This window comes from Phoenix dactylifera, chromosome 5 (assembly GCF_051530095.1).
Source record: "Phoenix dactylifera cultivar Ajwa chromosome 5, Ajwa_hap1_PhDact_Kaust_v1.1, whole genome shotgun sequence".
NCBI classification, from domain to species: domain Eukaryota; kingdom Viridiplantae; phylum Streptophyta; class Magnoliopsida; order Arecales; family Arecaceae; genus Phoenix; species Phoenix dactylifera.
In genome coordinates, this window is record NC_143194.1 from 21239547 (window position 1) to 21311635 (window position 72089).

The 72089-nt window shown below is 40.7% G+C and overlaps 3 protein-coding genes across 9 annotated transcripts; 2 read left to right on the forward strand and 1 right to left on the reverse strand.

Annotated features, from left to right (window-relative positions):
- The first annotated feature begins 11904 nt into the window (after window positions 1-11904).
- Window positions 11905-14652, forward strand: LOC103717242 (protein SOSEKI 2). Its single transcript, XM_008805558.6, has 5 exons — window positions 11905-12120; window positions 12256-12325; window positions 12451-12563; window positions 12674-13421; window positions 14211-14652. The coding sequence occupies exons 1-5, from the start codon at window positions 12015-12017 to the stop codon at window positions 14350-14352; spliced, it is 1179 nt and encodes a 392-aa protein (XP_008803780.4). The 5' UTR covers window positions 11905-12014; the 3' UTR covers window positions 14353-14652.
- A 767-nt stretch (window positions 14653-15419) lies between these two features.
- LOC103717219 (exosome complex exonuclease) lies at window positions 15420-19604 on the reverse strand. Of its 5 annotated transcripts, none has more exons than XM_088721814.2 (3): window positions 19447-19604; window positions 16082-18180; window positions 15420-15940 (listed from the first exon to the last, which is right to left on the reverse strand). In XM_088721814.2, the coding sequence occupies exon 2, from the start codon at window positions 17803-17805 to the stop codon at window positions 16549-16551; it is 1257 nt and encodes a 418-aa protein (XP_088577940.2). In that variant the 5' UTR covers window positions 17806-18180; window positions 19447-19604; the 3' UTR covers window positions 15420-15940; window positions 16082-16548. The 5 variants fall into 5 exon arrangements, with proteins under 5 accessions (XP_088577940.2, XP_008803748.4, XP_088577938.2 ...); XM_008805526.4 differs by having other exon boundaries at window positions 15420-15949; XM_088721812.2 differs by having other exon boundaries at window positions 16048-18180.
- Window positions 19605-24231: 4627 nt separating this feature from the next.
- Window positions 24232-42396, forward strand: LOC103717220 (cyclin-T1-3-like). 3 transcript variants are annotated; one of them, XM_026808487.4, is made up of 7 exons: window positions 24232-24373; window positions 33445-33732; window positions 34789-34870; window positions 40689-40823; window positions 41131-41306; window positions 41420-41568; window positions 41671-42396. In XM_026808487.4, the coding sequence occupies exons 2-7, from the start codon at window positions 33533-33535 to the stop codon at window positions 41754-41756; spliced, it is 828 nt and encodes a 275-aa protein (XP_026664288.4). In that variant the 5' UTR covers window positions 24232-24373; window positions 33445-33532; the 3' UTR covers window positions 41757-42396. The 3 variants fall into 3 exon arrangements, with proteins under 3 accessions (XP_026664288.4, XP_026664289.3, XP_088577941.2); XM_026808488.4 differs by lacking the exon at window positions 40689-40823; XM_088721815.2 differs by lacking the exon at window positions 33445-33732 and having other exon boundaries at window positions 24243-24373.
- The last annotated feature ends 29693 nt before the right edge of the window (window positions 42397-72089 follow it).

Sequence of the window (72089 nt, forward strand, 5' to 3'; positions counted from 1 at the left end):
AAATTGAAGAAGAGGAACACCTCAAAGATCTAAATAACTTAATCCTAACTTTGTCTAACCTAATCACTAGCATATGCTATCGTATGCCCTGTGGCTGGGTGCAGCTAGGAGAGCAGGTTAAAGGGAGGCCCTAGAAAGGCTTAGTTGATCCTCCATTTTCCAATGATCTATCATAACATTATAGCATTCATCAACTGTAGGAAGTTTCATATAAGTGATTCTTAAGATATTTCTAGCTTTGACATATACATTCTCTACATATTATCCTTATGTATTGTTAAGAACTTAGTTAGTGCTTGGTTCGAGTAAATTATGTCATATGCATCAGATTTTGAGTAAGTTTATTGTGTTTGTCAAACAAGATTTGAAGAAAATAGTTATTTCAATCAAATCTGCTTATGGCAAGGACAAATATGTCAAAAGAAAGGTTGGCATAATCAAGTATGTATGACACGAAGCTCTCATTTATTTATGCCTCTATTTCTTTATGGACAAAAGTTATCGCGATCTAAAGTTATAATTACTTTTATTTCACTTGTTCAATCTTCTACTTAATTCAAAAATAGACTTAATGAAGCAGGCTATATGTATATGCCTGATATATACATTTGTGTGCATGCATACATGCATGTATATACATAATTATATATGCATGTATACACTATGCATGCATAAAATTACGCTTCAAACTTGTTGTTCTGCAAGTTTTTGTTGATCAACTGAAATAAAATGATAATAGAAGCGTTCCTCCAGCTCTAAACAAGATTTTTTTTTTTTTAAAGCAAAATGATAGTAAGTTATCCTATGTTTCTTTGAAAAATAAAATGATACAAAAGAAAAGGTAGAGTAATGTTAATCCTTTGATCCATCTTCATAGCAGTTTTAATATATAGATCTTTTAGCACTTTCGATCACGACACTGGTTCCTCCTTCAGCTCCTGTTGCTGGAAAACAGACCCGGGGGTGACTGCAAGCAGAAGAGGAGGAGATTCACTGCAGTGCGGCGGCGGACGGCTGTCTCCGGCGGACCTGCAAAAAGCCTGAGCTGGGGGATCCGGCGAAGACCCTCTGATGCTTAAGTCAGAGAGGAATTTGGAGATATTTTAATGGAGAGATGTTTTCTGGCGAGGGAAGAAGATGTCCCTCTCCCCGGAATCCCCCCTCTTTATAGGAGGGGGTGTAGCGATTACACGCAATCGGATGTGATTGCGCAAATCTTGAGTTAAATGAATTACCGTAGATGATGCGGGATTTCAGGCTAGTTGGCGACCGGTTGAGATTGCGGAGATTCAAATATTAACAGCCGTTGTGGCGGAGACTGCGGGATTTGATCTCGGATATGGAGGATTTGGTGATCCTTTCTTTAGGTGGACCGGCTTGACTGTTGGTGGGGTCGGGGTCGGTCTCAGCTTCTGACTAGGTTTTCCTTGACCTTGAGGTCAATCAGACTTTTCTCAGCCAAGACCATACGTGCTAGGGTCATGCCTGCTGAGGTCGTGCCTGCCGAGACCACACTCACCGAGATCATGCTTGCCGAGGCCATACTTATCGAGATTACGCCCGTCATCGGATTCGGGTGTTTTAATCGTATATGTGAATCTGTTAGAGCGGAAAAGTGATTGCGTCCCGACCAGAGGTATTGTCCGCTTTGGAAAAGTGTGTATGTATCACGCGACGCTTGTCGTGTGCAGCTCTTAATGGGCAATATTTCCCTCACGGCATTGTCCTTCTTAAAAGGGCCCCCTGGAAGGAAAGGGGTGGCCCATCCTTATAAGGCACAATCCTTTCCGCTACTCTTCCAATACAGAACTAAAGTCTCAGGTCCCCCATCCGCCCCCCAACACTACGCCCCCAGCGGAAAGGATTCGTGCAGGAAAGTTTCGGCGGGGCCCTTCCTCTAACGTCATCTGTTAGAGAAAACTTCCATCTGTGCAAGGTCCGCCTAATCTCATCAGCATGACAGAATTAGCTACTTCCTTCGTCCGAGTTCGAAAACAGCTCGAACTTGGAAGTCGGGGGTAGTGATGGGGGGAAAATGGACTAGCCCACATATACGATTAAAGCACCCGAATCCGACAATGGACGTAATCTCAATAAGTATGGCCTTGGCAAGTATGATCTCGGCGAGTGTGGTCTCGGCAGGCCCGACCTCGGCAGGCATGACCTCAACACTCATGGTCTCGGCTGAGCAAAGTTCGATTGACCTCAAGGTCAAGGAAGACCTAGTCAGAAGCTGAGACCGACTCCGACCCCACCAACAGTCAAGCCGGTCTGCCTAAAGAAAGGATCACCAAATCCTCTATATCCAGGATCAAATCCCGCAGTCTCCGCCACAACGGTTGTCAATATTTGAATCCCCGCAATCTCAACCAATCGCCAGCTAGCCTGAAATCCTGCGTCATCTAAGGTAATTCATTTAACTCAAGATTTGCGCAATCACATCCGATTACGTGTAACCGCTACACCCCCTCCTATAAAGAGGGGGGACTCCGGGAGGGGTATCTTCTCCCCTCGCTAGAAAACATCTCTCCATTAAAATATCTCCAAATTCCTCTCTGACTTAAGCATCGGAGGGTCTTCGCTGGATCCCCCGGCCCAGGCTTCTTGCAGGTCCGTCGGAGACAGCCGTCCGCCATTGCACTGCAGCAGATGCTCCTCCTCCTCGGCTCGCAGTCGCCCCGGGGTCCGTTTTCCAGCAACAACTCCTATGGCTATATAACTTCATGGCATCCATGTGAGAGGCCAGGATGAGGATGATGTATGCATAGTCACAGATGCGAGACTCAATTTGTCCCCCCCAAGTATTGGCAGGTACGATTTGTCTGGCATTAAGATTGAAACCTTACATCGAGACGGTTATATGTGAAACCACGGAATTGATTTAGCCATCTACATGAGATACAAATGCATGCTGAGAAGAGGAATGTAATTAATTATAAGCTCGAGACCACAAAAAAACTTTTGCTCGGATGATACTATATGTCTCCCAACCTTCTAGCAAGAGGACGAGAATCTAAGTTTTAGTTATGTCTGTCTTTGCTTTGATTCGAAGCAGCAAAAGTTAGATTTTGTGAGCTTCTATTCAATTTGTTTGAACACATAGCCTCTAATTTAAGTGAGATGGGATGGTGCAAAAAGGCAAAAAACTCCAAAAGCTAAGTTTTTTATTTCATAGATAAACGTTATTCAACAAGAAGGGATGGAATTGACAAAAATATTAGCGATGCTTCAAATTGTAAATTGAGAACATCGATACATATAATGACTGAGGTTTTATAAAATGATATTATAACTGTTTTGGCCACCCCTATTAAAATTTACATGTATAAGAATGGATGGAAAAAATAATAGCTATCACATTAATGCATTAGTTTTCACAATGGTCAATTACAATATGCAAAAAGGTTATTATGGGCAATTATATCTTTCTCTAAATAGAATATCAACTTTCTAAAATCCAATTTTTATGTTAAATTTCTTTTCAAAGTAATTGTAGGTCCCAAAAATAATTTTTTTTAGTACAACCCAAAAATAATATTTTGTATTCAATAAAAACTAAATGAAATGACAACACCATTATTTATCTGTTGTTACTTGCTATTTCCTATTATCACGGCATTATAACAGCCACTACAATAATTACTATTTGAGCATCAAAAGTTTGAGATTTTACTTATTGGGATAAACAATGACCACTATAACCATTATAATGTCAAATAATAGTTTCAGTGGAGGTCTATTTTAATGGTATAAATTGTTATTCAAAACCTCATATAAGAGTGGTTTTTACTAATAGAAAAAGAGCTATATAAAACTATAGTTTGAAATTAATATGGTCTTTGATGCTGTTGTTAAAGATCTTATTGGGTTAGAAATCGAAAACATACAATTTAGACTTTTACTAAATCATATTTCAGTGATCTTTTAGGCAGTATCTAAATGTTTTATGTTTATAAAGTTAATTTGCAATTTAATTACAACAGTCTTGATATTTATCTAGCAATTATTATCCTGTTCCTGGACCAGTAACAATTTCAACCTTTTATGTAAGCCATCTAGGTAACGTGATAGAGGTGCCTCGAATTTCTATGGTGAGCTAATGGTGACAACTATCACCACAATTTCATTGATAAATGGAAGTGAGCACACATAACTGCTGCCACCAATTCATTCGAAAAATAGACCAAGAAAGAAAAGGAGGGTATAAGGTCAAAATATTCCTCCATGGTAGAGATGGTCCTCACAACAAAAATTGAGAGTTGAAGGCCATCATCACAAGATAAAGAAAGGTCACAACTAAGAATGCCCAAACCAATGAAGTTTGACAACATTTGCTATAGCCATTTGTATCTTTGAGAAGTACAATAAGGATGCCTCTACTCCAATTCCTAGGTACGAATTGTCCTTGCAAGAAAATTAAGAATTTTAGATAATTATCCAAAAATAAACAAAGACCACAACTAAATGTACCCTCAAAAAAATGATGACATGAAACCAATGAAATTCGATCATCACTTGCTATGGCAGCCCCTTTTTTTTTTCACAAAAAACACAATGAGGATAGTGCTATCCCAATTTGAACCTAAAATCTCTATAGAGCGATAGGGACGCATGTTGGCTCACCTAAATTTGGTTAGTAGTGATATAGCAATTGGATTTCATTAATTTGTGTTAAGAGATTTTCTTTTTGCCTAAATAGAAGTAAGAGATGTTGATCATTCTTGCATAGGGAGATGGCACTATATAAATATGCAGCTGTATTTAAACCATAATATCGTCCAGATAAAACCCTAGAAGTATCGAGTATCACAATCCATTGTGAAACTATCGGTCATCTTTCAACATCATAGTATATATGTTGGGAATAAAAACTTAAGCCCCTGCACTTTGATTTGTGGACTAGGCGGTGACTTGCCCGTCTTATTTGTTGTTATCGTTGATAAATTGAAGATGATGATGGAAACCGAGTTTTATTGTAGAACTAGGTGCTAGAAATATTATTAGGAGTGGGAATTAATGACTAGACTGCATTATATTATTATTTCCAATGAATAATATATATAGAGAGAGTGTATAAGATCACGCAGTTACAACTATAGAGGCACTCTGTTCTATAGTTATAACCCTAGAGTCATTCCATTCCTAAGAGACAGAAACGTTCCGATAATATGGTTACAATCGTAGAAAAGTTGAGAGATGCTCTCTTCTCATCCTGTTCAAATACTTGAAGTGTAGAAGTCTAGTATATCGAAATGATGAACGGCCGGATGGCCAAGAATCTATTAACAAGGTCCAAGTCCGGACCATTTCCTGTACCTAGTACCTATCATTCATGCAAAAAATTTGTCTTCTATGTCTTCATTGATTTCATCACCTTCAGCATATTTTAGATTTTTCTGCTTGTCCTTAGGAATCGGACAGGGACATCTACAGCTCCATTTTACGTGACAACAAACTTTCCCTACTGCCCAAGAAGTGCTTCTTTCTTTGGATTCTTTATCCTTGCAGATGAACAAACAAAGTTATAACTCGAAGTTTTAGGGTTAGGTATGTCCAGAGGGCTCCCCTTTATTCAGAGTCTGAAGAAACCCATCATTCAGCTCAGACTCGTACGGCCTTTTGGCTCGCAGCTATGGATTTGAACTCATAACATCTGGTTTGCTGCTTCATGTGAAACTTATCCTCTTCCATCGAGTAAGTATGTTATGACTTGGTTTGCATGTAAGCCTTTACCTATGGGACAAGTCTGAGATTGCTTATTTTAATGTTTTGGGTTCACAGGCTAGTGCCCAAGAGGTGGTAGTAGAATGCACCGTTGAATCCTTTGGATAGACAAAAGCAAGAACTTTGTGCCTCATGAATGACTTGAGCAACTTTTTTTTTAAAAAAAAAAGAATAATTATTCCTGTATAATCCATACGACCATCTAAATCTCATTTTCTATTTTTTTATTTACTTATTTATCTATTTATTGTTGTGCTGATTTAGTTTAGATAAATTCATGTTAAGAAAAAATCCATTACTAGTGGTTGGTTTGATAGGAGCCTAATTCATAGAAGGATCCGTAGTCTATAAACATTAATTCAATCTAGCTTTTAAAGGGAATCACGACTTTAGCGAACTCTTTTTCATGGCCAATATTTGATTGGTAAATTTGTATAAATGAGATCAAAATCAATTTTTTATTAGTAGGATGTTCTTAATTTAAAAGAAAAGGAAAGGAAAGTAGGTAAGTATACATGGGTGATTCTTAGATGGTGCTCTAAAAAAAGAAAAGGAACTAGGTAAGTATAGTTTGGATGGATTTCAATCCCGGTCGCTCTCTCTTAATTTAAAAATAAAAGAAGAAAAATTCTTGACAAGTAATACATGGGTGTTTACATGCATGGTCTAGACTTGCAGCATAGACCAAAACCCATATTATAATATGCCACTACCAAAGAATTTCCATGCATATGCAATTGATGCATGAATGTATGTGCATACACATAAGCACTCACCCTTGCACCTAATTCCTAAATAAGGATGTCGTATAGGAGTTCTCATACATTCATTATGTAGAAAATTGGATATACATATAAAGGTGGCATATTGGATTAAGAGATCTCTGAGAAATATAAAATTTGATAATTCAGAATTAAACGTTTAATGCATTACCAAGAAAAGAAAAAAATAAATAAACAATGCATGATTTTTACCAAAATGTGGTTAGCTATACCTAGATGGACAATAATCAAATTGTTTATTAGGTAACTAGTAGTATATTCTCAATTAATAACCATTTCTTGAATGGAGAACCTATACTATCCAACGAGATCAAAATACAGACATAAACAAACCCAAATAACTCGTTGTAATTGACTTCAAAAATAGAGGGCTCGCGCTACAAGCATAGACTTATCACTATCAGAAAGCATTTGCATACCATTAAGGCATCATAAATGCTACTTTAATAGTTTATATAGTGCATCTAAGTCAAGATGAGAAGCAACAACAAATAAAGAGAGAATAGAAAAAGGAAAAAAAAAACCCCCCTTTTTGTGTATTATTTTGGAATGCGACTAATCACTATTTCATAAAAACAATGAAAGAATTATTCATGTCAATGACCCCAAAAAAAAAAAAAAAAACATCCTAAAGACTATATAACCCTTCATATTAATGCTTTATTTGGAGCTTGTTCTCCAAATATAATGCTTGAAAGAGTTTCATGAAATCCATATCACTTCAACAAATAAAAGGAGTGAGAAAATGATAGCCATCAACACTAATGACTATCATTCATCATCCAACAGCTGATGAGCATCATGTAAGGGCAGGTATAACAAGAGAAGAGAGATTTACACAAACTATATATAACAATGTAATTTTAAAATCAGCACCCTCATTTTTTTTTCTCCTTTTTTTTCTGGAGTTCTCTGCTTTGAAATGAACAACTATTGCCGGTGGATAATAGAACCTGGTATTTTTTTTTAAAAAAAAATTAAAACCTTAATTATGTTTCAAGAAAAGGTAATTAGAAAGGTTGGAAAAAATATCCAATGGATAGAATGGATGCCAGATGGACAACGCAAGAAGAAACAAAGCGTTCATTCGATCAAGAAAAGATAGAGAGAAAGCCAGCTGAAATCAATAGGCCATCATAGCCTGAGTTTGTCCAGTGCGAAGAATTCCTTCTAGCTGAGGCCATGTTTGGCGGGTTCCATATACCATCCATCCCAACGATCACATGACAAACAGTGAGTTCTCCACTGAGCCTCTTTTTGTACCTTATGCCTTCTGGTCCTTCTGCCAACCTGATATGGCCCTTTGGGCAATGGGCAAAATGATACCTTCTTTCACTTGTAAAATGATGTATGTGCAATGGCAGAATAATTTGTGCCGAGATTGATGCTTAATCTTTGATGAGATGGATAGATAAAAGAAGAATATTTATAGAGAAAAGTTAATGGGATGGCAGATTGGATGGTGGCATATGTTGCCAATCATGCATAACCAAATCTGTGGGCAATTGTAAGAGACATTTCTTCTAAATTATTAGATATTTTATTTTCAAATGCGCGTGAATGTATTGATTCCATATTACTATAAGGCACTAGGTATGTGCATGCAAGAAGTTGAGTGTGGAAAATTCTATGCATGAAAAAAGTTCTAAGGTATTTTAAAGAACATATATTATGAGCTAAAATAGTGGTAGAAGCACCATCAATCTTTCGATAGAAATAATAAAAAATTATCTCTGATAAATACTTGGATAACGATACATCTCCATGAATTAAATATATACCCTCCCTCCAAATAAAAAAAAGTGCAACAATTGGACTATGTAGTCTTGTATTTTATGTTCCAAATTATACTTGTATGGTTCAATAGTTAATTATAAGGTTAGCAAAAAATAGTCATCATTTTTCTTCTTATTGGAGAAGGAAAAAATAAAAAATAAAACATTACGAAACATATTCTTAAATAAACATTATAACATTGTGTGCATCATTGAAATTTTTATTAACTCTATCAATAACCAAGTTCCAGCGGTTGGCCTCTGGAGGAGGTTCACGTTCAAATTTCCCATAGGTCATGCATTATAATCATGATGCTCAACAAAAACTACATTAATTTTTCAGGATATCTTTATTATAATATTTCATAATTACTAAAAATCATTTCATAGTAATCATGGTAGTTGTTATTGCACCATTTATTTTAAATCTAGATTTAAATACAGAGACAAAAAAAAACTAAATTTCATAAAAAATGTTAAAAGTTTTACTCCATGCTAGCTAGTGAAGCTAATCTGAGCGATATTCAAGCAATAAATTAAAAGAAAAAAATATAAAGAACTAATACAAAGATTCAAGAATCAGTTGATAAAAATCTACTAAAATAACCTATAATTAAGTTACAATCATTACTTACCCCAAAACTTGAACATGTAAAACTTTTAATAATAAAATTAAAGAAGACAGGTTTAAATTCAGGATCCCTGTTTTAATATCATATTAAAATCATTACTTGTTTCAAAAACTTAAGTTAATAAGATGGGATAGATTTATTTATATATTTTATATTTTTTATTAATTATTTGATTTTTAAAAAGTTATATTTTTTTTTAATTAAAGTAGAAGAGTCCAAATCCACCAAAGTGTCCGTAAACCACGAGTGGAGAAAGGCATCCCATGGAAATGACCACACGCAAATTTAAGAGCATAAAAGGGAAAGCCCGTACTCCCAATTACCCGATGGAAAGCTTCCAAACTTTTTCTAAAAGCGGCAAGCGAGGAGGATTAAGCCGACGGTGGGAAATCCACCCACATGAATGCCACGGTGTGGCAGACGCACATCGTACCTAGTAGTTTTTCAACTATAGAAGAAAGGCGGATGCTGGTCATCAATAAATGAAGGCCGAGCAAAAGGTTGGCACGGGGAGCCCACGAGATGCTACTCGGAGAGGTCTCGTGCAGAGAGCCTCTGATTGTATGGCTGGAAGGATGTCAGCCGTCTGATTACTCCCATTCTGCCTTCGCCATGCCCCTCCCTTCCCCATAAAGTCCCACGCCATTTATTACTCCCCAGCAGGGCTGCCGATTGGGATAAAATCTCTGCCCATGATCTAAGCTCTCCATGTCCTTCCCTCATCTGCTGTCACAAAATCTTGTGATAAATAAAATATCTAGAACAGGCCTCATGTATTTACTCTGAGAAAACCTTAGCATTAATTTGTTTTCAAGGCTTGATATAACTTTCTCTGTAATGTGTTTAATTTTGGATAAACTCTCATCATGTATCATTTAACACTCGCAATAATATACACCATGAATATATCTTGAACTCTTGTAGCTGTCTAAAGACATTAATCATTAGGTGACACTCACATTGAGTTCTTCTGGTAAGGCATCATAAATGTGTTATTAGACATATTGATTCCAAAAAAATGGCCTGTCAAAGATTCGATATGCATGTGCTTATAATAAAATGGACATATGTTTGTATCTTGCCATGGCAATTGCTCTCTGCTATGGCAATTTATGATTAGAGTTAGTATTTTTTATGCTAGTCCCATCCATATAATTTGACCCAGTTTTAGATGTATTTCTAGCTGTCTATATATAGTGTTATGATTGTTTTTTGCACATTAATGAATAGGCCAAGCATTTGAATATAAACTAGCTCTCAAAATTGAAGCCCAGGAATTACAGCTTGCCCTGGTTGCTTAGCAACCAAATGTTTTGTATTTGATTTTTGGACAATGTGCTAAAGATTTGAATTTGGATAATTATAGTACATATATGTGTCTGCCTCTCTTTCTCTCTTCCCCTCCTAAAAAATAATCAATCTGTATAAAAAAAATAAAATGCTAGAAAGTGCCAAATCTCAACAAAAAGGAATTCTTGGATAAAATGTGTTCATTTTAATGTTTCTCTATTTTAAACCAATATAATAGGTGTTACTCTTCAGGTACTGCATATTAATTGTATAACTTTTTGGTTTTTTCATGACTTCTTATTACACTAGCACTAGCCCTACTATTTGGATCAAAATGGTTAGTTCAGATGGTTTCTCTTTTCCAAAAAAAGAAGGCAGTGGTTGTGTTGTGAGGTGATTTAAGATTTGCGCGCAATGGCTGGGTCTTCTCTATCTGGAAAAAAAAATATAATGATAATTTTTATTAGGCCTCACAATGAAAAGTAATATTAAATAATAGTTAATTACTAATATATTGAGTAAGTAATTGGATAGCATGCTATTAATTTTTAGAATTTGCTATAATGCTTTTTAATATTTTTTTTTAAAAGACAGATATTCATCCTATTTTTTTTGGTAGTTATTTTGAAAAATTTGCTTTGATCATGAGAAGTAAAACGGGACAATGGGGAAGCATGATGGACGGAGGTCATTGAGAGAAAGGCCAAGGCAAGGATGGTAAGGAGGAAGAGAAGATATTCGGATGGATTCTGCTGGTTCAGGGCAAGTTGGTGTGTATCACCCACTTCTAAGAGATATTTGGGCCATGGTTCGGGAGGGGCAGGCTGTTTAGGCGAGGCATGTTTTTCGGAAGGCTGATACTGCTGCTGATTGGGTGGCCTTCTTTGTAGCTCATCACTCGGAAGTACATCTTTGGATGGGTGAGGCGGAGTTGCCAAGTACGCTTCGAGATGTGCTGCTTTTTAACTTTCTTGACGATATTCGTACATGTTCTGCATGTTTCCACTTTTAATACCAAAAAGGAAGAGGAGATTGGGTTGGGTTGAGGCGGCAGGCAACGGCTGTTGTTCCCGAGATTGCAATATTTATCACGAGCTTGGTATCAATTATAATTTCCAAATTTTATCCAAGTTATGGTACTTACCATGCATGCTAGACTTTTCATTGGTTATAACCATTTACTATAAGAAAAATCAGGATCATTCATTCTACAATCAATGGTAAGCAGTATTTTGAAAGATTTATCCTACCATAGATTCCAGGGAGCACCTAGCAAAACTCCTTAAACTTTTCCTTGTGTGCGAGGATATTAGGACAGGGCATTCTAGAATTCATTAAGATAACGGTCATAGTCGTAACAGCAGTTATTTTAGACGTTGACATGAACGGTTGAATCCCGTACAACGCTGTACAATCCTCCACGCAGACCCTACGCCAAGCTAGACGGTGACCGTACTACCCTCTTGTCCGTACGGTATTGATAGATATAAAGAGACTGGAGCAGAGGGGGGAGGGGGGGTGGAATCGGTACGTGGAGTCCTTTCCCTCTCACCCTCGTTAACCTTTCTCTTCCTTCAGCAGCCCTGCCACCTTTTCTTCTTCTTTTCCCCTGTTCCCCGAAGTAGGTCCGGAACTAAGCGCCAACACTAGCAGTGGTGGTGGTGGTGGTGATGGAGGCTGGTGGCAGCGGTGGTGGTGGTGGAGGAGGAGGGGGAGGAGGAGGGAGGAGGAGACTCGGTAGCAGAGAGACCAGCCCAGACCGGGCTAGAGCAGGCAACACACAGCAACAGCAGCAGAGGTTAGCGAGGCCTATGAAGAAGGTCGAGGTCATATACTATCTTAGTAGGAATGGACAGCTCGAGCACCCCCACTTTATGGAGCTCCCACAGCTCCCAAACCAACACCTTCGCCTCAAAGGTTTTGCTTCTTCCCATCTAACATATACTACCAACTTGGATGCAAATGGCCAGTCATCTTTGGTTTTATTTTAATCCATCTTTACATATTATGTGCAGTAGCTTAACTTTAACCTTTTTCTGGATGGGTTAATAGATGTGATAGATAGGTTGACGGTTCTCAGAGGCAGAGGCATGCCATCCCTGTTCTCGTGGTCTTGCAAGAGGTAATATATCCCTGCTGGTTTGGTTCGTCAACGATTGTCTAAACCTTATCTCTTTTAGCTCACATCCTTCTATTCCAACTAGAGAAAAAGCTTTTCGAATACCTTTATATTTTTTTATAAAATAGGAGCTATAAGAATGGCTATGTGTGGAATGACCTGGCGGAGAACGACATCATCTACCCAGCTGATGGCGCCGAATACGTTCTCAAAGGCTCGGAGATCATCCAAGCTTGTTCTGGTAACCATTTATTCTTTTTCCTTTTCCTCCCAACTCCATATGCGTGATGTTTAACATTGCATGTTTGCATCTGTTTGTCAATTAGTTGTAATATTTATTCTAAATTTCAGAGAGCTTTGCACACGTAAAGATCACCAACAGGCAGCCAAAACCATTGCAAATTTCCCTTAACAGACAACAAATAGAAGTGGAAGAGGAGGAAGAAGGAACAGAGGAGGAAGAGGAAGGGGAACAGGAGGTAACAGAAGAGGAGGTGGTGGGCAAGTTCGGTAAGGTCACCCCGACCGGGGGTTACAGTAGTAGACGGTGCTCTCGCGGCATTTCGACGGACGAGATCGAGCGAGTCGAGAAGCCGATCAAAACCCGGGACCAACCCACCGAGCTTTCACTCGACGACGCCTCCCCGCCCTCCTCCTCCTCGTCGGACAAAGCCCCGGCCGCCCACCGGTTCGAAGACGGCGACCCCGTGGGCGAGCCCGGTCAGACGCGGAACTCGGTCCTGCTCCAGCTCATCGCGTGCGGCTCGGTGGCGGTCAAGGGCCGGGCCGCGGGCGGAGGCGGCGGTGTCAGTGGCGGCGGAGGGCTGCTAAAGGCCGCCGTGTCCTCTGCCGCCGCCGCCGCGGTCGGCGCATCGTCCCTGGCCGGCGGGAGGAGGGGCAGGGCGTCGAACAAGGGGTTGGTGAGTCGATTCGCGAGTCGGCCGGGGGAGGAGGACGAGTTGCGCTCCGTGTCGGAGAACCCGCGGTTCGGTCACCTCCAGGTGGAAGAAAAGGAGTACTTTAGTGGGAGTATCGTGGAGGGCAGCAGGGGCCCACCAGGGCCCTCACTTAAGAAGTCCAACTCATATAACGAAGAAAGGTAGCATATAGCCAAACTCTTAATTCTTATCCTATAAGTGAAGCCAAAAAAACCTCTACTTAAGGGAACATTGATGCATGACAATATTGTCTCCTTGGATCCTCTCGAGTAATTCGAGTGTCCAGCTCAATAACCTACTTTCCGTGCATCACATGCATTTTAGTGATTGGATGGGATGGGACATGTTCATGCTTTCATTGTATGATATGTGAAGAACATGTTCAATGTCCTTATGGCTTCTTGGGATTCTCAATCTCTTATGCTCAATTTTGCCCCATCCTATTTAGTAGCCTAGTTAATATTAGCAATTACTTAGTGTAATATCGCAGTTTGAATGATTGTAATGGACTTGGCCCCATCCTCTACAGTCCTTTTATCATGCATGATAAATGCCTAATCTATGAGTTTTATTTAATGTTGCTGTTATGGTTGGTTAGCATCAGATGGGCACCTTCAATTCAACCAAACCATCTGAAATGGTTTTCTCTAAGTTAATTGCATTGATGTATTAATATGTAAGTAGTCTGATTCAAAAAGAGGAGCCACCATGAGTAAAACATCACCAACATTGTACTAGGAACTTCAGAGAGTCCATACCATGCATTAAAAGGATTCCTTGATCCGGATTCATGTCTATCCTTTGGGAAGTATATCCACGGAGATATCAAATGATTGAGTCTTACTTTTACATACACAAGTCACTTTTCATAATTAGCTACAGCTTTGATCATGTCAACTAATCGATTTATCGTTTGAATTCGTTATTGTTGGTGGTGGTGATGGGGACAGGAGCTCAAAGCTTGGAATTGGAGAAACAAGGTTAGAGGTTGAGGAGGAGACAGAAGGAGTAAAAGGAAAGTGTATCCCTGGCAGAAAGAAGTCCTCTGCCAAGCAGCAGCAGCAGCAGCCGCCCAAGAAAGGATCCCAATAAATTGATGCCCCTTAACTGTTCCTATGTTGTTAATGCGTTGTTGAAAAGGTCGTCTAATTTCCCTATTTCTCTCTCTTTCTCTCTGGGGGCAGTGTTAACTGTACTTTATGGGTTTGACTTTGTTTGCTGACAAGATATATTGGGGATGGTTGGGATTGGGCCCTGCAAGGATTTAATGTTCCCAACATAGTTCTTGTTTGGAGTAGATACTAGATTCCGCTCTCCTGTTAAATTTCTCCAACATAACGCCATGGGTCTGATTTGTGGATTTCTTAAGATCTTTCTCTGGATATGCTATCATACATGCTCTTGACTGAGCCACAATGATGGGTGTTTGATGGATGGATGGATGCAATTAAATGAACCAATGAAACAGTAATATGATGCTGCGCCACCTTATAGTCTGCCCATTACCCATCTGATGTGGCAGTTCGTGATTGGTCCAATTCACATGCAAAAGTTGGTGGAACTCATCAGTGATGCCACCACATCAGATGGGTAATGAAACATAAAGTTTTTTTCTACTGAAATGTTTGGAACTGTTTCTAGCTCTCATTGGACAGGAATCTCTTCTCCTTTTGTTTGTTGTTGGATATGTTTGTTCCCAGCATAGTAACAGTTCTCTGTATGGCCAACAAGCATCCTTTGAGATAAGCTCATGCATTTCGTGTCCCCCAAAAAACTCAAACCTATGAAGGACACCTGCAAAGCTAGAAGTGGAGTTCAATTATTTCGCTTCCTCATGTGGAGCAGCATGAAAGCAATCTGAGGTAAAATGCACTCCAATTTCTTAAGAGTGAGGCTGTTAATAGTCTTATACTTGTCTCTGATGATATGAATGGAGTATTCTTATGATAAATGAAATGTATTGCTCTTCTGGTGATAATAGACATGCTACAATATCATCACGTATTGATAAGCTTGCTTGATGACACATAATCCTTATAGACACATTTATCACAATATATGCAAATATTTATACCCACACATCACAATGAATGAAATATAATGAAATCGGAACGACAAGGCTCTCTTATCATTTTGTTAGGTGCAAAACTAGCAGATGCTGGCTTCTGAAAAACAGATTAAAAATAATAAGGAATTGATTATGTTCTTTTACATGGTTAGAGTCTGATCCTGTTTACAAAGAAGCAGTTCTTTATATGTTAGAGCCCTATTATTATCCCTACTCACCAAGTATGGTCTTGCAACTCTAACAAAGTGTGATGCCCATCACTTAATTCTGGAAGTTCCGAAATTGATAAGGTAACTCAAAGTTGAGGAACTCACCTCCTTGATCTGAAGGAACCGAAGATTTTCTTTTCTTTCCCCCCTCCTCTACAATTGTTCTCAACAACAGGAAATCTTAGGATACACCGAGGGAAGACCGAAACCATGAGAGCCAAAAGAGTGAGTCCAGCATATTTTGTTTGATTTGCTGACTGCAGATCTGTTATGCCCTCCAATGGCCCCACACAATGTTCGATTCTGGCTGATGCGGACCACCTCATGCTTGTCACCAGTTGATCCAGACTCCAATTTGCTATGAATAAGAAGGTGTTGAGCCAATGCCTCATCTTCTCTGCACCTGTTTCAACTGTGAAATAGAAATATGAACTTTTTGCCCCCTTCAAAAAAGAAAAGAAAAGAAAAGAAAAGAAAGTAGAAGAAGAAATATGGACTTGGACAGAACACCTGTAGTGAAGTTATCCTGGCATAATGTACGCACCATTTAATAAGCTTGAAAGGATGTTCATCAACACAACAAGATATGAGCAATTTGGAAGGTACGCATATTGCCCGGTAGTAAATGGCATCAAGTGATTCAAATTATCATTCCCATTATACAATGTATCTTCCATGGCAAAACGAGACAAGGAACAATATTTATTCAATCCATTATCAGATCACTCAAACTGGAGACTCCTCAGACAGCTCTCGCAACTGCCACAACTTGACGGAACAACAATGGGCCTCTTTAATTCCTTGCACGATTTATCATTTGCTACAGGTCCTATACTATGGCTGTCCATTTTTAAATCCAAAAACAAGTAAATTTGACAAATTCATCAAATCAAGCATCTTTCTCTTCGACTAGGATATGCAACCTGAGTCATATTTTCCTGATCATCTAAGTCCAATCCCAAGAAAAGAATTCATTCCAACTGTTTAGTGGAGAACTAACTTCCGCATCCATCAAGGCCTTATTCCATGCACATAAAACACATTACCTCTGTATGTAAGAATTTTTTCCTCGGCCCCCATACACCAGAGGTGGCCTTGCAACTCCAACACCCCTTTCATAACTGCTGTTTCCCACACAAACTTGAAGACTCCAAGAGCCCTATTCAGCTGCTTCACTCCATTCCATACCATCGATTCATCGCAAGAAGTCACAATCTTCCCAATGCTCAAATAAAACCTGCCATCAGTTTCATACACCCCTCCAGAAACCTCAATCTCAATATCTCTCACATTGCCATATAGATAGTAGAGGAGTAGTGTGAACAAACACTTGGAAGAGTGGCCCAAGCTCTTGGTTAACTTCTTCTGAATCAGGCAGTCTTCACGTCGGGCCTCCTTGTAACTGATATCCCTCTCGACCAAGATATCTTTGATCTGATACAACCCTTCTTTCATCGCTTCAAGCTTCAAGACATGATGACTCAACATTTCCTCTTGCCCTAAGCACTTTGTGAGATCCACAAACATCTCAAGAACTTCCTCCCACCTGCGTGATGGCAGTGGCTTCTCAACCTTTTTTAAAGGTGCTGGTCGCATCCATGATGGAGAGACAGAGCTTGAAATATAGGTGGCATCGGCACAAAACTTGATGCAGCTCAATACTATCTGCTCACCCATCTGGAATGTCGGAGAACAGCATCGAAGGGAGTTCATTTCATATTTCAAATCTTTAAGCACCTGCTCAAGTGCTCCCCTCCATATGTGGTGCTGTGTGACTTGTGGGCAGACAGTCAGACGGATAGACTTCCTTTGCTGAGCCGAGATGTTCAGGAAGTCACAGACCCTAGTAAGAGAGTTCAGCATCATGGAGTCCCTTTTGTTTGGTTCATGGAAGCCCATGGCCAATACGGATCGATCGGCCGATGTGATGCCCTTCTTATAAGCACACTGCATTGACGAAGATCCAATAAAGGCTTTAGCCAGTGAGTTGAAGGTCTTCATATAGGAGATGATATGATCATCTGTGATGATTGAGCTGCTGTATCTGTTAGTGAGCCTCCCATCAATCTGCTCCACATTTTTAAGTATATGGGCCAATCTAATGAGCTTAGCATAGGCTATTTTATACCATTCCGACTGCACTGACTCTTGTTCAAGTTCTTCAGCATGGTGGTAGAATGCCACATTCAGATGGCCATAATGTCCAGCTCCCCTTTGTTTTAGGGACTCTGGGAGAGCAGCAAGACTTGATATGATCTTGTGGCACATTGTACTTCTCACAATCTACACTTATTCTTCATTCACACAATCCCAAAGTTTCAGCATGCCTTAGACCACCTTCATAAAGACAGTCTTATCAGACACTTGATCTGCAAAAAGGTATTGTGCCCCTTCTTTTCTGTTAGAGATGAACCATCCTTGGCAAGTAGAAACATGCACTTGTTATTCAGACCAGCAGAATGACCACATGAGTGAGGAGAGCTTCATGAGGAGCTGTTGAGAATACTAGACTTGAAATGGAGAGAGCCAGGATTGTATCTTGACAAGAGACTGAACCAAACCTGTTTGTGTCACATCTGCACCAGAACCAGACCGTCTTGCACCCAACTTCTCTTTGTTCCACTTGCTACGAGTCAACTATTACTAGAAATTATATTTGAAACCTCATGAGTGCATTTAAAAGATACTGTCCTATCATAGCAAGCTAAAATTGTCACAAGAACTACTTTCACATGTGTTCAATCAAAGATATAATAATTACAACAAAAAGAAGACTGCCTTGATCAAGCTTGTAGCTAGCATAGTAAATTGATAAAGCCACTTAGAAATCGTATGAGACACATTGAATTTGAATATTAGCTTATTAAAGATTGCAGTTTTCGGGATATTTGGGGAGGGCTGTCACCATTGTGCAATCAATTAGCTATGGACTTTTTAAACAAAAGGGAGTTGATAGTCTTAATAATGAGATGAGTTGCTATGCATATGGTGTCTATTTATAGGCAAACTTGGAGACAGATAATGGACTGAGGTGTCCTTATTATCATAATCTAAGAAGCTTATTTTGATATCGAATACATGAAGATCTTTTATGGAATGACACAGAAAAATGTGGATCTTTCAATAAACATATAGGTTGATGAAGTAGCAATAGATTTTCAAATGTGTGTGAAAGGATTCAAAAACCTAAATAAAATCTAAAATAATTAATTACTTAGTGACATAAAAATCAGGTGGAATCATTCAGAAAAGAAAAAAAAAAAAGCAAATCATGCAACAAGTGTCCAACGTAAAAAAGAAGATAAGATATAGAAGAAAGGAGAGACTAGCAAAATAGTGAAGTAAGTTTCAAGCACTTAAATTTAGCGACCTAGGAAATCATAGCGCCAGACCCATCCTAATTTCTCCCCCAAGTTGGCTAGCAGCTAGATCCAACTAAGTACCACGCAAGGATAAAGAAAAAATCAAGATTAACTAATAGTAAAAGATAATATCCTACTTCAAGCAAATTATTATCAGCTAAATCCAGAAACGATCAAGGACCATGGCACCGTGGGAGCACAAGTCATTGCTCACTAAAATCTAAAACTTCTGTACGAATACAAGCTGGTAACAACAAGTAGAGTGAGTCAGGCGTTTCTTCGAACAGTGAGAATGCATGTCATGCTCGTGAAAGAAAAATCTATGATACGTTGCGGTTAGAAAGATGTCATGCTTAGTTTGATTGACCGATGGTTGGGATCGAGCAAAAACAACAAGAGACAGATGCTGACGTGCTGTTGGTGAGGAGAGGAGAGGAAGGATTAGAAAGAGAAGTAATCATTGCGAGGGATGGTAGGAGATATACTGGAATCGGAGAAGCAAGGTGACAACCATAATCCGGGAAGACAAGGGTCGTCAAGGTCTTACCAGGATCGGGAGGAAGGGGAGATTTTGACGAGGAGCGGTTGCAAATGCCCAGCTCGGCTGCGCTCTGCTGTTTTATACGAAAGGAGTCCGACCGCGTCGTCTCGTTCACCGATGGAAAGTAGTAGGTTAAAAGGTTGATGTAACGATGGAATGATCCAAGATAAAACTTGCATATAGCGCACGCTTTGTTTTTTTTACAAAAAAAAAATCTTAAGGCCTGCCGCCTGTTTGGTTGAGGATAATTTGGTATAAAAAAACAAATTTTATTGGATTATCATATTTGACATAAAAAACATATTTAAAAAAAATGGTAAAACAAATGATAGATCTCACATCTATTTTTTTTTAATAGAGAATATAAAATAAATACCATCAAGGAGTAGTATTTATTTTTTTATACTGGATTACCAAATGGAGGTAACCTGAACATATCATTTCTTAACGAAAATACTCACACTTATATTATATTATTATATTAATTATATCAATATATATATATATTAATATATTATTAATATATTGATAATAATAGTTATAATAATATTATATTTAATATATTAATATATCTATTGATAAATATAAATTATTAGTAAATAATTAATAATATTTATTAGTTATCAATAAACCTAACATAGGATTTAGTAATAATTAATATATTTATTTATATACCAAAATATACTAAAATTTTTTGTAATAAGAAAAATATTTTCTAATATATGTATAATTAATTTAAAAATATCTAATAACTCACATAAATGTATCTCAATATGCGAAATAATGTTTATGTAAGTGGGCCATAAATGGCTAACAAATGGGCTTAGAATAAAATATTATTATTTGAATTATTTATTTTAGAGTATTGCTGGAAGTTTGACAATATTTTCGTATAAGATTACATCTAACCAAACATTATACTCTTTTGCCAATACCAATTTTTAAAGTAATTTTTCTCCTAACTAAGTATAATAAAATTTATTTTTTTCGGCAATTATTTTTTCATATAAATGATTTTCCAAACTATCAAATTATCTCGTAATCTAATATACCCTAATTACGATACGATGAAAAAATAACTAAGATTTGACTGTTATGATTTGGGTCCGTGCACAAGGATGCTGTAGCACATCTTCCATTAATTATGGATTGTTGCATATCTCGCCATTCTTAAACCTTGGGTGCATTTTGACACTTGATGATATAAGCCCCCACCAAAGTGCCGAAGGATTGATTGCTGCACTTCAAACCATTTATTTATGGAAGTCAAAAGGCCCGTGGACAATTCCACTGCTTTTGTGCTAAACATAGAAAGCCTACCTTATATCATCTTAATCCAAGAGGTCAAGCTGCTTCTGTGGATGATTGGGTTCACAGGCCACCGAGGCTTTGAATATCCCTTCTTATATGGTAGGTCTATAGCAAATTGGTCTAGTAGAATTGATCTAAAGATTTTTTTAGGGGTTTTGATCATCTCTAAGGCGTCAAATATATCCCTTTTTACATTTCTTTTTTCCTTATATTCCTCTTTCTTTTTCATCGATGTACCATTGGTAGATAGAAATGGAAATGAGCTAGATAAAAGCAAGCTCAACTTTGTTCAATCTTGAAACAAAAATATTTGAGGGTTAGCTTAAGCTTGGCTTGTTTGAGCTCGAAAAACAGTTCAATGCATACACAAAGGAGTGGGAGCTCCCTTTGTGAGAGATGACAAGCTCATGCAACACCATGATGATGGAATCTTGTCCATCATGGGATGGAAGGATGGGAGTGATATGAATTCAGAAAATTAACTACATTATCCTCTCTTAAGATACCTATCACCCTGCTTGCTAAACCATACAAGAAGATACATGGCAGAGTTGAGAGCACATTCAAGATGCGTATGGCTTTCATGACAGGTTCTAGCAAGCCTATATTAGAAACACTGAAAGCCTAACTCTAATTAACCAACGTAAGAGTACATGTCCCTACTAAAAACATCAGTACTCAAGCCACAAAGCTCTAGCTGCATCTTTCTTAAATAAAAAGACAAAAATCTAAGTAGCATGAGATGCAGTGCTATTGAGGAAGTTCGGGTAAGATTTCAAGGGACTCCTCGACTTGATCTTGGTCTTCGATTAGTGTTTTAATTCGAGGAAGTTCCTTCTTTCATTTCGATCTGGTTCCAAGAACTAAGTCTTTAATCTCATTTGGTTGAGGTATTGATTCTATTTTGGATGTCTATGGATTTGATAGTTGGGTTCGTAGGATTCTGAGGCAGGCCGCAAGATTGAGCGATCGAGTTTTTTTGTGGGATTTCATGTGGTTCACATTTGAGGGCTTCAATTTGATTGGGATGTAGTTATTAGGGCTTGATCATAGGTTTAGAGTATATTGGTTTGAGGCCTGTAAGATTGTGCTTTGATTAGAATAAATAGTCCATACTGCGTCTAGACTCTAGATGTAGGCCGGTCAGTAGGTTGATCAGGACCCAAACTTACCCAAACACAATAATCGGACCTGACCTAAGAGTCCGACCCTCAGTGATTCAAGTAAAGTGTGGTTATGATCAGTTCTCTTCCATAGATTAGATGGTAGCCTTTTATGGTGAAGATAAATAGAACTAGGTAAATCTATCAACTCGCAACAAAGGAAAGAATCCAATAATATTTTTTCGACAAGGTCTTTGTTTTTAATTTAATATACAAAGAATTATTCAAAAACAAATGAAGTAATTCAGATAAGCATTTCAAGCTAATTTTACACAAAAATTCAACAACAAACAAATCAAAGAATACACAAGTGTATGATGAACTTTTCTTGTATGCCTAAGCGTCGAGAGAGGTGTTTTATTTTGATATAGTTCCAAGAACTGAGTTCTTGACTTCATTTGGTTGAGTTGTTGATTACACTTCTATGAATTTGATAGTTGGGTTCTTATCCGAGTTTGTTTCTCGAGATGGTCAGATTTAGCTCTGACCTCTGCGGTGGGCAGCAAGACTAAAGTGATAGAGATTGGGTTTTCTTGTGGGATTACACATGGTTCATGTTTGAGGGATTCAATTTGATTGAGACTAATATTTAATAAATGAGTAGCTAATGCCTCCCTTTTCATTAAAAAAAATATTATTTATCTCAAAAAAATATTTTCTAAATATTCAAGATGGTAATAGTTATTGAAAAAATGGTTGTTATAACAACATTATAATAGAAAATAATGACAATAATGGTGTTATTTTTTCCTTTGTTTTTATTGCAAAAAGTAATATATTTCCTTGATAGTACAATCATTTTTAAAGGATAATTTGAGGAAAAATTGTAAAATTATAAGTAAAATAATGGGCATTGTTTATAATATAATCGTGTGTGACAATAAAATAACAAAAAATAATGAATAACAATGATTGCTATATTTTCTATATTATTCATCTTACTGCTGTATTAAAGATGGCCAAAATCATTATAATGGTCGTTATTTAATACTAGCATGCTCTCAATAAATTTATTGTTTATTTTCATTCATGCCCTTGAAAAAGAAAAAGCTATTCATCGCAAAACATTTATAAAATATAGAATAATACCCTAAAAAATAAATAACTGTTTTCTTTCTTTATGGTTAACAAATTTATCGATAACCACTTGCAATGAAATTTTAACAACTAGAAAAGACTGTATTCGAAAAAAAAGATGGGGGGGGGGGGGGGGGGGGGGGGGGGTGATTTTTTTCACTTGGTCTATCTAACATGACAGCATTAGATGCAATTGGACACATTAAAGGCTCAACATTAGCCTATTCAATAGTATATCACTCTACCACATCAACAGCCATGCAATATGCCAGAATACTATAGAGACAATTGTTTAAAAATAGTTTATAGGTTAAATTAGTCATTTCAACTGATATGGTCAAAATAATAGTTAAGACTATGTTACTTGTCCAATAAAATAATATTACAAATACTACTAAATTGGTTGAAAATATTATTTTTGTTTGGATGGCTAAGAAATAGTACTGATTTCCATCCCAAGATCTGTAAATTTTAATTCATTGATGGGGTAGGGTTGGCTTTGGACAGAATCCCAGACTAGCCAAAAAAACCAACAACAACCTATATGATTTCGCATGCGAAAGTTGGCTAGCTTGGGCTCAAGTCTATGGCCTTTTCTTTTCTTTCGATTTTTTTCTTTTATTATTATTTTTTGGGTATAATGGCTGATCATCCAACTCTAGAATAGAGGCGGCCAACAGAATCATAAGTAAGGAAATAGCCCAAGGATGGAGGAGAAACCTTCTGCTGTGTCTAGAGAAGCTCTTCGGAATGCTGGGTGGCATAGATAGCAATCCAGTCTGCAGTCCTGTTTGCCTTCCAGCACACATGCATGGCTTGGAAGATACTGCACTCCTCCGCCAACTGATGAATGTCGCAAAAAAGAGGGAACTCCTCTCCCATCCACCCCTTCCCGCATATCCAGTCAATCATTGTGGCTGCATCCCCCTCAAGAAGGATTCGCTCCGCCCTTAGCACTCGTCTCGCATGGGTGATGCCTTTCCAGGCTGCTCTGAGCTCTGCCCTTATAACCGTCAAATCAGCAATGCTACGGCCTTCTGCAGCAACTTGGACCGGCGATGCCTCCCCCCCCCCCCCCTTGTTTTTGAGTGTAGGGCTCAAGCCTAAATCAACTTGGACCAGCTCTCCTTTGTGCGCGTCCGGGCTTGTGTAAATTGGATCGGGTCAAATCCAATATGACGTGATCCGCACCCGCACTGTGAGATCCGACAACAAAAGCGGGAGAAACAATAACGGCAACGGGTTTCCCTATTTTGCTTCTTTCCCTCCTTCCATCGCCCGTTTCCGAACTCCTCGTTATATATACCCCTCCTCTCCACCTCTCGATCTCTTCCTCCGTTCTTGCGGCCTCGACGAAGGCTCGATCGCGGCGGAAGCTAAAGGTTCTCTCTCTCCCGCCCCCCTTCCCTTCCTCCCTCCCCCCGAATATTTTTTGTGTGAATCTTTCTTGCTTCTTTTGGGAGAAGATCGCTTCTTGGGGTCGAAACCGGAAATTCGATCAAGGTTTAGGGTTAAGGTTTTAAATGATGTGTTATTGAGGTTGTTTCGGTTAGGGTAATGATTTGGTTATGGTTTCTATGGATTTGATAGTCTGATGCGTAGGATTTGATCTCAGGAGTCTTCATTGGCCGAGGAATGAGTCAGGAACTGAAGGTTTGGTTATTGGGCTTGTGGAATTTAGTTCTTGGGTGGGCTGCAAGGTTGAGTGACAAGGATTCGGTTTTCTTGTGGGATTTGGCGTGGTTCACGTCTGAGGGCTTCGATTTGATTGGGCTGTAGTCATTAGGATTTGGTTATAGGTTCAGAAGGTTCAGGTCTGAGGGCTGTAAGTTTGTTATTTGATCAGGATATAGTTCTCAAGATTTTAATGTAGGTTTCAAGGATTGTGGTTTTAAGATTCTGTTTTGTGTGGGTGTACGTATCGAGGATTGGTTCTAGCATTCTTGAGTTCCAGTTTGAGGGTTTCAATCTGATAGGGATGTACATTTTAGGGACTAGTAGGAATCAAGAATTGAGCTGTGTGGAAAATTTGCAGTCACCTATATTTGCTTCAGGAGATTGGGGTGTTTTTGAAACTATCGTTGCATCAGATAATACTTCCATCTTGCTCACTGACAAACTTGGTTTGGAATTTTTATGTGTTTTTCCTTTTTTTTACTAAAACTTGATAGCATTTAAGAGATCTTTTGGAAATGCCACTTTTGTAGACATGTCTTGCCTGATTGTTTTTTTTTAAGAAAAAAAAAACCCTTAAAAGCTTAAACTTGACTCTAAATGAATTGGGCCAACTTGAAGACTTGATTGAATTTTCAATGAGTCTTGAATATCGTACATTAATAATAGATTAGTAAACTCAAGGTACAAAATTTTGTTATATAAAATCACAGTAGTAAAGTGAGACATTACATACACAAAATTATGTGTGTTACATTATATTCATGTATAAATGAATGAAACATGTAAGCATTTACGATTTAGCATAAATCATGCTTACAAGCCTGCTTTGCATGAAATGTTTGTCCATGTATAAATGCATGAAACACGTTTGCAAGTATAAATGTGAAATATGCATGCCTAGAAGCACCAATACCTGCATATTCTACATGGCAATCAAAGAAAAAAATGGACTAAAATTCAGTAAGAAAAGATCTGTCTATCAGACATGCTATCAGCTATCTATCTTCACCTCAAACATATTCAACTAAATTGAATTGAAATCACTTGAACCCAAGTGACTATGATCATGTTGATAAGATGAGAAAGATTAAGGTAGAGGGATGGGATATGGTGGTTGAAAGCTTTGTGTGGCAAGGACGAAGAGGGTGGGCAAGTTCGCATGGTAGCATTGCTAGGAAAAGTCATTGAGGTTATGTTGGCAGGTTGCAGGCTTATATCATGAACTATAAGAAAGAATCTCTAGGGTGAGAGAGGAGTCAATGATGATGCTTAAGGGTGGTGGTTTTTTGCAGTCTGTTCTAGTGTTAGTTTGCATTTTCGTAATCCTTTTTGTCATATACCTAGATTTCTGGAAAACTACAGCCAAGATTATTGTGATTTAGAGTTGATTTAAAATTAATAAATGGTCATATCATTAAAAACTTGTTTGAGTTGAGCATCTTAGGTTGAGTTTTCAAGGTGACTAGCTAGATTTTGGTTTCGTGTGATCCGAGTCCAGTGTTTGGTCAACTTCAGTCTCTAGTCATGTTGAGTTGTATTTTTCGAGTTTAAAGGTGACTCCACAAGTTTTTGGAATATGGACAGGCCTGCCTTTTCTTCATTCCTTGATTATTGCCCACGACCCAGCTGCCTTATATCTCCACAAGAATGTAGCATGTGCAGTGTACGTGTTTTACAAAAAGTAAATTAATAAACATAGACGAAATGGGATACGAGTATATTAAATGATAATAAATAAAAAATGATTATAAATGTTATAGGAATGTTTTGAATTTTTGATCCTATGATTAAAAGCCACATGCTTTAGAATTACCCGGTTTTAATAAAAGGGGGGGCGGGAGAAATGCAACCTGACGAAACATGGAAGAGGTAAAGACAGGATGGGGAAATGTGGATGGTCACACATGCCTCTTGTTGCTGGAAATTGGACCCGGGGGCCGCCGCGAAGCCGGAGAAGGAGGGGCTTCCGCCGCAGGGGCGGTGATCGACGGCGCGCCGACTGGTCGCGTCCTCCACTGTGGGGTGCGAGTCCTGCAGGAAGAACCGGTGGCCGGGCTCCCCGGCGCCGGCCCTCCGATGCCTAAGTCAGAGGGGGCGAATATGTGGAGAGAGCAGGGAAGAAAGTCTGTGGAGAAGACAGCCAGAATATTTAGATTAGATCAAGAAGATGAAGAAGATGATGTCATCCATTGTATCTGTGCTGTCCAAGAGGGTTCAGTCCCGAGGGTCCTGAGAGTCCTCAGAGTCCAGACCCCAGAGTCTAGTTACCAGAGTCCAGTCTGAGTCCAGTCCGAGTCCAGTCCGAGTCCCCCTTCCTCTTCCCCCAGGTTTTCTTTTATAGGAGGATTTGGTTACCTGGGAGGTGACAGTAGGTTTGTCCCGTTCTGTAATAATTGGGCACGATTTGGCCCATTAATGGCGTGATGGAGAACGGGGCCGGATCAGACCGGAATCAGGGAGTTGTCACGGTCGATCGGACCTGTTGAAGTGGCTGAACCGCCGGCCGTGGTGGGCCTGGGGTCCGTGGATGGTAAGTGCATTTATTACCGAATGAACCGGCGGTCAGGGAGAGCCATACGCTCTGATGGTTCAGTGATCCGGAGATCGTCTTGGGCCGTATTCATTAAATGACTGAGTGCATCGGAGACTTGAGGGAGCCTCGTGCATTAATGGCAGGTCGTGCTGAATACCTGCGGAGATCTTATGCCTTGATGGCTTGAAGATAGCGGCAGGTTATAGTGGAGTTGTCAGGTCCCTCAGGCTTAGAGGGTTAGGCGGAAGTTGAACATTTGGTCCAAGGCAATCGGCTCGGCAGGGGTGACGAGCCGAGCTGGTCGCCCAATGGGGCGCCCTGTGGCGGGGTTGCTTCATAGTACTTCTGCTCGGCGCCCTTTGGGCGAGCGTCTTGCGCTCTTTGGTTAGTTTCCTGGTCGGCGCTCTTTAGGCAAGCGCTTTCTCTGGTCGGCGTTCTCTAGCCGGGCACCCTGCTGATCGGCACTCTTCGGTCGAGCGCCTTTCTGGCCGAGCATCCCTACTTGGTCATTTTGGTTGGGCGCCTCTTCTTGGCGCTCTCTCTGGTCGGTGCTCTCTAGCCGAGCACCCTGCTGGTCGGCACTCTTCGATCGAGCGCCTTTCCGGTTGGCACTCTTTGGCCCAGCGCCTTTCCGGCCGGCGCCCATTGGCTGAGCGCCTCCGTGACGGTATGGCTTGGGTTTTTTCCCCCAACACTACCCCCCCGACTTCCGAGTTCCAGTTGGCTACCAGCTGGAACGTGGGAAGTAGCTCCAGTTGGGTCATTACGGATTCCGAAAATCCTAATTTGTTGCGCATTTTGAATTATCAAGCGCTTCGAGGTGTCTTTAATAGGCGGCGTCTCTTCCTTCCCGAAAAGTCTCATTATTGGGACGCTTTTTGCGAAGCGTCCTCGCGTCGTGGGCTCATGATGGGGCCGCACGATCCGATGGGGCGCTTCGGCGTCCGAAGCGCTAGCCCTAATTAAATGCGCCGTTCTGTCTTTTGGACCGACACGCGTCGTCATCTAAACAGGATACAGCGTTTTTCTCGCTGATCCGGGCCGTTGGGAAGGTCTATTTAAACTCTCCCCTGGCCCTCTGTCCTCTTCCTATTGTTTTCTGCTTCCAGCTTTCTATTCTTCCAGTCTTCCTCAGACCGAAGTCCCTTTTCTCCGGCATCTTCCCCAGGTTGTCCTTTTTGGTCTCGGAGAGTCTTTCCGAGCTTAGTCCAGAATTCGACCAAGCCCTAAGGCGGCCTCTGGGACTTAAATTTTAACGAAGTTAGTGAACTTTGGGTCCGAGCCTCGAGTTACCAGGGCGGGCCAGATTCTTTCCCACCAATTGGGTTGAATACTCGTCAGCTCGTGACAAGGATTCACCATAGTATAGTAGTTTGGTGTCGTGAGCATTCTTTCGCCGAGGCGATTGAAAATGCTCTTCTGCTCGGAGTCCATTTTTTGAGGACGTCGGCAGAGATCCGAGGACAATAGATAATGTAAAAACATTAATGTAAAAGCATAAATGGGTACCTTGTACCGTGTGCGTCCTCGCGCCGAGGCGACTGAAGACGCTCCTCTGCTCGGGGTCCGTTCTTCAAGGACGTCGGCAGAGAGAAGTCCAAGAATAAAATAATGTGAAGACATTAAATAAATGGGTACCTGGTACCAAGTGCGTCCTTGCGCCGAGGCGACCGAAGACGCTCCTCTGCTCGGGGTCCGTTCTTCAAGGACGTCGGCAGAGAGAAATCCAAGGATAAAATAATGTGAAGACATTAAATAAATGGGTACCTGGTACCAAGTGCGTCCTTGCGCCGAGGCGACCGAAGACGCTCCTCTGCTCGGGGTCCGTTCCTCGAGGACGTCGGCAGAGAGAACGAGCCGAGCTCGTGGGTTGAAGTCGGTGGAGAACGAGCCGAGCTCGTTTGGTCAATGAAGACCACGTCCCAACGTATTGGGGCATCCCGGTAACCGGGGCATCCCGACGTCTCGGGACATCCTGACCGTGGTCAAGGTAGGCGAACGAGCCGAGCTCGTCTGGTCAGAGAGGACCGCAACTCATAGTCGGGGAGCACGAGCCGAGCTCGACGGTGGAAGCCGATGGAGAACGAGCCGAGCTCGTCTGGTCACTTAAGACCGCACCCCGACGTCTCGGGCCATCCCGACGGATCGGGGCATCCCGTTGTGGCAGGGCATCCCAATATATTGGGGCATCCTGACGTCTCAGGGCATCCCGATGAATCGGGGCATCCCGACGTCTCGGGGCATCCTGACCGTGGTCAGGGTAGGCGAACGAGCCGAGCTCGTCTGGTCAGAGAGGACCGCAACTCATAGTCGGGGAGCACGAGCCGAGCTCGACGGTGGAAGCCGATGGAGAACGAGCCGAGTTCGTCTGGTCACTTAAGACCGCACCCCGACGTCTCGGGCCATCCCGACGGATCGGGGCATCCCGTTGTGGCAGGGCATCCCGACCGTGGTCAGGGGAGGAGAGATAAACCTGACACCATGAGATAATCAGGAGAATCGGTGAGCTCGGAAATCATAAATTAATTATGAAATGAAATCCATAAAATGAAATTCAATAATCGAATAATGAGGAACCCCTTGGGGTTCTACTGATGGTAGACGTGGAGATTTTCAGAGCTCCAGCTCCGCGGAATGAGAGTCCCGTCTAGGGACTCTAGCTGATAAGTCCCGGGTCGGCGGATGCGCGTGACTCGGTATGGTCCTTCCCAGTTCAGGGCCAGCTTCCCTTGCTCAGTTGGTCGGGAGGCTTCAGCTCTTCTGAGGACAAGCTCCCGGACCTCCCATGTTGCGGCGGTGAACCGGTCCAAGTACTCCTTGAAGGATTCTCCCTCCTTTTGTTTAATGTCTAGGAGGGAGTCGGACGTCCGCCGCTGGGGTTGGCTGGCGGCAAAGTTGCCAGCAAATTGTCTGCCAAGCTGCTCGAAGGAAGAGACAGTACTCGGCTTCAGCCCGGTAAACCAAAGTCGGGCTGGCCCTCGGAGTGTCGCCGAAAAAGCTTTGCACATCATGGCCTCCGAGGCTCCTTGTAGGGCCATTAATACCCGGTAACTTTCCAGGTGGTCAAGGGGATCAGCCTTGCCGTTGTAGGGCTCCACCTGGGGCATCTTGAACCGTAGCGGAACCGGTTCATTTTCAATCTCCGGGGAGAAGGGCGACTTCGTAGTAAACTCAAAGTCACCATCACGCCCCGACTTCCTTCCGTGGAGTGCCTGGATTTGGCGCTCCAACTTCTCGACCTTCGTGTCGAGTTCATCATTCTGGAGGATTGCTGCAGCGGTTCGTTCGAGCGCAGGTTGCCCTGGAACCGACTCAGCTTCTGAAGGCTGTGGCCAGCCTCCGTGGCCCCTGGCTGGGTGCTCTCTCCAGAGGGAGGCCTGGACTTGAGAGTCCTGACCTCGAAAGGGAAGTCCGCTTGTAGGAGGCTCCGGTTGAACTGGGGCCGGAGGGGGCGGTACCGTCGGGGCGCCCCTAGGTTGCAAGCTTTGGACGACGGTAGCCAACGCCTGCACTTGTTGTACCAGGGCATCGAACTGCTCCGGCCGAACTTGATGAACTGACTCGGTCGGAGGTGATGAGTTTCGGACGGAACGCTCCGGGCTAGGTGGAGGACGTCGAGAGGCGTTGGAAGCCCCTTTGCTTCTTAGCTTCATGGCAGCGAACTCGGGCCCTTCCTCTAGCGCCAACTGTTGCTGGAAATTGGACCCGGGGGCCGCTGGGGCGGTGATTGACGGTGCGCCGACTGGTCGCGTCCTCCACTGTGGGGTGCGAGTCCTGCAGGAAGAACCGGTGGCCGGGCTCCCCGACGCCGGCCCTCCGATGCCTAAGTCAGGGGGCGAATATGTGGAGAGAGCAGGGAAGAAAGTCTGTGGAGAAGACAGCCAGAATATTTAGATTAGATCAAGAAGATGAAGAAGATGATGTCATCCATTGTATCTGTGCTGTCCAAGAGGGTTCAGTCCCGAGGGTCCTGAGAGTCCTCAGAGTCCAGACCCCAGAGTCTAGTTACCAGAGTCCAGTCCGAGTCCAGTCCGAGTCCCCCTTCCTCTTCCCCCCAGGTTTCCTTTTATAGGAGGATTTGGTTACCTGGGAGGTGACAGTAGGTTTGTCCCGTTCTGTAATAATTGGGCACGATTTGGCCCATTAATGGCGTGATGGAGAACGGGGCCGGATCAGACCGGAATCAGGGAGTTGTCACGGTCGATCGGACCTGTTGAAGTGGCTGAACCGCCGGCCGTGGTGGGCCTGGGGTCCGTGGATGGTAAGTGCATTTATTACCGAATGAACCGGCAGTCAGGGAGAGCCATACGCTCTGATGGTTCAGTGATCCGGAGATCGTCTTGGGCCGTGTTCATTAAATGACTGAGTGCATCGGAGACTTGAGGGAGCCTCGTGCATTAATGGCAGGTCGTGCTGAATACCTGCGGAGATCTTATGCCTTGATGGCTTGAAGATAGCGGCAGGTTATAGTGAAGTTGTCAGGTCCCTCAGGCTTAGAGGGTTAGGCGGAAGTTGAACATTTGGTCCAAGGCAATCGGCTCGGCAGGGGTGCCGAGCCGAGCTGGTCGCCCAATGGGGCGCCTTGTGGCGGGGTTGCTTCATAGTACTTCTGCTCGGCGCCCTTTGAGCGAGCGTCTTGCGCTCTTTGGTTGGTTTCCTGGTCGGCGCTCTTTAGGCAAGCGCTTTCTCTGGTCGGCGTTCTCTAGCCGGGCACCCTGCTGATCGGCACTCTTCGGTCGAGCGCCTTTCTGGCCGAGCATCCCTACTTGGTCATTTTGGTTGGGCGCCTCTTCTTGGCGCTCTCTCTGGTCGGTGCTCTCTAGCCGAGCACCCTGCTGGTCGGCACTCTTCGATCGAGCGCCTTTCCGGTTGGCGCTCTTTGGCCGAGCGCCTTTCTGGCCGGCGCCCGTTGGCCGAGCGCCTCCGTGACGGTATGGCTTGGGATTTTTCCCCCAACACCTCTCACACAAGCACATTGCAGGAATTGGCATATATAGTAGAATAGACCAGAATGTGACACATGCAATGCACATGTTATTTAATCTTTATTTTATCTTTATTAAAAAATAAATAAATATTAAATTATTACTGGAAGAAGTATCTGAATCTTTGATCCTGTGGTTAAAGCATAAAATAGGGGAGGGGGAGGGAATGTGTAAGATGGGAAAAAGCACGATGGGGAAATGCAAATGATTAGATATGCCTCACACATGGATACATCGAGGGAGTTCACATTATATAGTAGGATAGATATTGCTGAAATTTTCATAATTGGATTAGAATTAGGCTGCATGTGAATGGGTAGGCTGAAAGTTAGGTGGTTGTTGCAGTTTCTTCTCTTCAAAGGGAGAATTCTTGCCCCCGTCATGTTTACCATTTGACAAATTCCATTTGGGGATCGTTCCACGAATTACTTAGAAGTAGTGAGCTATGGAAATGATTGATAATAGATGTTCATGACAAAGATTAGGCCAAATAGAGTTTTAGTGAGGAGAGCCTTGTGCTCAATCTGTTGGACCAGGAAAGAGGAAAGACATACAGGATCTTAATGGACTTTCTATTAAAAATAACAATGATACAAACCAAAAAACCATCTGGAGAATGTAGGTATCTGTTTTGCATACAAGTTAATGTATATAAATGCATTAATATAATGATTAAAGTCCCATATCTATTTGCATAACTATGACTAATCTATTGGTACGAACATCATTGTGCCTCTCAAATGGCCTTTTCAATGAGCAAGAAAATACTGCTTGAAGCTGTAAGTCAAGTGTGTGAGTGTTTTTTGGAAAGATTTTTTTTTACCAGGCAATAAAAGTCTTTTTGTTTTTGGGGCTAATAGGGAATAAAAGTCTTTTAATAGAATGAGTACTGATAATAAGTAAATAGCATAATGAGAAGCACTACATGGCATTCTTTGAGGAGCAGCTAATCTTCTATTAAATTGAAACTTGAGAACTCCGAGGCAGGTATTCAAATTTACTCTTGTCCATTCTACCTCGACCTGGATTATGTGTGTATCCAAAGATGTTAAGGCAGCTAGAAATGTAGCTTACCATGAGGAGCATTTTGCTAAATTATTTCCCTAACTATCATGTTCTTTTTAATGGTTCTAAATCACTGGATCTATTGATTACAGGAAATATTTTTTCCAAGGATTTGGGTTGTCCAATATTTTTAAATCTTATATACTGTCATGGCATGAATATTTTTTCTGGCCATCTTTTCTGCTTTATGCAGGAACTACCTCTTCTGTGATTGTACATTACGACCTGTTGAGAAGGGAGCCCTTGAAGTTTTCTTACCAAGGGAATCCTCATATCATGAAATGGCAAAAAGTGGACCATCCAATTTTTCTCATGTCGAGCTGGATGGCCATGAATATAATGGGTCTATTCGATATTTTTCATGGAAGGAAATTGAAGAAATGTCTTCTTCTCGGAGAGATGGCATTGATCTAAAGAAAGAGAGATCACTTCAGGCATCGTATTGCAGATTTTTGCAGGAATTAGGCATGCGGCTGAAAGTGTAAATGCTCTATTACAGCTACTTCCTTTTTGCAAGTTGATGGGTTCCCCACCATAAATAGATATTGTCGATCACCTTATGAACCTGATTGTTTTTGCGCCCCCCCCCCCCCCCCCCCCTCCCCTTCTTCTAAATCCCTTATTATTGTCTAACATTTTACACTATCTAATGTCAGGTATTATCTTAACAAAAGTTTTAGCCTGACCACTTTTAGAAGCTGTAAAGAGGGACTTTATTTGCTTGAATGTTGAAAGTTCTGAATATTTATGTCTATGAACTTTTGCAAGTTCAAAATTATATAGCAAATTATGGTAACTGCCTCAGAACTCCTAGAGTTGCAAAATACTGACTTACAAAGATGTTTTGCTTCAGACTGAGCTGCTCAGTGATTCAGGCTCAACCTTGAGCATGCAATTTAGTTTGATCATTCTCTACTCAGTGTGGCTCCTCATGAAGTTGATATCAGCCAGTGATGGAGTCAGGCACACACATGGGTAGCAGTTGTCTGATATCTATAAGCGATGGGTTTAATTTCATACATTGTTTACTATGCTACAAAAACCAGTCCTGTAGGAGATGTTTTTCTTCTCCTTCCTGAAAGATATCAACTAGATTGATTGAGTATTCTTATGTGAATCCAATATAGAAAGCACCAGTTGATTGAAAGTGGTCATTTGGAAGTTGAACATTCTATTGACCTGGCTAAGCTAGGATTTCCAATTCAGTCTACCTACAACATCTTTGTCTTATCATTGAGTTATGGGAGTATCAGCCAACTTCGAAATTGTTACTGTTGAGATATGCTTATTTCATATGCATTTTGAATTTTTTGGTAGTATTTAACTGGAATAATCAACAATACTTTTTGTTATATCATTCAACATTTAGAATGCAATCTGTTTGTCATATGCTTCTAATTCTCGCTTTGTCATATTAATACTTGATTTCAAATCTTTAACTATAGTCTTTCAAACTAGTGTGTTAGTAAACATAACTAAATTTTTTATCTGATTATGAGTTGCACAGGAAACTTATTAAATTTTACATGTATTGCAGACCTCAGACAACGATTGCGATTGCAATGGTATATTGTCATCGGTTTTTCCTTCAACAGTCCCATGCCAAAAATGATAGGAGGGTAACAATTTGTTGTCACTCTTTTCTTTTTTTTTCATTTTTGGCAACTGTATTTGGCAATAGCCTAGAAATTTTTAGTTTTATATTATGTCATGGTTGGGGATTAGACTACTTATCTGATGCAGATGCTTGAAAATTGTGGAGAATGGGGGTTATGCATCTTAAATATGTTAGACCGGTCCCATATGGTTCCTTGTTTTGCCCATCCTTTCTTTATGATTTAATTTTCCTGTCATCTGTTAGGAAAAAAAAGTAAGTTGATCTCTGAGTCTAGATCAGCTATATATTCTTTTTCTTTCTTACTATGTTTTTTCCTTATCATCTGTTAATCGTTGAAAATTGCTTACATAGAAAAATGCTCGACATCTTTCAACTTTTACGTGACATCAACAAGGATCATCATACAACTTTTTTCACATGGTTGGAAACTGAGATTTCGTTAGGGAGACCAAACTATTGAAATCATAGTACCCTATCTTGTTACCACCAAAGACCAAGTGTCCCATATTTTTACTGAAGTTTTTAGCATCATGACATAATATTTTGGTACTAAGCTTTCATTCTGCTTGAGGAATTGGTAAAAGATATCTAATTGAAACTAGAGCTGTTTGATGATGTGGAGAGATGTTTCTTTGCATATTTTGTGACAGTCATATGACTTTAAGACTTGAGTCAAAACTTTTTAAGACAGCAACAACCCTTATTGTTTTATGGATTGGATTTTGGTCAGTAAAGAGTGATGGAGGAAGAGGGGAAATAAGATTTATTGGTAATAGTGGGACTAGGATTTAAGATAGGAAAAGAAAAGAATAAAACCAATACAGAATGGAGAATGAGGAGGTACACAGGCTACCCTGATCCATCTGATGCATCTCCATTTTTAATTTTATAATACTGGTTGATCTCCATGCACTATGCATATAACTTAGTAGCTCCTGAAAAATTCTGTATCATAACCGTAGTTTCTCAAAGCATGAGTGGATTCTAATTTGATATTTGGCTTTGCCCTTATGTTGATCTGAATCATAAATTCGACTAGAAAAAAAACCTGTCCTTTACCAACCACAATCTAGATTATTTGAAGTTTATCTTAGGTCCACTGTCCCAAAGAATGTCATGTTTTTGTCATAAAGTTTATCAGTCATGATCATAATTTTTCAAATTAGTTATTTAAAGCAGCACTTTGCATAAACATCAGAAATGAGAATGTGAGGTGCGGACGGAAGGCATAGAATGACCTGATAGAAGTTTTAAAGGTGTTGCCACAGATGCTTTTTCTTTGAAAGAGCAATAACCCCTCCTGTTCTATGGCAGAGACTTGATTATAGATGTAGCCCCTGACATGGGATCTAATATAGTCTGGTAATATGATCTTTGTGTATATGGATCTCCAGAGGCAAATGGAAAGATTGTTGAACTTCTTGAACATTTGGAAAATCTACTTTCAACATCTCTTCTTTCCACCCCTTGGCAAATTCAAAATAATATCTTCACTGAGTCTAGCTGGGATTAGTGTTGCCTTACTTGATATGTTGTCGATTCTTTTGCCCTCACTATTAGCAACCTTTTCAGGATTGCCTACACCATCCTCTCCATCACTAGTATTGTCACACCCCGAACCCAAAATCCGGGTCCGGCACGCCACACGGTTGCACACTCCCTAGGGCAGAGCCCTAGAGAATATGAAAGGCCTAAAATATATTACAACCTCAATATCATTGAACAATAATGATCTCAATTCATACCAAATAACAAAGTCGATCCTTATTACAAAATTTGATCATCCAACCAGTATTAGTGATGCTCTATCTAATCATCCCCTCCACCTATGATCTCAACCATAGCTATGTACTATGCAACCTGCAGCTCTGAAAAAAAGAAAGAGAAAGGGGTTGTGAGCTTTACAATTCAGTAAGAATCTCCACACATCTACACAAACACAATAATCATATAAGTTTGAAAACGTAAGAAATTGTTGTACACATCATAAAATCATAAACCGGCTATCAATAATGCTTGAATAATCAGTATAAATATGTACATCAAATATCAATAGAAATATAGCTACTCAAGAGTGATATATCATATGATATCTCATACATCTTTATTAGTGTTTTCAATGTTTTTCATTCCATTCCTTTTTAACTTGATTCGGATCAATTATCTTTTCGACTTTGGGCCAAATCTTGGTCACATTTTCCAGCCTATGGTGGGGCCTGCGAAGGTATCACATTTACAGCCTGTGACGAGCTTGCTATAGTTTCATATTTCTAGCCTATGACAGAGCCTGCTGTAGTTTTACATTTCCAGCCCATGATGGGGCCTCTGCCAAAGTACCACATTTCCAGCCTGTGACGGGGCATGTTATAGTAACGAAATAAGCCTAAAGTCCTTGTTTATTCAATCAAGTTCATATCCACACATCAATTTTTTTTTTTTATTTTCGGCTTAGACTAACCACAGTCATGTTTCCAGCCCGTGATGGGGCAACCAATATAACATGGTTAGTCCAGAGCACCACATCCATTAGTCCGATTATGCAAGTGTAGGTTGCGCTCATATATGCATCCATCATACCATCATTCACAAGCATACTTGATCAAAATATAATTTAATATAAAAACCATCATAAAACTTTTCTTGCTTCTTGCTTATCTTGATCATTAGCATATCATACATATATAGGTACAAAAATATTTATACCATGCATGTCGGTGTACAAGAATTTTTACCTCTTCGTTAACAATCCAGACAGACTAATCACCTGCCCACTCTATGATCTATGAATCGGGAACCTTGTTCAACGTCCTGTTGTTCAAAAGATTGTTATCCTATAGAACTAAGTCAACATCAAAAATCATTCGAGGAATCCGACAACCCAAAACTCTCTACTAGTCCACTAAATGGTCCACCATCACGTAGTAATCTAGGACTACCTATGAGTTCTTTTAACCAAAATTTTTTCGGATCAAGCTAGAGAGAGAAAATAGCAAGAAAAAGAAACAGAAAGAGAGAAACTAGAGTATAAGATCTCGTTGTGTTTCTTTCTGCCCGGATGACTATAACCGTATACAAAACCAGGGTAGACTGTGAAAATGGATTCGTATAGGAAGATATACGAGGCCAACTAGATAATAATGCTCAGTTGTTCGAATTGGTCAATACAACATAATCTAATTCATCTGAACAAGAAATATATATCAAATCAAGGCAATAGATTAGGGGTTATCAATTGAGTCCAATGGTGGCTGATAACAATCGGATGTAAGACAGACAGTCGACTAGGTAGCAGCATCCGACGATCCGGATCGGTCCGCTCTGGCCAATCAAGCCAATCAAATCACGAAACAAGAATTAGACTATGGTTCAGGTAACATAATAGGGATTCATGATAATAGAGTCTAATGGTACTCGGCGATGGTCGGGATAAGGTTAGCGCGACGGGTGGTCGCAGCGACACTGGTCCAGGACCTTCTATCGGAGTCAACCCGAGTCTAGAATGAGAATATTTGGGACCCTCCTGCTGGGATGCAGAGTATCCCGATTAATCCTTGTTGTGCAGATCACTCTTTCCCTATGGAATCAAACTCAATTATCAAAAGGAAACGAAATAGTGGACTAGTAACCTAGACTGCCTACTGGCGTCCACCAGGGGTCCATCACCAGATCCCCTGAGTCCCTTCTGCCACTTACCCGAGTCAACTAGAGAGAGACCAAGAGAGAAAAAGAAGAAAAGAGAGAGAAACTAGAGAGAGGAGAGAGAAAGACAAGAAAAGAGGAGAGAATCGGAAGGCTCTCTCTTTTTCTTCTTTCCGAAGGGAAGATGCTCGGCGGTAGTAGCCACCCGTGGCCGGCAACCCAAGCGGTCGACGGCCCAAGGCGGTGCCGACAGCGCCATGCCTGACGACGGCCGACCGAACAGGAGAGAGAAAAAATAGGGGAGTCCTGTTTAACACCAATACGGTGGCTTGCCGGCTGGATTCAAGGAGAACGGTGGCCTAATGACCGGAGAAAAGGAGAAGGGGGCGAAGAGCTCTCACTTCGGACCGGCGAAGATTCAAGGGGAAGACTTGGAGAAGCAACTCGGAATCGACGACCATTCTTAGCGATTAATGTGGTGGAAATCTGAGGAGAAGGGGAGATATATAAGCGCGATCTTAGAGTTCGAATCGAACTTGGATCGCCTTATGGGAGTCTCTGACTCCACCAGATTCGGAGGAGGAAGAAGACTCCCAGTCGGGGTCTTCTTCCCCGTTTCCCCCTATGGTTGAGCACAGGTCGACCTCAGGTATGGCCTATTCGGGCTGGTCCACAAGCCCACAAGCGGGGCTAGTCCGAGTCGGGCTGGGCCTCGCCACTCTGGGCAGGCCCATGAGCCCCAATTTTTTTTCTTTTTGTTTTGTGTGTTTTTTGGGCCAAATTCGACTGGGCCGGTTGAATGGACTAGTCCCAATTTGCTTAAAGGGCTGGGTGTTTCAAGTATCCTCTTATGGAAGTTGTTTTTTTTGTTTTCGCTCTGAGAGCCATCTACATGGGTTTCAATGGGACTTTTTATTGTTATAAGGGTTGTTGTGATGTTCTGCAAGTTATTAGGTCATCCTCTACATGTTTTGTTGCTCCCTTCTATATGCACATATTCAGTGTCTTCTTCCAGGCTGTCACTGCTGTCTTGCATGGCCTTGGCCACAAAGTTTACAAGTTCTTTATGAAGATTACCTTCTCTCATTGTGATGGGAGTGACATTTAGTTTTGGTTAGGTCAGGTGATTCAGAGATCCTTCTGATGTAGGATGGCAGAAATCCGTTCTTTAAATCTTGTTGGACTACAGTTTCCAAATCTAATAAACATGATAGTGTTCATATGCAACTGCTATTGTACCCCCAAATAAAAAAAAAAACAATACTACAGCTGCTTTTGGCTTCTGCCCCAGCACTGCTTTCCACCACTGCTTCTTGAGGGAAGGCCTCAGTATCACCTCCTTCTGTTATTGTATGTTTGACATAAGTATCATGGTCCTATGGCCAATTATCTGGTTCCTGAAAAGTCTCTATCAGCTCAGGATTTGAGCTGTTACAAAATTGGCCATTGGGCTATCTGAGTTCCCCTGGCCAACCTGGCTGAGATTGGCCCAAGTTCACAATTATAGATGGAAGCAGAGGACATATTAGTCCACTAAGTAAATGCAGCCTTTGGTACTGATTTGATATATTTGACACAGTGATTATCTATCTATGTTCGATCCAGTTTGTTTGTGTTTTCTGAGTTTTCTATAGATGCTCTCTTCCATTTATCTTGAGGCTGTGACTATCATCACCATAGTGTCTTGAAGCTGCATTTACACTTTTCTGTCCATTAGGTCAAACTAATATGCACTGTCAAATATATTGTGCTTTTAAGTTTGTCAGTGCTACTTTCGTTCATTTGACTGCATACACATTCTTTTGCTACTGTGCTGCATCCTCTGCCATGTGCCTCTGGATTATGATGTAGAGGACTTCCTTTTCAACGATTTGCTGCGTATTTTAGCTTTGACGGCATTGGTCTGTATCATTGCAGTCAAGTTGAACTGATATTAAGCAGTGCCCCTCATTGTCCCTCATTATGATCCAACTTTTCTGTTGGAATTTCTGGTGGTTCTTCCTATAATGCCCTGTGTTCTTATTTCTAGTACCTCTTTTTTATGGCCATTATTTTTCTCTTGTTGCTTGCTACAGTGATTGACAACCAAAACTAGGAGTTTTTTTTTTTAACCATTTGTCTATGAAAAATGCTGCACCTGATGGTACATATCTTTTGACTCAATTATACACCTTCTGCAGATTATAGCAACAGCTTGCATGTTTATTGCAACAAAAGTTGTGGAATCTTTTCGCCCATTGAGGGATATCATTCCTGTTGCCTATGAAATCATGCATAAGGATGGTACTTTGGCTGCACTGAAAATCAAGCAGAAGGTACCTCCGAGTTTTGTCATGATTATGAGATATATGCATTGAATCAGGATTTATGCAAATCCTGAACAAAAGAAGTACTAAAAGAGGATACGAATTCACTATTCTTTTTTGTTTTTTTTTGTGTGGCAATTATAGCACATGCATTATTGTTTATACAACTCTTATCTCTTTTCCAGATCAACTCAATGTATTCCTAGAATCATTTCTTCTAATTTGGTTCCTTTTGTTATTGTTTCCTGTAGTTGGAATCAGATTCAGTCTGATATGCTTCTTTACTCAGCTGCATCTTTCCTTGTCCTGTGTGCAGGAAGCATATGAACAGCAAAAAGCACTCATTCTGCTTGCGGAGAGGGTTGTTCTTGTTACACTTGCTTTTAATTTTTCTGTGGCCCTTCCATATAGACCCCTGGTTGAAGCAATAAAGAAATTCAATGGTGCAGAAAAACTCTTTGCACAAACTGCATGGAATTTTGTGAACGATGTGTACGCCAAACCTTCCTTCTATTTTCCATCCATGTTCTAGTTGTTAAATGTGAACCAGATAAATTTTCCTTAGTATCTTTCATCACTTCACACAATTCAATAGGGGTATGCAGGCTGCGAACATCACTCTGCCTGCAGTATAAGCCCCAGCACATGGCAGCGGGTGCCTTCTTTCTTGCTGCTAAGTTTGCTAAAGTGAAGCTCCCATTTGAGGGCGAATTCTGGTTGCAAGAATTTAATATCACTTCACAGGAGTTGGAAGGTTAACTTGTTATTAGCTCCCTTCCCAACATACACATGCACGCACATATCACGTTGGTTCTGATGACTGCACGTTCATATGATTTTCATTTCTTTCTTGCAGAAATTACTGGTCAGATGATGGAGCTGTATGATGTAAGGCGTCCTCTTGCAATTGCATGTGAAGGAAGCAGTGGCAATCGGCAATAAGCATGATCCTTCCATAACAACGAGTTAAACTGCAGGTGGGAACCTGGTATTGGGTGGTGGTCATTCTCTGGCTGTCGTCGTGGCTGATACTGAAGCTGCTCCACTGCCTGCTCGGTAGATAATTGCCCAATGTAGCAAGCAGATTGGACTATAGAGAAGCACATTAGACTAACATAAGGACAGCAGATGTGACAGTCAGGATTGAGTTTTGAAACAGCATGATATTTGTTTTCTGATCGCATTCATACCCGTCGGGTGTGAGCCGCCATTGTACCAAAAAAAAAGAAGAAAAAAAACAAGCATGATATGGCTAAGCTTGTTGATGCAGAATGTGCTGTTGGTTCCAGGGTAAAGTGGGGAAGATAGTTTGGAAAAATTTGATTTCAGGCAATTGGATTTCTTTGGCATTTTCGTTTCAGCTAGAACAAGTTTTCCTCGAGGGAGCATCGTTCAGGTCATCATGTGAAGGTAAAAGAAAGATAGCCCGTGTTTGATCGGATAGCTAAGACACAATGCAAATATAGAAGAAACAATGTTTTTCATGTCTCTGATTAAAGTTGATCAGAGTCTAAAATGTAGACAGACTCGAGCATTTTCGACTGCTCAAGTAATACAAATTTGCAATTGGTTTGCCATGCAAGTGTCTTGTGATTGTGGTATGCTTTCTTTTTTCCCATTGGAATTGTGGTATATTGTTTCATATAGAACTTCCACATACGACCTAAGGGTGTTCGATGTATTTTGCGAATTCCTAACCTTTTTCCTAAAAAATATTCAAGCCACAATTTTTGTTCTAACAGCTGCCTGAGTAATTGTTATATATATTTGGAAATCCAGAAAAAAAAACACCTAAAATATTGAAATGGGAAAAGTCTGGACTAAATATATGTTTCTCCAAGGTTTCTTCTTGTCTTCTATTTAACGTTCTCTTTCTGCCGATCTTTTGCTGACAACCTCCTCTTATGTAGATTTGAAAATTTTTCTTGAGAAGGGAGGCAGTAATCACAGTCCGGAGCATCATTGCAATTTTTGTTCCTGTAGACACAAACTGAACTTTCTTCTTCCTAGTAATTGTGCAACTATCGTATGAGAAGTGAGACGAGCGCAGTCGGCCTATGCCTTTTCCTTATCCACTCATTCCAGTTGTGTCCTACGACTCCCGACCAGAGCCATGCTAGCTTGGGTCTATAATCCCGCACGTGTGCTCTAGACAGCGAAGCATAACTAGCTACATCAGAACCTATTTCTTTGGGTCGACAGTCGGTGACGGGGATCGTCGCATTTAAAGCCATTTAATTAGATGTGCACATTTTTTTAGCGAAAGCACACCTGCGGCAAATTATTGTCAAATTGCTCGGTTACGACGGTGTTGTAGGCTATGGGATGAGTTAGCGAGCATAGAGGACGAGCTCTTCTTGGTGCAAGTTTCACTCCATCCCCCGCAGCTACATGGTACGTCGGAAGATATCATCACTCCCAAGCATTCGAGGAGAAGTGTTGGCAATGATCTTTTGGATTTTGTTTAACTAACAATATTGTTTCTGTTGCCGCTGAATCTTGAACCTCCAATCGAGGCTGGAGCACGACTTGGCTTACTCTGAGGTCGGTGAGAACTGAGCTGAACAAGGTGACTGAGGTACAAAAAAACTAATCACCTTCAAGGATAATCTGCAAGAAGTCCACTTGCCAAAATTTTTTTAATGGAGAACCCTCCGATGCCTAAGTCAGAATCGTGATGCAACAGTATGGAAAAGAAAAATTTTTATAGAGCAGAGTTTCTGAAAATGAACTTATCTAAGAGCCCCAGAACTACCTCTTTATATAGGGTAATCTACTAATCTATTACATGATTTAGCTCGGCATGTTTTAATTGCACGTTTACAACGTGAAAAATGTTCCGTGTGGGTAGCATGCGGTGGTAATTACGCCGATCGTGCGTTGACTGCAATGTTATAATAATTGCCGGTCTTTATTAGCACGAGCAGAGCGACTTCTCGGTTTTTACCGAAGTTGTCCACCTCGGCTAATATCGAGGCCAAGAACGTAGGTCTAATCTAGGATCGAGATTAGTGTTAGGCATCGGGCCGTGCCGGGCCGGCCCGGCCCAGGCCCACCGGGCCCAAGGACTAAACGGGCCGTGCCCTCCGACCCTCTACTCAATTCCTCCAATCCTCCTTGTGGTTAGTTTTTATTTTTTTAATTCATCAATTTAGATATGTCATCTTTTGAGGAAAGTCAGTTTGGCATTCCTCCTGTTTCTGAGGGAGAAGAAACTAATCCCCAACCCTATGTTCCTAGTTCCTCTAGAACTAGTGAACCGAGTGAAGATCAAACCTCTTCTCGTAAGAGGACTAGTGCTGTATGGACTGAATTTGATAGAGTTATGGTTGATGGAGTCTGGAAAGCTAAATGTAAAAAATGTACCAAACTTTATAGTTGTAGTAGTAGTGGGGGAACAGGGCATTTAAAAAGATATCAAGAGAGTCATAGGATGCATGATTCTCATGCTCAAACTCAAAGTACCCTTAATATACAAGGGGGATTACTTGTAGGTAATTTTGCATATAATCATGAAAATCAAAGAAAAGCACTTGTAAAATGGATAGTTAAGGATGAATTACCTTTTAGTTTATGTGAATCTTTTAATTTTGAAGAATATGTTCAATTAAACCTACAACCTGCTTACAAAAGAACTAGTAGGCGTACATTTAGAAGAGTAGCTATGACTAACTTTTTAGCAATGAAACAAAGTTTAATTAAATCACTTTCTACTTTAAATGTAAAAATTTCATTAACTTCTGATATTTGGTCAGCATCTGTAGGTAGTAATTGTTTTATTGCCATTACTGCTCATTATATTGATAATGATTGGCAATTAAATAAACGTATTCTTGCTTTTCGTGCTTTTGATTTTCCACATTCTGGACAACAAATTTCAAATATCATTTATCAAACTGCATGTTCATATAATATTAATGATAAAATTATGTCTATTACTTTTGATAATGCATCTAATAATAATTCTGCTGTTGCATTATTAAAAGACTCATTGCATCCCATGTTAGATGGAAATTTATTGCATATTAGATGTGCATGTCATATCTTAAATCTTTCTGTTCAAGCTGGCATGGGTATGATTCAAGATGTGATTGGTAAAATTAGAAATGCAGTTTCTTTTATTCATGCTTCAAGATCAAGACTTCAAGAATTTAAGGAACTATGTATAAATTATGGTAAACGTTTTAAAAAATTTAAACTTGATGTAATTACTCGTTGGAACTCAACATATAGCATGATACATGATGCATACCCATATAGAAACTTATTAAGTGCATATATTAATGATCGTGGATTAGGCTTTACATTGACTGAAACTGATTGGAATAAAGGAAAAATTTTGGAAGATTTTTTGCTTAGTTTTTATAATGCTACCAATGTTCTTTCTAGTATTTATTATCCAACTTCATGTTCATTTTTACAACAAGCATATATAATTAGTCAAAAATTTGCAGAACATAGATATGATGATGTTTTAATGCCTATTATTGACCTAATGGAATCTAAATGGAATGAGTATTGGGACAAGATATGTCCTATGCATAACTTAGCTGCTGTATTTGATCCTAGAGTTAAATTAAATGGCGTGCTAATTTTACTTGATGCATACTGTGAAAATATGATTAAAGATCCTGAACCTGCTAAAAATGAGGTAAAACAACTTCTTTATGATATTTATGCTATATATGATGAAAAAATTCGTGGATCTAGAACACAAATACAAACCTCTATTCCTTCTTCTAGTAGTTCTCGTTCGTCATCTATTTTTTCATTCATTGCATAGAGAAGACACACACATGCTTCAAGTTTATCTTCATCTTCTTCATCTTTAAGTAGTGAACTAGAATTTTATTTACGAAATGATCTTCAGTCTGCATATGATGAAAATCAAATAGAGAATCTAGATGTATTATCTTGGTGGAAGAGTGTTAGAAATCAATATCCTGTTATGTCTGCAATTGCACGCGATATTTTAGCTGTGCCGATGTCCACGGTAGCATCGGAATCCGCTTTTAGTGCAGGTCGGCGTGTTCTTGACGAAAAGAGAAGTAGGATGACGGGGGAAACGGTGGAGATGCTTCTCTGCTTCAAAGATTGGTTGGATGCTGAGGCAAGACTTCAAGATAAAAGTGGACATAATACAACATCCTCTGATGATGATGATACAAACACTACTGAAGACTGAAGAGTGAATATTGATTCACTGAATCACTGATGATTAGTAAGATTTCTTAATTTTTTATAATTGTACATTTTTATTGTATTCTAGAGGTCAGACCAAGGTCCAAACCTCCCTTCATGTACCATTTTGATTTAAATTAATAAACTGGTAGGGGTCTATGCCAAACCCCCCACCATTAAGGTGGCTTTATATTCATAAATCCTTAGTTTTCAATATTTATTAATTTATTAAAAAAATTTATGAAGCATTAATTATTATCGGGCCGGGCCGGGCCCAGGCCCAGGCCCGGACCGTGCCAGGCCCGCGGGCCAGCCCGACCCAGGCCCTGATGGGCCGTGCCGGGCTGGCCCGCGGGCCGTGCCGTGCTTGGCCCGCGGGCCTAGAGCGGGCCGTGCCGGCCCAGGCCCGAAGCGGGCCGTGCCTGGGTCGGCCCGCGGGCCAGTAATCTGTGACCCGGCACGGCCCCTTTAAATGGGCCGTGCCAGGCACGGCCCGGCACTGTAGCTATCGGGCCGTGCCGGGCCGTGGGCGGCCCGGCCCAGTGCCCAACTCTAATCGAGATGTCTGACATTTTTGTAGTGAAGGTGTAGAAACTTTATAGGCACTGTGCAGAGGATTAGAACACAAAATAAAATATATATCAAACCAAAAAAGATTAAAGCATACCTTTAAAGTCCTGAAAAACCATTGAAAGAATTCAAAGGTTAATTGATGATAAAATTCTGCCTTCGCTTGACTTTGGTGATTTTCATACTTGTGTTGACTGTCTTAGACACAAATTTACCAAATCTAAAAGAAAGTCCATACGCAGTAATAAATTTTTCAACTTATTCATACAGATATTAGTAGACCCCCGGATCATACTATTTGTGGTAGTAGGTATTTTATTACTTTTATTAATGATTTTTCTCACTATAGAAATGTCTACTTTCTCTAGAAAAAATCCAAAGTACTTGATAAGTTTAAAATCTTCCAAACCGAGATTGAAAGCAACGTGGAAAGTGTAGGAAAAATTTTCCGAGTTGTCCAATAAAATCGGACGCTAGGCATGAAAATCAGTTTTAAAATTTTATTTATAATAGTTATAAATATTAAACATAACTTTTATGTAAAACATACCTCGATCCCGCAGCGAAAGTTGATCGAGGTAGGGCGGATTTAGATCTTTGAACGTTGCTTCGCAAGGCCTAGATCTGCAGGCCCTCTACTTCGTGTGCACACCAAACTTCGTAGGAAGGTAGGACGGTGTCTGTATTTTGCAAAGCCAGTTTTTGCAAAAGGATCCTAGAAGAAAACACTTTTCTTTCTTTTCCTTCTTCTTCTTCCTTCTCTCCCGTATCTTCACTGTACGCCCGAGAGCTCGGACGCCGATCACAAAGAAAAGGAAGAAGAGGACATGACGCCGGATCTGGATGCTTACCACCGGAGAGAGAAAAACCACTTCTTCTCCTTCAGAACTCCCGTTTAAGCCTCTCTGTTTCGTGAGTTTTATACACAGACAGAGATTTCAATCTTCACTAATCCTCTCTAGTTTTTCTCTCTGATTCACTCACAATTCCTCTATAAATCGAGAGGAAACGGTGGCCTACTTAGGCCAATGCTGAGAAGATTTAATCAGAGTAATTGACTGCCTTTACGAATCCATACGTTATGAATTCATAATGTTCGTTTCAAAAACAAACGTGGGAAAAAACAGTAAATCCATCCGATAACAGCCGGATTTCAAAAATCAAATTGAACCGGAATGTAGCTGGTTCAAAAAACTGGACATTCCGGTCTAGACGGCAAGTCAAATGGAGTTCGGATGGTGACGTGGTGTGGAGACGAAGCCGGGAGGAAGAAGGCTCTGTTTTCTTCTCTCAGGTTTTTCTCCATCGCGGCTCACAAGAAACCTCAAGGGTCCATGGGAAAAGAGAGTTAAGGGTCCATGTGAGCTTTGGTCCACAGGTTATTAAAAGTTGGATTGGGTCAGCCGGTTCAATTAAATGGGTTAGCCTAATTGATTTACTTGGTTCTAAACCAAATTGATGGCCCACTTGAATGATTTTTGACCTGAAAAAATTCCACATGAGTCCGACTCATGGGAGGTTCAATTGGGTCCAGTCTCAGCTCGATCCAAGTCCGACTTAGATCAAAACAAATACAAAATTAAATCCCAATTAAATCATGATCAAGCCCAATTACACTAATTGAGACCCAATCAAACCCAATCTCAATAATTGAGTCCTGATCATGTTTAATTACATTAATTGAAACTTGATCGACCCTGAATACAGACTTAATTAGTTGTTCATCCATACAATTTAGCATGTACCTCATGTTCAGTGCTATCTGAACATAGACAGGACCAAATTTCAAATGATCCACAATTTTAATTCTTAATTAAATTGGGTCAAGACCTTCCTACTTAGCTTGACTAATGTGTGTGACTCCGATAGGTTCGAACACTAAGCCGGTAGTACATGGACTACTCCATGCACTAATCAAGATGACCATCTAGCAATGATACCCGACGTCCGGATAGGTCGAATATGCAAAGCAACATTCAAGAACCTAGAGTATGGTTACTGGATAATTCATCCCTATAACCATCGATGCTCAAGATGACCTCAGAGTGGACTGTCGACCTCTGGGTCTGGTCATCCATAGTGTATTTCAAATAATCAAATCAAGTGACCTATCACTTGGTTTACCCTGGCCAAGGTTTTACTGAATTGAAATACAGCGAGACATCAACTCCTATAATCTGGAGTGGTCAATCCCTTCTTGACTCATACACAGACTTCGCGAGTAATTGACTGCACCCAGCATCCTTCCGATCCCTAAATTAAAAATTCAGGTCGTCTAGTGCCTAAGTACAGTGAGTTACTTGCAAGTCACTGAGATAGTTTCAGGTCTAAGGGGTACTTATGCCCATATGCTTTGCGAGCTAACTTCCGATAGTGGAGTGCTCCGCAGGTGAGTCATTGTTCAGTGATGATGTACTCCTATATCTCACCTGTATGCCATACAGTGTCTCCACACTCCTTGGTTAAGAGGACAACCAACTAAATAGCACACAACGATCTATACTTGATATGGCTATCGTCCAATTGATAGCTCATCATTTGGTCGCGAACTGGTTTAAGGACTAAATGATAAAAACCTCCTTTATCCACTAAATTAGTCCTAAGGACTTTATTACAATACACAAGAGTTCAAATTGAAGATGAAACACTTGTGATAAATGAAAAAATGGCAGAATAAATTTTATTCATTTTAATAAAACATATACAAACTTCAATTTCTTACAATTAACAAAAAAAATTGACTTTGGGACACAATTTCCAACAGAAAGATGCTTAAGGTGGTGAGATCTGATTATGGTGGTGAATATTATGGTCACATGGCGAATTTGGCTAACAAATAGGACCATTTGCTTAGTACTTGGAAGAATATGGGATAATTGCTCAATATACCATATTTGGAATCCTTGAGTAAAATGATGTAGCTAAGAGACGTAATAGCACTCTTAAGAATATGATTAGAAGCATGATGAATGAGTGCAATTTACTAGGATATCTATAGGGTGAGGTTTTAAAGACTGCCATCTATATCTTGAATTGGGTTCCCAGTAAGGCAGTTCCCAAGACACATTTTAAGTTGTGGGTTGGAAGGAAGCTTGGTATTAATCAATTTCATATTTGGGGCTGCTCTGCAAAAGTCCAAAATTATAATCCATTAGAGAATAAGTCTAGAACCACTTCTTGTTATTTCATTGGCTATCTAAGCAATTCTAAAGGATACATATTCTACTGCCCTGATAGAGGCACAAAGATTATTGAGTCTATCCATGATAGGTTTTTATAGGCCGATATAGATGATTGCAGATATTTTCATACTAAAGATGTAACATTAGAGGAAAGATAAGTTATTGTTCTTATTAATTTATTCATTAGCTCTGCAACCTCAAGCTTATCAGATTCTACATACCTTTTACTTATGGCATCAAAGAATTTCCTAGCTTTATCATTATCAGGCATAGCATCTAGAATTGAATCAGATTTGGACCTCTTTATGATCATCAGCCTAAAACTATTCACTTTCTCCTACTTTTCATTGGAAGCCTTTTGTTCTAAAGTACTCTCACTAGTAATCTGAGATGGAGGATCATCCTTGAATGCAATATCCAAATCCATCAAACCTAGCACTAGCTCAATGTCACCATTTTTGTATTTTGTAGTTTATTCCAGTTAGAGTTTCAATAGGAGCAATAGTGTTATTCACAGCAAAGGCGCTAACTGCTAGATAACCTTTATATAGTTAATTAATAGACATATATAGATAACCGGCATGCTTAAAAATATTTATAAGCATTACTTTAATGAGAGCCTTTGGTGCAATGCCATAAACTTCCTTTAGGAAGAAAGCGACCCACATAAGGTACCCTCTCCAATGTATAGTAGAATTAACTAATAAGGCATCATTAGCTTTCGGACGCCTATCTACTTTGGTAGAATGAATTTCTAGACATGTAAACTCACTAGTCAAAAAATATTCCACTTCAGAATTATAACATGCAATAAACTTCCTTTGGAGAGATGATTGTGTGCAATAATTCCACGACGCTTCTCAATCTCTTTCAAAATATCAAACAGAAGGATCCTGCAAATTTTAGTGAATGGGCCAATTTGGTGGTCACCATCCATTGAAATTCACAACCCTCTAAAGAAAAACAGAGATCTACCAGCCATCCCCATAAATCCATTCATTAACCTTAATGTGCCAATACGATGCAATTTATAAAAATTAACATGATTCTCAATCTCTTGAAATACCAAATAGAGGGATCCTGCAAATCTCAATGAATCGGCTAATTTGGTGGTCACCATCCACTGAAACCTACAACCCTCCAAATTAGGGCTGGATCTACAAAAAATATATCATTATTCAATCCAAATATAAGACTACATAAAATTTGCAATAGCAATATTTAAGAACCTTTATGCAATAAAAATATTTTGCAGAGACCACATCATAATTTTTAGAGTACCATTTCGTAATAAAACTTTAGTACAAGAACAAAATAAGTATTTAGGGACCTTTTTGTAATACAATTTCACCATAGCGATTAATATGAAATTTTCTAAGGACCTTTGTGAAATAATATACTTTTCAGGGGGCTCAATTAAAAATTTCCTATCTATTGGCTAATCAGATTTGAATTTCGGGTCAAAACCCAAAATCTGAAATCCAAAATCCTTTTCATCAGCCCACGACCGGGCGGAGGAGGAGGGGCCAAAACCGATGGCCCTCCTCGCCAAAATTCAGCTGGTGACCGCCAAAATCCCTTGATCGGCGGCCCACCGTCTTCTCCCCGGCACTCTGACTGCCAATTTCCCAACAATCGAGAAGGGAACTGCCATGGTTCTTTCTTTTCTTTTGTTCTTGAAAACCGACAGGAAGAAGAAACCCCTGCGCGGCGGCACGGCCGCTAGCCGGCTCACAGATGGCGTGGCCCAAGCAGCCGTCGGTGGCCTCCTCGACCACCAGATAGGAGGAGGAGGGTACGACAACGAAGAACCTAAGCGCCGGCATCACTTCTTTCCTTTTTTTTTTAAATTGCTTTCTTACACTCCTTTTCTGATTTTTTTATTAAAATGATTTCTTCTTGATTTGATGTATTATTTTGATTCTAACCTTATATGAAATCTAGGCTTTAATACCAAATGTAAGAATTTTATAAATACCATGCAGAAGATTAGAACACAAAAAAATACATAAATCAAACTAAAAAAGATTGAAGCATACCTTTAAAGTCCTAAGCAACCATTGATGATTGTTGCGGCAATACATGTTGAAGGAGAAACATAAAGATAGGTTAAGTCTTCCTCTTTATCTCCTTCTTGATGTCTGTCTTCTTAACGGGGTAGGTGCCTCTTAGGAATGTAGAGATCTTGATGCCCTTTAGAATTTCTCTATAGGCAGATATATAGAAGTGGAGTGGAGACCAAGCTCAGTTAGCAATGCTAATGGGTCCATCCATTATAGAGCCCATTAACCAAATCAGACCTACACCAATACTCGCCACACCTCATAGCTAAGATAACAGAGCCCAAAATCACCATTCGATCACAAATTAATTATGGACTTCTTAATATTCATTCAGATGACAACCTAGCCTGTATCATGCAACAAATCAAATTAAAATCAATCCATAATCGATGGAAGCCCGATAAATTCCAACAGAAAGCACATCTGCAGCAAATTATTGTCAAATATCTCAGTTAGGATAGTGCTGTAGGCTTTATGGGATGAGTTGGCGGGCATAGAGGACGAGCTCTTCTTGGTGCAAGTTTCACTCCAACCCCCGCAGCTCCATGGTACGTCGGAAGAAATCATCACTCCCAAGCGTCCGAGGAGAAGTGTTCGCAATGATCTTTCGGATAGTATTGCTTCGATAATCGATATTATAACTTTCTTCATATACTTAATCAAGGAGAAGTTAAAAGCTGTGCATCATGTGTGAGGTTGATTTGTATCCTCGTTCTTTGTCGACATTGGAAGAATCTCTCTCTGATGCCGAGGTAGAGAAAGCAGCAAACTCCCTCATGGTATTGGCAGAATGGCTGATGCGGATGGCTCGTGATGATAGGCTATTTCAACATATGACAACTCCCCCTGCTCAACTGGTAAGAAAATCTGCATTCATGCTTCCTAATGCTCTGTTGCCCAGAGATGGTCACCCAAGAGGGGGGGTGAATTGGGTGTTTTAAACTTTTTGTCTAATTAAAAAAAAAACAAAACACACAAGTGTATATGCTAAAGTGAAGATAAAGCTATAAGCACAGTCAATCGCAAACACGAAGATTTATAGTGGTTCGGAGCTTCCACTGCTCCTACATCCACTCCCCAAATACCTTTGAAAATTTCACTATAATCCGCGATTACAGTACGGTAATTTTGCGAGTGCACTACCCAACTCGTTGTTTTACACCGGGCTAACAACGAATCCTACAATCTCCCAATTTCACCTAGGCTTGGGATGCCTTTCCCTTGTTCCAAGTCCCTTGACTGGAACAAGCACAATAATGAAATGTTTTACAAAGATTTAAAAGCTCTTAATGAAGCAAATATAACAATGAGAAATATCAAAACCCGGAAGAACCCTTTTGCCGTTGGAAGCGTAGGTAATGGTGGCTCTTCCGATGTGGATCGCGTTGGCTTGAATGTGAGCTTTGAATGCCAAGTGAGAGTGAGTAATTGAGCACGAAATCAGATGGGAAAGCTTGAAAGCACTTGATTTCTTCTCTTGAAAGCACTAACTCCCTTGAACCTCTTTCTCTTTCTTCTCTCTTGAATGATCTTGTGTTTGGTTGGTGAGAAGTTGTTGGAAGGCACTTAAAAGCTCCCTTTTATAGCCCAAAAAGCAATAGATCCGTTAGACACAAAAACATAACCGTTTGAAATTCAAATTTACCTGCAAAAGTGTGTCAGTCGCGTTCCAGGCGCTCCGGAGACGTCTCCGCTTCAACGCGAGACGTCTCGGCTGTATAAAATTTCTTTTGGCGTTGTTTGGAGTCGACTCGGCGCTTTACGGGGACGTCTCTGAAGAAAAACCGCTTGAATGCTTGTTTTTCTGTTATTCTGAGAGAGTCGGCTCGGCACTTTTACGGGGACGTCTCGGGATGTTTGTGCTTTATGCATGGGGACGACTCCGCGACGTCGGGGACGACTCCGCCGTTTTATCAATGAAAAACACGTCCTCTGGAATTCCCTGAGAGAGTCGACTCCGCGCTCTCTGGGGACGACTCGGAAAGTTCGCTTTTTACTCGTGGGGACGACTCCGCGTCCTTCGGAGACGACTCGCACGCATCCCTTGAAATCGGCCTTTCTGCCGTCTCTGAGAGAGTCGACTCCGCAGAGTCAGGAGTCGACTCCGACCCTGCGAGACGCCTCGCCAGGTGCCGGGGACGTCTCCAGACGTGCCAATTCTTCCTGTTCGTGCCAGAGACGTCTCTGGGACAACCCGGAGACGTCTCGGCTGTCCCTGATCTGTTTTCTTCATCTTAAAAATTCTTCAAAAAATCCTTGAAAAATATGGGAACATGCCTAGACATTTCTTACCAATATTTTTAGATAAACACCTGAAATCCTCAAATAAATTGTTAATACACAGGGAATTATACTCTAGTGTTTTGTATTCAACAAAATCCATTAGGGGGTCAACAATCTCCCCCTTTTTGATGATGACAAAACACTGAGTATATGCAAAATTTAAAATTTAAACATATACACAGTATTTGTTCAGATGTACAAGTATTATGTTTTGGTTAGAGCTAGATACAGTGTGCATAATTCAATATAGTCAACTTTCAGTTCTATCCTTATGCATAAGTATTGATCTTAGTAGCTCTTGAGCAATTTTGGCATATCAACTGAATTTGAATCAAGTTAAATTGTAAATTACTAAAATATTGATGCTAAAGACAATTGAAAGCTAAATACTTTTTGACTCCCCCTTTCTTTTTCAGAAGGGCAATTGTCTTAAAGCCAATATTCTTCAATTTTATCTTTTCTAATTCAACTTTTAAGTATGAGTGTAAAGTTTGTATTTTGCATTCCATATATTTGTTCTAGGTTTTACTCCATATACTCTATATATTGGTTCTACTCCATATACTCCATATATTGATTCTACTCCCCCTTTTTGTCATCAACAATGAAGGGGACAAATTTTCCTTAGGTACCTAAAACACAATTTCTAGTAGAATTCATTATATTACCATGAATCACTCAAGGATATTCAAGTTATGCTCCCTCTATCCAAGTTATTTTTATTAATGAATTCAGCATTCATTTCACTCCCCCTTTGTTTTGGAATTCATTTCAGACCTTTTAAAAGTAGTTATCACAAGTTGTGCTCCCCCTGTTTCATATGCATTGATAAGTTGTGTCAAATTTGAACACTTAAGGTATGTTATGAGATTTTTATAGCACATCACAGAATTACATACACAAAGTTTGATTCCACAGAATTAGAAACATACACAAAGTTTCAAAAGGAATTGATGCAGCACAAGTGTGGGGAAAGAGGAGAAGAAGGAAGAACAAGAGAGAGAAAAGGAAGAAGAGGTTGTAGAGACGCAGGAAGAATAGAGGAGGAGAGGAGAAAAAGAGAAAAAAAGAACGTAGGGGGAAAGAAATTCCAAATCACTTCATTAAACCCTAATCATGAAAATAGTTCCCTATATATAGGGCCCAAATACACAACTTGCATAAATCCCCTTACACAACAATAAATCCTAATAAGCCCACAAATAACACAAATAAACCACAAATAAGCCCTAAAATGCAAATAAACTCAGAAATAAAATAAACCACAAATAAATCCCTAAATGCAAATAAATGCGTCTGGCTCAATCCGGAGGCTCAGGATCATCTGGATGAAGGGCTCTGATGTCCCCATCAACTCCTCCCGGGTGAGAAAAACTCGACCCCGTCGAGTACAAGTCTGGCCGGCTGTCGTACTGCTCCAGAAGATCGGGGTCAAGGCGCTGCAACTGTGCTCTGGAAATCCACGTCACATCAGACTTTGGTCGACCTTTCCACCGAACAAGGTAACGTTGGTAACTACCATTCCTGGTTGAAATAACCTGCTCATCCAATATATGTTCTATTTGTTCTCTACGTGCATGAGATTTGGAAGGTGGTGGCTCAACAGCAGGTAAGAGGTCAGGGTGTCCAACATGGGTAGGTATATCAATAAAGGGGTCAGAAGGCATGAATATTAACTTTTTGTATGGGACTAAATCTTCAATATTAAATGTCGCACTAATCCCATAGTCATCAGGAAGATCCACAACATATGCATACGAACTGGTTGTCTTTAAGATTTTGAACGGTTCTGCACTACAAGTTTGCAATTTCTTAAACGTTTTCGAAGAAAGTCGTTCAAACCTAATTCTTATCATGACGTAATCTCTTTCACTTAACTCATTATAACGTCTGGTTAAATCAGCAAGAAATTTATATTTTAAGTTATTAAAGTGACTGCAATTGCTGATTTCTTGATGCGATGAATGTGGATGTGATGCAATTGATTGTGCAGACTCAAAGATTCTATACTGATGAGACATGAAAAACAGGTCTATGGGTTGCCTAGGTTTGTAATCATGCACCACCTCAAACGGATTTATGCCTATGGACTTATGAACCGAACTATTATATGCAAACTCAACTGTCGGTAATATTAAACTCCAGGTCCTAGCATATGCATTTGGGTTGAGCCTATAATGTTGAAGGTTGGGCAAAAATACTCCGAAAACTAAATCAATTGCGTGTTGGATATCACGCATCGGAGAAAGTGCATCCGGAAGATCATCAGGGACTACATCATTAAACTCCTCTAGAAGGGAAACTACTATAGGGAAATGTTCAAGATTGGACTCCACATGGGTATCTTTAGCTACAAGTGCCAATTCAGGTGACTGGCTCTCAATATCTGTCACTACCTCTTCTACAGTAGTGATGTGAAATGACTTGGTTGTATTTAGATCAATAGTCTCCTTTTGGGAATCATTTTGGACAAAATCTAATTCTATAGGTTCGTCTTCAAAGTCTTCTTCATAGTCTTCTATATTTGGTTCATAGACTTCTTCAACATATTCGACCTCTTGGCTCCTAACTTCTGGTTCAGTAATCAGGTAGGTCCTAATAGGACATTGGGATGCTATGTGGTCGAATTGTTGACACATTGAGCATTGGGTTTGGTGCCCAAGAGAATGGGGAAGGGTTACAGGTGGTGCAACCAAACCGATTTTAGGTTGGGCTGCAACAGGGGTTGGCGGTGTAGGGGTCCTAGAATTTTGCCTGAGCTCACGGATCTCTTGTGTGAATTCTTTGTATCCAGTCCGTATGGCAATGATCTGTTCCTTAATATACCTCAAAATGTCGGAATTCATGGTAGTTACAGGGGTTTTAGGTTGACTGAAATAGTACTCCATGTCACTACAGGTTGACATGCAATGATGACACTAGGTGATGATGTGAAATGCAGTGTCACTAATGAAACCCTAATAACTATGATGTAGGACCAAATTTGATGCAGGACAACCTACTAATGCAATCTACTATGATTTCAGAAATCAGCAAGTCTCCATAATAATAACTTAAAATTTAAATGTTGCTGATTTTTACTTCGGTTATTCAGAATTAAGGATTAAGTTTATTCAATTTAAGAAATTAGATTGCAATCAAGTAGTACAGTTGTTCTGATCCTAAATCAATCTGATCGAATAATGTTGAGAAACGTCCTGTTACTAAGGTGTGCTAATTTAATGTCAAGATTTAAAGGGTAAGAGGACGGGTTCGGAAGTGAAAGGTTCAATGTTCTGAATTATAACAGCAATATAAGTTTTCAAAATGTGGCTATCGATCATGCAAGAGAACTAGAACATAATTAAATGAACAAGCTCAAGAAAAGTGGAAACCTATCACCTGTCGTGAAGTAATCGACCAAAATTGTGTGCTCGTGGGCTGGGATGACGATTGGTGCGCGGCTGCAGCTGATGGACTCTTCAATTGGCTTCAATTTAGTTCTGATCACAGCACCTTGGTGAGTCTGCTGGGCTTGTAAAATGGCTGGGAGTGGACCTGTTGGAATTTTGTGAGATCGGATCAGGCCTCTGTAATGAGGGCTTGCTGGCTTGGGCCCGTGAGGTGGGGTGGCCCGAAACTTGGGCCCAAAAGGGGCCTGTCTGGGGTCGATGGAGGGTTGCTCGGTTGAGCTGCAGTGGCCGAAGACGAAAAGGAATAAGGGGAAAAAGGGGGGGGGGGCGGAAGGTGACAGGGGTTCGGAATGGGGACGGCCGGCGGCGGCGCAGACGAAGCGGCAGGCGGGTGGCGGCAGAGCTGCGGTGACGACGGTGGCGCGTTGAGGTGGGGCGGCGTTGTGTGCGAGCGGAGGAGGAAACGGCGAGGCGGCGAGGGCGGTGCAGTATGGGAGGTGGGTTGGCGACGGATCTCGACGGCGGCGGGGTGGCGAGGTCGGAGGGGCGACGGCTGCGGCGGCTAGGGTGGAGCGACGCTTCACGGTCAGCGGCGATGCTGCGATCGGCCGCGGGGAAAGAGGCGCACGGCTTGGCGGTGCTGCGGCGACGGTGGGGCCGTGCTAAGCGGGCGGTGGCGACGGTGAAGTGGCGGCGGCGTAGGCGGTGGCGGAGAAGCGACGGCGGACGCAGTGATGCGGCTTGGCAACGGCGGAAGAAGAAGCGGCGGCCGATCGAGACGACGGACAGAGGTAAGGATTTTCCCTTTTTTTTTTTTTTTGTCGCGTGCAAGGCACGTGCTACTCTTTTTTTTTTCTTTTTTTTTTGAATTACAGGTTCGGGTTATTGGGTCCGGATTTTCTGGTGCAACCCGCTCCGATACCCGTTCATCCGCATGTGCAACTCACGTGCGCTGTTTTTTTTTTCTTTTTCTTTTTCCTTTTTTTTTTTTCGGAACGGATCCGAGCTAGTGTGGCGGGCTAACGGGTCTGAGACTTACCCGTTTAGCTGGCCGTCTTCAACCTCCGACGGATTCGTTGGGGATGCGCCGGATTTTGTGGCGGTGGCTGCGAGGCGGGATGGAGATCGCAGTGGCGACTCTGGGGTTCGCAGCGACGGCCGGCGGCCGGCTACGGATACCCACGGGGCAGTGACCTCCTCCGAGGGTCGGACACGGCTAGCCGGTGACCAACACAAAGAGCTCGGGCACAGCGGCGCTTTCGTGGGATTGCGACGATCTCCAGCGATGAACTAAAGTCACGGCGGCGATGTTGGCGGTAGGGTGTGGCGGAGAGGAAGCAGCCGGCGAGGGTAGGCGTGGGTGTGGTGACGGGTGGTGGGGAGACCACCGAAGGGTTTCTTCTTTTCCTTCTTCTGTTTTGAAATCGAGGGGTTGTTCTCTTTTTTTTTTTTTTTTCTCCGGTGAAAACCGACAGAGGGGAAGGGGGGCTGGTGAAAACCGAGAGAGAAAGGAAAAGAGGAAACACGAGACCGTGGCTTTGGCAGCAGGGGCAAAGCCTCTTGCTCTAATACCAAGTTGATGCAGCACAAGTGTGGGGAAAGAGGAGAAGAAGGAAGAACAAGAGAGGGAAAAGGAAGAAGAGGTTGTAGAGACGCAGGAAGAATAGAGGAGGAGAGGAGAAAAAGAGAAAAAAAGAACGTAGGGGGAAAGAAATTCCAAATCACTTCATTAAACCCTAATCATGAAAATAGTTCCCTATATATAGGGCCCAAATACACAACTTGCATAAACCCCCTTACACAACAATAAATCCTAATAAGCCCACAAATAACACAAATAAACCACAAATAAGCCCTAAAATGCAAATAAACTCAGAAATAAAATAAACCACAAATAAATCCCTAAATGCAAATAAATGCGTCTGGCTCAATCCAGAGGCTCAGGATCATCTGGATGAAGGGCTCTGATGTCCCCATCAGGAATTGTATGACATTCATATATCATTGCAATCATTTGAAGTCATTACAAGGTTAAAAAGGAAATCATTACAAGTATTGATTCCTAATACAAAAGAAGTTTCAAATAAGCCTAGGGTTTTACAAAAAGATGAACCCTAGATGTTTACAAAATGTCCTTCACCGGCGACGTTGCTCAATAGCCCTAGCCGCTGCCTCTATAAATCCATTTATTGAATCCAGTAGAGTTCTAAACTGATCTCCCGGAGATTGATGGAAGGCTGCCACTAGTGCTTCAAACTCAAGACTTGCCCTTTCAATTCTTCCTCTAAGTTGGGCAACCACGGTGCCCACATTGCCTCCAGGGCTCGTCAACTTTTGAAGACCATCTGATATGATCTTCAATTCACCCTGTAGCTCAATTGATCTTAAAGTTTGGCTGGTACCCACATGAACCAATTCTGATGCTGTAGCTTCTATCTGAGCTTTGATTTCCTTCAATTCTTGTAGGAGAGCTTCATGTGAGGTACGGATGGGGGCCAACTCAGCAGAGACTATCGATTTCATCTCTTCCCTCATCTGCTGGCATATCACAGATGCTAGAGTGTGCATCTGTTCATCTGATAGGGAGAAAGATCCACTGACTGGAGGAGGAGGAGGCACAGAGGTGGATGGTCCAGCCGAGCTGGAAGGTACATCAGGAAAAGCCATGGGACTATGTGGAGGTGAGAGGTGGTCAGGCTCCTGATGTGGGATCTCAGGCTCTATGGTTTGGGATTTTCTTTTAGGGGCCTTAACCCAAGACCCATTTTTCTTGTGAAACTCCATCCTATGTAATGTGCTCTCATTGTAGTAATCAGTGTTTCTTAAAGGTTTTGCCGGCTCATTTTCTGGAATTGGAACTTTAAAATGTTTGAACAGTAGGGTAAAAATCATCCCATATGGTATGCTAAATCTGGAATACCTATGACATATGGAGATGTAGTTCAACATGAGACTAGGTAGGTTTAGGGGAATCCCTAGCAAGATATGGTGCATGATAGCTAAATCTCGCTCCGAAACGAAGTCGAAGCGACCGGTTTTTGGGAACAAGACCCGGTTAACTATGCTCAAAAGCAATCTCATCTCGGCATTGAGGTCTTGGGAGTTAACTACGTCAAGAGGGCCGCAGTCCTCTCTTCCTAAAAGTAGGTTTAGGGCAATCTCCCTTTGGGGATGTGAGGTCGGAGCCTCACCGTATTTAGGGATTTGTAATAAGCTAGATAGAATATCCTCATTGATTTCTATCAATGTCCCTCGGACATATCCAGTGTACCCCGAGTCTCCTAAGGCCATATTGCTAAACATTTCTCTAACTAGGCCGGGATAGGTTGAAATATTTAGGGAACAAAGATGTTCCCAACCTTGGGCACGGAGTCTCTCTCCAATAGAGAACCCCTCACTCGCTAGAAACTGGAAATCTATGAACCTACCCGTGGTTACTGTGCGATTTGCACAGGAAAGGGTCACGGTTGGCGGAGCAACCGGAGGAGACGGCGCGGAGGGCTCTTCCCTCCGTTCTTCGTCGTCGTTCGCTACTCTAAGACGCCTCCCACCCGTTTGCCTAGCTTTCTTAGGTGCCATGGAATGAAAATCTAGGGAAATGGGAGAGATTTTGGTTCGGTTTGTGGTGGAGAGAAAATGGAGGCTAGGGTTTGTGTTTTCGTTGGGGACGAAGGAGGATATCTAGGGTCGGCTCGAGCTGTTTCGACCTAATTTAAAAGACTTTCATTCGGTCCCCGAGACGTCTCCGCGACTAATGCGAGACGTCTCGCCGGGGGGACGTCTCTGTGATTTGCCAGAGACGTCTCCGGCACTGAAAAATTTTAGAATGATTTCTATCTTTTCCCAATTTATTTTATTCAGCCACAATAATCAGTGTGATTTCTTTTGGTGAATATAGAGTGAGTTTGCTGGTGATCCTTCCCTTCAATAATACATCCTATAAAAGTTTGATAATGATTTTTTGAATTATCAATATTGAAATGAGGAATGTTTGACCAAATTTCGAATGCCTATGAAATAGGCTCTGAAAATATCTCCATGAAGAGTCCAAGGGAGGGTAACCATCCTCCGGAAAGTCAAACAATTCGTCATCCAACTTTGATAGATTCATGTTTTCACTTATTAGATACTAGGTTTGCTATTTGTCACCTTGAAGTGGATTATTAGTTTGAGTAGCAAAGCATTGCACTACAAGTTCAATTTATTTACTAGGATCATACAAGCACAAAGCATTTCTTAAAAAGTTGAACCTATCTTTACTAAGGGGCTTTGTAAAGATATCGGCCAATTGATTTTCAGTACATACATACTCAATCATCACATCATTTTTCAGCACATGATCCCTTATAAAGTGATGCCTAATCTCGATGTGTTTTGATTTAGAGTGTTGGACAGGATTTTTTGTTAAATTAATTGCACTTGTATTATCACATCTAATTGGTATGTTGTCCATTTTGATACCGAAGTCTTCAAGTTGTTGCTTAATCCAAAGAACTTGGGCACAACAGCTTCCAGCTGCAATGTACTCAGCATCAGCTGTGGATAAGGCAACTGAATTCTGTTTCTTGCTAAACCAAGAAACCAAATTAGCACCCAAGAATTGACATGTGCCACTTGTGCTTTTTCTGTCGAGTTTGCACCCGGCAAAATCAGCATCGGAATAAGCAATTAAATTTATATCAGATTGTTTAGAATACCATAAGCCTACATTAGATGTCCCTACTAGATATCTGAATATTCTTTTAACAGCTTGCAAGTGTGATTCCTTAGGACATGCTTGGTATCTAGCACACATGCAAACACTGAATAATATGTCTGGTCTACTAGCAGTAAGGTAAAGTAAAGAACCTATCATACCTCTGTACAATTTGCAGTCTATACTTTTACCTTTTTCATCTTTGTCAAGCTTGCAACTTGAGCCCATGGGTGTGCTGATTTCCTTTGCATCCTTCATCTTGAACTTTTCCAACATTTCCTTGATGTATTTGGACTGACTGATGAAGATGCCTTCCTCTGATTGTTTTATTTGTAGCCCAAGGAAGAAGTTGAGCTCACCCATCATGCTCATTTCAAATTCTCCCTGCATAAGCTTGGCAAACTCTTGACAAAGACTATCATTAGTAGCACCAAAAATTATATCATCCACATAAATTTGCACAAGCAATAAGTCATTCCCTTTTCTTTTAATGAAGAGGGTTTTGTCTATATTTCCTCTCTTAAACTTATTTTCAATTAGGAAATTACTTAATCTTTCATACCATGCCCTAGGGGCTTGCTTAAGTCCATACAATGCTTTATGCAATTTATAAACATAATCTGGATGTAAGTGGTTCTCAAAACCTGGAGGTTGTCCTACATAAACTTCCTCCATTATATAACCATTTAAAAAGGCACTTTTTACATCCATTTGATAGAGTTTGAAATCCATGAAGCATGCATATGCCAAAAGTAGTCTAATAGCCTCTAACCTAGCAACAGGAGCAAAAGTTTCATCAAAATCTATTCCTTCCTCCTGATTATAGCCTTTGGCAACTAGTCTAGCTTTGTTTCTTATTACTATTCCATCTTCATCTAGTTTATTTCTATATACCCACTTGGTGCCTATAATTGAAACATTAGGGGGTCTTTTCATTAGAGTCCAAACTTGATTTCTTTCAAATTGATTTAATTTCTCTTGCATAGCATTTATCCAATTTTCATCCTTTTCGGCTTCCTCTAGAGATTTAGGCTCTATTTGTGAAACGAATGCAAGATAATTACTAGTATTTCTTAGAGAGGATCTTGTCCTTACCCCTTTTGAAGGATCACCAAGGATTAGATCCCTTGGATGACCATGTGCATACCTCCATTCCCTCGGAAGATCTTGATTTCTTGCTTGGGGTTGATCTTCTTCATCTTGCTGAATTGTATCTTCCTTGACTTCATCCTCAAGTTGTTTGTCTTGTATGGAGAACTCCTTCATTCTGTCTTCAAGTATACCTGCATCACTATCTTCTTCTTTTCTAGAAGAATCTCCATTAGCTTCATCAAAAACAACATGAATGGATTCTTCAACAATGAGAGTTCTCTTGTTGAAGACCCTGTATGCTCTACTGGATGAGGAATAATGATGAGAGCACAAAAGTGCGACCTATATGTCACTAAAATTAGTGTTATTGTTAACCGATAATAATAAATTCACTAGATTAATATTATATTTGGATTTCACATGGATTAGTATAAATTAGAGATAAAATGCACATTGAGTACAAATTTGACTTCAAATCAGGTCCGAGTCGGATTCGGATCCGAATCGGATCCATTTCTTTTGTGCTTTTGGAAAATAATTTTTGGGCAAATCTAAATTGGCCATGTCATAACTATAAGGTGATGGGTGACCCATGACTTGAAAGACTTGCAACTGACCTCTAGTCAGAACAGATGACCCGTGACGAACTTAGTCCGTCCGTCTACAAGCCAAATTTCATATCACATTATTTTCTTCTACATAACTAACTGGATGGAACTTGGTCTCCCAGCTCCCATCTCAGAACCGTGATCCAAGCTCCCAGATCCTCCCAGCCGTCCGCACGCATCACAACGCTCCCGTCTCCTCCACGGTTCCTCCTCCGTGATCAAGCCTCCCATGCACGCATCTCCCCTTTCCAGATTCAAGACCCCTTCTTCCGCCCGTGAAGCATCCGCCCCTCCCAGCAAGTCGGACTCCCTTGCATCCGTGCCAGGCCGTCCACATCTCCAGCCTCCGACGCCGCGTCCGTGATCCACGCCTCCTCCCAGCAATCGGATCCCCCAAGACCAGCCATCCGTGATCAGCACCCATCAATCCCGCACCGCGTCTCCTTTCTTCCGCGCCCAGCAGCCCACGTTCTTCACACGGTGAATGTCCCAGCGCCCCGATCCAAGCCATGAATGCTCCTCCCAGCACCGATTCCGGCCGCCCGTTTCAAAGATCCAAAGCTTCATCCCGTGCGGAAACAAGGGAGAAGAAAGGATCCCATATCCGTTTCCAATCCGGCGTCCACAGAGCTTCCGGTGATTCTGCATCTCTTCCGGATTTGAAATCCCAAGCATCTGCATCCACGGATCACGCCGGCCGGTCCAGCCTCCTCCACATTCAAGCACCCGTGGCGCTCTTCATCTGGATCCACCTCCCGAGATCCCGCGCCCGTTTCTCCTCCTCTCCATGCCGTGGCGATCTATAAGAAGGGGGAAAACGAGAAGAGCCGAGGGGAGTCCTCGGCTTGGTGGTGGCCGGCGGGTCCAGGGAGAGAAGAAGAAACAGGGGAGTGGGAGTACTCTGTTTCTTTGGGGAAGAAGAAAGAAAAAAAAAGAGGGAATTAGTATTTTCCACCGTGGGAGAGAGAGAGAAGAGATTTGTTTTTGTTTTATTTTCTTTATTTTATTTGCAAAGTAGAAGGAGTATTAGGCCTCTAATCTCCATTTTTTATTTGTAATCAGATTTTCTTTTTATGAAATCCATCAATTTTCTTTCATGCAATCCCTGTTCTAGATTCAAGTTAATTTCTGTTTTCTTTTTATGAAATCTTTTAATTGTTCTTTTTATGCAATACATTAAATCTTCCTTTATGCAAATTGTGTTCACTTCAATCTTCTTGTTTTCATCCATTTTAATTTATGCTAAAGCTTTTCTTTAATTAGTTAAATATATAAATGCTTTTCAAATTTAAATACCTATCTTTTAGTTAATTTCAATTAAAAAACATTCTCCGGTAGACTAGAGAATCCATCAACATCCTCAAAATAATATTTTTCTTTAATCATTCAAAAATCGATTTCAAATCCGAGTGAACGTTCTGATTTTTATGCAACTCCAATCGCCTTCCTGTGGATTGACCTCTTACAACCGCTATTCTTCGAGTAGGAAAGGTAAGAGTAGAATTTAAATTAACTTTTGTTCGTCGGTTCTAACAACGATCTGTCTAGCATATTTTTAGTTAGACAGAAATCGGACGAACAGAATTTTGGCGCCGTTGCCGGGGAGGCAAATCGAGAAGCAAGAACGATCACGAAGATCAAATTGGATTTTGGATGCCCGGAGTGAACGCACTCCGGTAGTAAGTTTTTATTTTTATTATTTTGATTATTTTCAGTTAATAATTTCGTAGTTATTAAATTCTGAAATTTGAAATTCGAAAAAAAAATTTCAAAAAAAAAAATATAAAAATATTTCAAAATTCAAAAATTCAAAAATTTAAATTCAAAATTTGAATTCTGAAATTCGAAATATGAAATTTAAATTTAAATTAAAAAAATATATATTAAAAAAAATTCAAAAAAAAATTTTTTTAAATTTTTTTTTCTATATTATTTTTGCTAGTAATTGATTAGGCGCAATCCCCCGAGGTGATCATACCTCTATTGGGGCTCCTCACGGAGTAATCTCCAGAGCTTATTCAACGGGCATTCGGAGATTGACTGACACATAAGGGTTAGTTTTAGTTTACATTCAAGTTATTCCTATATTAAAAAAAAAACAATATAAAATTAAAAATAAAAAATTAAGAAAAATAAAAAAATAAAAAAAATTGCTTGCTCATTTAATCAGTACAACCTAATGACATTGCATAAACTTTAAAAAAAAATATTAATTATTTGCTGCATTTAGTATTAAGCATTTGCATAAAGTAATTAAGGGCAAAACCTATTAAAAAGATAAGGTCGGAAAGTCATTACCTGTCCTTAGCCCAAAAATCACCACCTTGCATATTTATCCTAAGCCAAATTAAATTAAAATCAAATTAGACGTTGGCCTTAGGGTTTTCGAGCTCAATTAGGCTCTTGGAAAGAAGCGGCTGAAAGCCACTCCAGTGAGAATTTAGTAATTGGTGATGTCTAGGAAAGTTTTACAACAGTGAGAACTATTACGGGTATTGTGGTATCGGTGTATCCCTTCTGGCACCACCACACACCCCGGGACTTTTCTGGTCACTGATTACTGGATTGCTTAACTGGTAAGCTCAAGCTTAATCTGAAAGGGAGATTAGGAGCTGTCTAATCTAGGAGAGAATTTCAGGAACTTTTTAACCTGATACATCTCTGTGCAACTAGATTTAAGAAGCTACTAAACCTCACTTAGTTCTAAGACTAATAGGGTCAAATTGTTGTGTGGTGTTGATTGTGGTCATCTTGGTCTAGCCCTTCTTCTTATCTTTTAGGATTTCGTTTAAAAAATTGAGTCTAATTAAGTTGTGGAAAATGTATGCATGGTAGAAGGTCATTAAGGGATAAGTTAACCCCATTTGATCCTGAGATTGACAGAACTTTTCATCACAACCTGCGAACTGTAAACCAACCGTCGATCTCTACAATGGGTGAACATATTAGAACCCTGAATGAATTGTTTGCACCCGCATCCGCTAGTCCCCCTACCTGCATAGTATTACCGATTAATAATGCAGCCCAATTCGAGATTCGGGCTGCAACAATAAACATGTTACCCAAGTTTCATGGGTTCGAGAGTGAACAACCCTACATTCATCTGAACAAATTTTTGACAATCTGTCAAACGTTTAGAAACCAAAACTTAAATGAAGAGGGTATTAAATTAAGGTTGTTTCCCATGACTTTAGAGGATCGTGCTGCTGCATGGCTGTATTCCCTTGCTTCAAATTCCATCACATCATGGGAACAACTATCTAAGAAGTTCATGGCTAAGTTCTATCCTATGGTAAAGACTGAAAAAATTAAGGATGCCATAAGAACTTTTAGAGGCAAATCTGAGGAGGAATTTTCCCAACTTTAGGAAAGATTCCATGACTTGTTGGTCAAATGCCCACACCATGGGCTTGATAAGGCTGATCTGGTCCACTTCTTTTATAAAGGACTACCTCCAGCACATAGAAACATGATTGAGTCCATGCACAAGGGTAGGTTCATGAACCAAACTCCGGATCAAGCCTATGAATTTCTTGTTGACTTAGCTGAAAATGCCCAAAATTGGAGTAGCTATGGTGAGGAAGTAAATAGAGATGAGTTCGGGTCTAGAAAACCAGGTAATTATGAAATGAAAGCAGACCCAGAACTCAAAAATGTCATGTCCAATCTGGTGACTGGAATGAACAACTTAAGTAAAAAGTTTGATGCTTTCACTGTTTCCACTAGTTCGAGTTCATACAAAGAGTCAAATCCCGTCATGAAAGTGGATCACGAGTCATATAGTTTGTGTGTTTTGTGTAACAGTCCTGAGCATCTAGTGGAGTGCTGCCCTAATCTGCCCACCATAAAGGCCGCGCAAGCAAATGCTCTAAATTCATATAGTGCCTTTAAGAAGCCCACTCCCAACTCGTTCAGCCCAGTTTATCACCCTGATAATAGGTTCCACCCAAATTTCTCATACAAGCAAAATGAACCTATTCAGCATCAAGGTGGTCCACCAGGTTTTCAGAACAACTTCTCCAGGATAGGTCCACCACAAATGAACCAACCTTTGGTTCCATCTGTACCGCCTTATAATGCCCCTATCCCACAGCAACCTTCACAATTAGAAACCATGATGGCTAATATGATGAAACAACAACAAGATTTTATCAAGCAACAACAACAGACCAATACAGCCCAAGCCCAGACTAACCAATTCCATGCGCAAGCAATTGCAAAACTTGAGGTTAGTCTGAGCCAAATAGCTAACTCTCTAGGGGATAGGAAGAAAGGTGAACTACCTAGTCAACCAGTGCCTAACCCTAGTAGACAACAAAATCAAGGTCAGATAGGTCAGTATCAAATCAATTCTAATGGAAATCCGACCTATGAAGTCCAGGCAATTACCACTTTAAGGTCTGACAAGCAAGTGGACAATAAAGTCCAACTTCCTGAAAATGAAAAAGAAAATAAAACTGAATCCGATAAGAACCCTATTCAGAAGAGGGGTCAAGAACAGGACAAACCGGAAAAAAGGAAAGAACCCATAGAAACATACAAACCCAAGGTTCCCTTTCCCAGTAGACTTTAGGACTCCAAGAAACAATCTAACTTTGATGAAATAATGGAAGTCTTTAAAACTGTTCAAATAAATATACCTTTTCTCGATGCCATAAGACAAATTCCCTCTTATACAAAATTCTTGAAAGATCTTACCACGGTTAAAAGAAAAACCAGCATTCCTAGGCAAGCTGTTATGGCTGCACAAGCCTCATCTCTCATTCAACAACAGATTGCCCCGAAATTCAAAGATCCTGGTTGCCCCACCATTGAAATAAAAATAGGAGAGACGATCATCCAGAGAGCCCTATTAGATTTAGGAGCCAGTGTGAACCTACTTCCCTACTATGTGTACCAAAAGTTAGGTTTGGGAAAATTAAAGCCCACAAATATTACCCTTTCCTTAGCAGATAGGATGGTGAAGTACCCCAAAGGGATTGTAGAGGATGTAATAGTGAAGGTAAACGAGTTTTACTATCCTGTGGACTTCGTTATCCTTGAGACCGAACCTGTAATACATCCAGACAATCACACACCTATAATTTTAGGTAGACCCTTCTTAGCCACAGTAAATGCTGTGATCAATTGTCGGAATGGGATGCTGAAGTTATCTTTTGGCAATATGAAAGTCGAACTTAATGTCTTTAATATAAGTAAACAACCACCAGACGACAAAAAAATCAATGAAGTTGACATGATTGAAAGTCTGGTTCAGGAGACTTTCTTACAAACTTATAATAAGGACCCTTTAGAAGCTTACCTTGCCCATTCTGAGGAAGTGGTCGAGCATGCACCCCCTAGTTCTGTTCCTCTTATAAGCATAGATCGTCACCAGCCAACTGTTCTTTCTTGGACTCTTCCAAAATCATTCTTAGATAATGGTTGAAAAAAAAGAAGAGATTTACATTTTGTCTGGCTGAAGACATAAAACTTAGTGCTCTTGGGAGGCAACCCAACATGTAAATATTTTCAAAAAAAAAAAAATGCAGGTTTGTGATTTTTGCCCCTATTGTCACTTTACCTACCATATCAGGTAACTTCTCCTCTATCCTATTACTGTTTTAAATTTTCTTTCACATTGAGGACAATGTTAGATTTAGGTATGGAGGAGAGAATATTTTTGATGCAATTAAAAAAAATATTAAAATTTAAAAAAAAATATATAATTAAAAAAAAGGGGATTTCAAATTTTTAACTCAAAATCTAATCTTTTTGGCTGTATAAAGTAGGAATTGCTTTGACAATAGCTTTGAGTTAAGAAATATGATAGCAGTTTTAGCTTGAGTTGTCGTCCCACCTATCTTCTGCTAACATGATACAAGATGAGTTAGCACCTACACATAAGCACATGAATAGTGGGGTATGTAAACTTACGACTAATATGAATACTTTTAATCTTCGGGATAATTTAGAGTTATATGTGTGATGAACACCCTAACCTAACCAAAAAAAAAAAAAAGAAGAGATAAAATAAAATAATGAGTTTAATTTAAGTCTCCTCACTGAGTAACCGGGCCTCCTGCCTGGCAAGCAGCGAGTGTTCGCGTAAAAAGGTGAGGACATTGAGATTAAACTCTGAGTGACTAATTTGGCCTTGAAGCCTAATTAACTTGAGTTATTAAGCCTGTTAGGGTGTCTCTACACCTAGTGCCCTGAGCCATCTGGAACGGGAGTCATTGGCCTAACACTCGCTACATGGGTTAGCTAGAAAGCTTAATAAGGCTAGATATTGCACAAGTCATTCTTTTTAGCATTCAGTCTGGAAAAAAAAAAGAATAAATAAATTCGGGGTGTTCATTACCATTTAACTCTAGAAAGTCTTGAAAATTGGAATGATCATGTTAGAAGTAAGTGAAAGCCACTCATTTATATGATACTATCTTGCACCTCACTACATTCTTGACTTGTTAGCAGATAGATGGGGTGTAATGAAACTTGAGTTAGAGTCTGTTTAAATATGATAACAACAAGTCTCTATTGTCCTTGCAATTCTAGTTTCATACAGTAATACTTGTTCAAATTTCGAGTTAAAATTTGGAAATTCCTGACTGATGAAGTTTGTGGGTAACTTCACTGCAAACCCTCACGAGACAACACTCGTCCGCTAGGGTAACCTAGGGGTTTAACGGCTTGTTGCACATGCTAAGTGCAATCGTAATGCTCTACGAAAGTGAGTATTTATCTTAGGATATTTATATAATAAATAACACTTTTGCTCTCTTATTTTATCATTTTCGCACTGAATTCTAGAGACTAGCAATAAGCTAGTTGGGGGGTGTGATGAGAGCACAAAAGTGCGACCTATATGTCACTAAAATTAGTGTTATTGTTAACCGATAATAATAAATTCACTAGATTAATATTATATTTGGATTTCACATGGATTAGTATAAATTAGAGATAAAATGCACATTGAGTACAAATTTGACTTCAAATCAGGTCCGAGTCGGATTCGGATCCGAATCGGATCCATTTCTTTTGTGCTTTTGGAAAATAATTTTTGGGCAAATCTAAATTGGCCATGTCATAACTATAAGGTGATGGGTGACCCATGACTTGAAAGACTTGCAACTGACCTCTAGTCAGAACAGATGACCCGTGACGAACTTAGTCCATCCGTCTACAAGCCAAATTTCATATCACATTATTTTCTTCTACATAACTAACTGGATGGAACTTGGTCTCCCAGCTCCCATCTCAGAACCGTGATCCAAGCTCCCAGATCCTCCCAGCCGTCCGCACGCATCACAACGCTCCCGTCTCCTCCACGGTTCCTCCTCCGTGATCAAGCCTCCCATGCACGCATCTCCCCTTTCCAGATTCAAGACCCCTTCTTCCGCCCGTGAAGCATCCGCCCCTCCCAGCAAGTCGGACTCCCTTGCATCCGTGCCAGGCCGTCCACATCTCCAGCCTCCGACGCCGCGTCCGTGATCCACACCTCCTCCCAGCAATCGGATCCCCCAAGACCAGCCATCCGTGATCAGCACCCATCGATCCCGCACCGCGTCTCCTTTCTTCCGCGCCCAGCAGCCCACGTTCTTCACACGGTGAATGTCCCAGCGCCCCGATCCAAGCCATGAATGCTCCTCCCAGCACCGATTCCGGCCGCCCGTTTCAAAGATCCAAAGCTTCATCCCGTGCGGAAACAAGGGAGAAGAAAGGATCCCATATCCGTTTCCAATCCGGCGTCTACAGAGCTTCCGGTGATTCCGCATCTCTTTCGGATTTGAAATCCCAAGCATCTGCATCCACGGATCACGCCGGCCGGTCCAGCCTCCTCCGCATTCAAGCACCCGTGGCGCTCTTCATCTGGATCCACCTCCCGAGATCCCGCGCCCGTTTCTCCTCCTCTCCATGCCGTGGCGATCTATAAGAAGGGGGAAAACGAGAAGAGCCGAGGGGAGTCCTCGGCTTGGTGGTGGCCGGCGGGTCCAGGGAGAGAAGAAGAAACAGGGGAGTGGGAGTACTCTGTTTCTTTGGGGAAGAAGAAAGAAAAAAAAAGAGGGAATTAGTATTTTCCACCGTGGGAGAGAGAGAGAAGAGATTTGTTTTTGTTTTATTTTCTTTATTTTATTTGCAAAGTAGAAGGAGTATTAGGCCTCTAATCTCCATTTTTTATTTGTAATCAGATTTTCTTTTTATGAAATCCATCAATTTTCTTTCATG

Coding starts and splice junctions, on each gene's coding strand:
- LOC103717242 (XM_008805558.6), top strand. CDS start 12,015: ATGAAGAAGGTCGAGGTCATATACTATCTTAGTAGGAATGGACAGCTC. Junction 12,121..12,255: donor CCAACACCTTCGCCTCAAAG/GTTTTGCTTCTT, acceptor ATGGGTTAATAG/ATGTGATAGATAGGTTGACG. Junction 12,326..12,450: donor TTCTCGTGGTCTTGCAAGAG/GTAATATATCCC, acceptor TTTATAAAATAG/GAGCTATAAGAATGGCTATG.
- LOC103717220 (XM_026808487.4), top strand. CDS start 33,533: ATGGCAAAAAGTGGACCATCCAATTTTTCTCATGTCGAGCTGGATGGC. Junction 40,824..41,130: donor CACTGAAAATCAAGCAGAAG/GTACCTCCGAGT, acceptor TCCTGTGTGCAG/GAAGCATATGAACAGCAAAA. Junction 41,569..41,670: donor CACTTCACAGGAGTTGGAAG/GTTAACTTGTTA, acceptor TCTTTCTTGCAG/AAATTACTGGTCAGATGATG.
- LOC103717219 (XM_088721814.2), bottom strand. CDS start 17,805: ATGTGCCACAAGATCATATCAAGTCTTGCTGCTCTCCCAGAGTCCCTA.